Raw genomic sequence first — 71,060 nt, forward strand, 5'->3', positions numbered from 1 at the left:
GCTTAAAATTTAAGTTGGCAACTTGGCATACTTGATGTTCATTTCTATATTTAAGTAATTCATGCTCACTAGTTTCGTCGAGGCTATGTTTGATTTACCTTAAAGATAAGATATAGAAAAAATTATTGTGAATAAGTATTGACTATACTTATATTCTGCTTAAATTTTCCTATTTATTTAAAGTTGATGATTTTAAAAAAAAATAATATAGAAATTGATGTTTTTGTAAAAATAATTGTCCATGTAATCCAAATATGGCAATGCGTTTAGAACGTATCATTTGTCATTTACCAATAAAATTATTAATATGTATGATGTTGAAATTACTTAAATTGGATAAAATAAATTATATTGTAAAAGGCTAAAAGTACAAATTGTTTTTTTTTGAGAGATCATATTTAATTGGGCGACCTATAAAGGAAAATGTAGAGTAGTTATTCGATGGACATTAAGGATATTGTAAGTAGACAGTTAATATATTGTAAGTACTGCACGCTTATTCGGTGGGCATTAAGAATATTGTAAGTAGGCATTAAGGATACGACAAGTAGACATTAAGAATGATATAAGTAAGTATACATTAAGCGTTAATGGGTTGAGCCAGAGAGACGTCTCTTAGGAGACCGATTGTTGTAAAAAGATATGTGTTGCTATATATAATGGTTTATATTTTACAACTAAACCATTGGTTGTAAAAATAATTGTCAGTAAATTATGAATTGCTATGTAAATTTTCAAAAAGATTTTAATTAATGATTATGTACGATGTAATAGAACCTTTTTGAAAATTTATTTTGCAACTTAAAACAATAACTAATTTAATAAACTCTTTAAATGCCAAGTAATCACATTTTAACTGATAAAAATATTTCATTTGACAAAAGCCGCAAAGCTGTAGAAAGCTGTCATATGAAAATTTCCATTTCTTTTATTCAATTGTTTGATATTTAGTTAAATTTCCTATCACCATATGTTATTAGATGATAATTGAGAGAAGAATGAGGCATTAGATGGATTGAAGGTAAGCACTTTGATATGGTTATTTCATAAAACACTTGTTTCTATTACTAATAGGGAACAAGGAGTTGACTTTCTTTGACTAGCACTCCAATGTTCGTTGTTACTAACAGCAAATAAAAGATTTCTAAATTTTTTTTTTACTTTTTATACTTGCTCTACTCTTGTTTGTTGTTATTAAAAGCGAACAATAGCTGGGTGCCTGACCACATGCATTGATGCGCAGAGACACTTTTTTTGAAATAAGTTTTCTGAAACACTTATTTTGGAAACTTTTCAATAAAAAAGCTTATTTTTTTTAATAAAAAAGCTTATTGGACATAGATTCAGATAAAGATTCAAAGGGTTTGAAAAATAGAATTTTTGAAATACTTAAGCAAAAAAAAAAAAAATTTAACAAAATAAACTAAGAATCAAACTTATTCTAAAAGTAAGCGTGAAATTCTCAAACCTGAGGTTTGGGTCTGTTCGCAGTAAGTAATTGCGAACAGGTCAAAAAAGACAAAAGTAGTTGCTCCCACTTAGTAACTGGGAACAACTATTTTGTCATGTTGCTGTTCGCAGTTAGTAACTGCGAACAGGTCAAATCGCTGTTCGCAGTTACTAACTGCGAACAACTATTTTGTCTTTTTTGACCTGTTCGCAGTTACTAATTGCGATCAGCCCCAAACTTCAGGTTTGAGAATTTCACGCTTATTTTTGGAATAAGTTTGATTTTTAGTTTATTTTGTTAATTTTTTTATTTTTTCTCTTACATTTTTCAAATTTTCTAAAAAATAAGACCATAACTTGAATCCATAGGGTTTGATGGACTTAGTGTCAGCATCTGGGCCTAAACTTTTTTGTTTTTGTTCAATTATTATAAGCAAATATAAAACAACAATTCTCTTGAGAGGCCGTCTATATAAGAGATGGCTCTCTAGGCCCAGCCCAACAATTAAAAAGAAGAGAAAAACCTAAAAACTAACGCGTGTTTAAACATATTTAAAGTTGGTGCTATAACCTATTTAAGTCGGTGTTATAATCTGTTGAAGTTGGTATTTGGATTTGGCATTTTAACCTATTAAATTGTTGTTTTAACCTTAAGTTGTTAACTTATTGAAGTTGGTGTTATAACCTATTGAAGTCGGTGTTATAACCTATTAGAGTTGGTGTTATTACCTATTGAAATTGGTGTTATAACCTATTGAAGTTGGTGTTATAACCTGTTGAAGTTGGTGTTTGGAGTTGATGTTTTAACCTATAAAATTATTGTTTTAACCTTAAGTTGTTAATCTATTGAAGTTGGTTTTATAATCTATTAAATTATTATTTTTAATTTTAAAATTCGCATACATAACTTAAATATCAACCCAATAATATAGCTAACCAAAATTATTATGCATTAGACAAAACTTTTCAAATTCATATTCATATACTAATCGACTATAACGTATAATAAAAAAAAAAAAAAAAAAACCGATTGCAATCCCAAATGTGAAACACAAATACAATGTAGCAAATATGATTGAAGAAAGTGAAATTAGAAGATCCCCAAAATGTATGATAAGATAAATGCCCACGCTTCAATTTATATTTCTGGATCTCAGCATACATACCCTAAAATTAGAGGAATGATGCCAAAAGAACCCAAAATTAATTATAAAGTTGAGAAAAATATCTCCAAGTCTTTTAGAATTTAGAAGTTCAATTTAAACCATTACAAGGATGCCACGTAACCTCTTCAAAACCACATCCATTTTCCTCTATTAATCACTGCTTCTTCCCCTCATTACTCATTAGACAACACCATTTTCTCTTCTCTCTGTTCATCTTCAACCCCATTCCAGGTACTTTTCTATTTTTACTTCAATTCTACTGTATTATTGTTCATCATTTCTACTTGTTTCTACTATTTTGATATAGAGTGTCATTTGCCCACTTCAGTTTCTGCTCTAAATATGTGTGAATTGTGATAATGAATGAAATATATGGACAATAGGTAATATATTATGTTGGGGGAGGATGATTAAACATAATTTTGCTTTTTTTAATTTGTTTTTGGAGCTAATTGTCATCTGTTATGTTTTGCTTCATGTCTCTCTCGTTAATTTAAAAGAGTGAAATTGAAAGTTATTTTGATTTTCCATGGTTTTCTTATGTAATTTGAAGAATATAGTAAGAGATTACCATGGGTATTTTAGGGTGTGTGATTTTTACTGCGAGGATGAGTTGCTCACTTCAGTTTTTATGTAGCCTAAACATTATTTGACTTCCTGATGAGTTACCCATAACAATTTTTACTCACTGTGTTTGGATTGAAGGAGTTGGGGAAAGTAAGGGGAGAGATTTGGAAGATTGTGAATTGGAGAAATTAAGTCCCTTAATTTTGTTACGTAACAAATCTAATTGTGGGAAGATTTGGTAGGAAAATGCTATTTCTCTTCGTCTCCCTTCTTTTCCCTCCTAATAAAGCAAATACACTTTCCATATTATTCCTTCCCCTTAGTTTCCCTCTTAAATTGTTATCCAAACAAAGTGTTAATGTGTGGATATGTTACTATTACATGTATAGTGGCACTATGTAACATGCTCCTTTAAAATTATTCTCAATGGTTGCTAGTGAAGCGTTTTTGTTTGCATTACTCATCACATTTTGTATTATGAGATTATGGTAAGCAACAAAGGTTGCTACTGTTTACCTCTTCCTTCATCTGTCTACATAAAATAAACATAAGGGCTTTCTTGCAATTCTATCCTTCGTTGTTTGTTCTTCTGTTCTTCACATGCAATTCTTTCCGCCAACCATCCCTATTGTACATGTTGTAATAGTTTTGGAATCACTAGTTTGTTTCAATCCTTTACGATTACATCCAAATATTGTAATTCCAGTATCGAGCCATTGTGTTCTATTTTATTTCCAGCCAAAAGCCAATTTCAGGACCTCCCACTTGATTTTTAGTTTTTGAAACAAAGGAATAATACTTAGGCTTCTATATTACCGTGTGAAAATGAAATGGGCATTATTATAGAAAGTGAAACGAAAGAAAGAGGATAGCTTATTCACCAGATGGTCAATACCGCCTATTTCATATAGTGTGTTAATAAATTTAGATTGAAGGCTTGAGAGCCATTAGGTTCTGAAAAGTAATGTGGATGAATTGTTTTAATGAATAAATGACTTAAGTGCTAGTATTGCAGAATAGTACTGCAAAAAATCTGAGATGATTTCCTCAATCTATATTTGAATTTTTGCAAAATGGTTGGTATGGAGTATTATAGAAAGGACTACTAGTGATGTCTTTAAACCTCTGCAATTTTGTGTAGTTACTTTACCTTCATATCTTTTTGTTCTTAGCTGATTTCTGCTTTTCTTGACTCCTAATCATAGGGAGAATACTTGCTGCTTGTGAGAATGGCTTCCTCATCAGCCTGCCTTCTCGGACACAGTTCATCCACCTCCAGCACTAAAACGATTTTGCGGAAGAAAATTTTTCATGGGCACCAACTCGCTACTCTTCGACGTGCAGTGTTGCTAAGGTCACCAAATTCTTTCATTGTTAAAGCATCTTCAGACAAGGCTCAAAATAATGGAAGAAGAGGCTTTTTAAAATTATTAATTGGGAATGCTGGAGTTGCCTCAACTTTTGCTGGTAGTAGAATGGCTTATGCTGATGAGCAAGGAGTTTCTTCTTCGAGGATGTCTTACTCTAGGTTTCTAGAGTACCTCGACAAAGATAGGGTAAAGAAGGTTGATTTGTTTGAAAATGGGACAATAGCCATTGTGGAAGCCGTCTCTCCTGAGTTGGGCAATCGTGTGCAACGAGTTCGTGTTCAACTCCCAGGCCTTAGCCAGGAGCTGCTTCAGAAACTAAGGGAGAAAAACATTGACTTTGCAGCACATAATGCTCAAGAAGACTCTGGTTCTCTGTTGTTTAATTTGATAGGAAATCTTGCTTTCCCGCTTATCTTGATCGGGGGTCTTTTTCTTCTCTCTAGACGCTCTTCTGGTGGAATGGGTGGTCCAGGTGGGCCTGGGAACCCTCTGGCATTTGGCCAATCAAAAGCCAAGTTTCAGATGGAACCTAATACTGGGGTAACGTTTGATGATGTTGCTGGTGTTGATGAAGCAAAGCAGGATTTCATGGAGGTGGTAGAATTCTTAAAGAAACCTGAGAGGTTCACTGCTGTAGGAGCTCGCATCCCTAAAGGAGTTCTGCTTGTTGGTCCACCAGGAACTGGAAAGACTCTGCTAGCTAAGGCTATTGCTGGAGAAGCTGGCGTTCCATTTTTCTCCATTTCTGGTTCAGAGTTTGTTGAAATGTTTGTTGGTGTCGGAGCATCTAGAGTGCGTGACCTTTTCAAGAAGGCAAAGGAAAATGCTCCTTGTATTGTTTTTGTTGATGAAATTGATGCAGTGGGGAGGCAAAGAGGTACTGGAATTGGAGGAGGAAATGATGAAAGAGAACAGACATTGAATCAGCTTCTGACTGAGATGGATGGCTTTGAGGGAAACACCGGTATTATTGTTGTTGCTGCAACTAATCGAGCAGACATTCTTGATGCTGCCTTATTGAGGCCTGGACGATTTGATAGACAGGTAAAATAAAACTATCTCTTCAAAATTGACCATTCAATGTTATCATCATACATCCTTGGGTTGTTTACTCAAATGTATTATGTCAATCTATCTTCTCTGTGTAAAGATCTGACCTCGAAAAAAAGTATGTAGTAAGTTTAGCATATGTATACCACTAGCGTGTTGAACTTCCTTTGCACATATACAGGTAACAGTAGATGTTCCCGATGTACGTGGAAGAACAGAGATCTTGAAAGTTCATGCCGGAAATAAGAAATTTGACACTGACGTCTCCCTCGATGTAATAGCAATGAGAACACCTGGTTTCAGTGGAGCAGATCTGGCAAATCTCTTAAATGAAGCAGCTATTTTGGCTGGTCGACGTGGTAAGACAGCAATTTCTTCCAAAGAGATAGATGATTCAATTGATAGGATCGTAGCTGGAATGGAAGGAACTGTTATGACTGATGGTAAAAGCAAAAGTCTTGTCGCATATCATGAAGTGGGACACGCTATCTGTGGGTAAGAGTGACATCCTCTGCTCAAGTAATATACTCCTATTCCAAATTTTCCTGCCTAATCTATGTAGTATAACACTGATACCATACAGCTTAAATAGATAAATGTGCATAGTCCTTGCACCTAATAGGAACACATGAAAAGTTTCATACATCTTTGTTGGATTTTTTTATGAGTAACATGTTTGAAGACTCCATTAGCCTTGTGATACAAAGTTTTAGAGACTATTATTCATCATCTCTTCGTACCTAATGTATTCCGCCCATAGGAACTATGATAAGGGTATGGGGAGGGAAGGAAGACAGAAACTCAATACACATTAAGGAGGATGCGGCCAAAGAGCCCCTCAGCTCAAGAAAGATCGTCAGAATGAAAGAACCTTGCAACAAATTTTAGACATTATTATTGATGAACTCAACTACTTGCGCTGTTAGTTGTAACATAACTTATCATTGGGCTTTTCTTTGGGTAGGAAATCACTGGCCCAGAGTTATAACATACCATTCGCCCTTTTCTTTGGGCTGGGAATTCACTAGCCCAAAAAAGACATGACCATGGAAAAGAGGGAATATAAGAGCATCCAATTCACAATCTCTAGCCAGACTTGAAACTAGGTACTTTACCTTGAAGTAAAAGCCACTAATTCATTTGTTGAGGTTCTTTATAAGTAAATTTCTTCACTTTTTTGTAATTCAAGTGTTTATGCTTGCTTGCAAACGGGAAGTCACATTTTGATTTCTAGTGTACTAGCTAACGAGGAAAAGACTGAAGTAATGTACTCCACAAAAGAGTTACTTGTGCTTCACGAGTCTTATGATCTATGAATATTTAATTTCAGTGTTTATACGGTTTTTTTGCTGTGTGTGCTAATGAATACTTCATGGATACATTTTGTTTGTTTTGATTGGCCACTAATTGAAAAGAACTTGTATGCGGTGTTGTATCATATATTCATATGTACCTCAATAGTATGAGTGAGTCACAGCAAACCAAGCCAAACTAAAGAAATCTTGACCCTAGAGTATAAGCGAACTACTCCCTCCGTCCCCATGAGTTTGAGAGACTTTCCATTTTGGGTTGTTCCCTTTGATTTTGAACCATTTCTCTTTTGTTTGTGGCCCCATATTATGTCTTTTGATCTCATCCACAAACTTATTCTTTCTGTTCATTCATCCGCCTATTTTTTTCATCTACTTGTTTTTTTGGTCTTATTCAACCACAAATTAAAACCATACCCCGCTTTTAGTGTGTCAATCCTAGCGTGCATATGTGAGTTGTACCAGATCGATGAATAGGAGAGATAGAGACCTATTAATAAACTTGATTGGTATGCCTTTGGCGTGGAACTGATGTTTGCGGATCTGATTGTAATTGTATATTGTGAAGTTATGTCTATTTCGTCAACAATAAAATTATGAAATGCTGATACTGTGTTTTTTGGAAGTAAAAATTGTAATATCAGTCTCATGATTCTTGTGAATTTGCAGAACTCTTACTCCTGGACATGATGCTGTTCAAAAGGTTACCCTTATACCTCGAGGTCAAGCACGAGGACTCACCTGGTTCATTCCTTCTGATGACCCAACCCTTATTTCAAAGCAGCAACTCTTTGCAAGAATCGTAGGTGGTCTTGGTGGCCGAGCTGCAGAGGAAATAATATTTGGTGAGCCTGAAGTCACCACTGGAGCAGCTGGTGATCTGCAACAAATCACCGGTTTGGCTAAACAGGTAACCTAACATTTACTTTCTTTTTTTTTTAAATTCATTGGTATACATATATCTTAGTTTCTTAAAGAAAAACGGGTAATAATGAATAAGAAATGATTATTGCGATTGTCAATACGTAGTCATAGTCTCGTAGACTTGATAGACTAGAAGTAGTTAGCAATGGAGGCTGTTTCGAAAGAGACGTGGTCACATGAACGATGAAACATGATTATTATTCGTATTCTGGTGAAGTGGGTTGAACTCACAGAGGCTTTGAGCTCGTGAAAAAGTGATAGTCATAAGCACGAAGAAGGAAATCGCTAATTCTTCATTATGTCGATTTATTGTCTTGCAGATGGTGACTACATTCGGGATGTCTGAAATCGGTCCATGGTCTCTTATGGATGCATCAGCACAAAGTGGGGATGTCATAATGAGAATGATGGCCAGAAACTCCATGTCAGAAAAGCTAGCTGAGGATATTGACACTGCTGTGAAAAGCATTACGGATAGTGCTTATGAGATCGCCTTGAGTCACATAAGAAACAACCGAGAGGCCATCGACAAGATTGTTGACGTTCTTATAGAAAAAGAAACAATGAGTGGGGACGAGTTCCGAGCTCTTCTTTCCGAGTTTGTCGAGATTCCTCCAGAAAACCGTGTACCTGCAGCAGTGGCCCCGTCTGCTGTAACAGTATAAGTATATATAGAAACAGGTTTTTCATGTTCTTTTGTATCAAGTTATACATATGTTACTCGACTCATACACTCGTGTACGATATGAGTACATGTCCAAGTGTCCGACTTGGTTTTTATGAAAATTTCACAATATCTTGAACCAAACTGAAGTGTCTAGATGTCCTATCCATGTCATATACTTATACAATGTCTCTTAATGGGGGTTTTACCAGAAGTATTCTCATGTAATATATGTGTTGTGAAATTGTAATTAACAGTTGAAAACAATTTCTAATCTCCCGCATTTCCCTCTAATTTCTTGATGCTAAACTTGTTGAATTGGGTTCCTTATTGACTAAAAGGCTTTATTATTACTTACAAAAAGCCTTAATTTTTGACAACATGAACAGAACTGATGGTAGTTGTATTGAATAACCGGTTCTTTTAGTTAGCGAGCAAACATCACTTTTAGGAAAGTGCGATGAACCAACTTAATTGGATTAAAATGATAACAAAGACAAGGAGAAATTATATTATTAAATTGATGATTAAAGAAATATTACAACCCAAAAGCAAATAATAAAAAATAAATCAAGCAATTCGAGAAGTTTTTGATCTCCTAAAATGAGAATTAACCCACCCACCAACTTTTTACTGATTTTCATGATGATTATGACCCTCTAATTCCCCTTATTTATAATAGAGTCAACTAATACTAACTTATTCCCCCAGTCTTCCCTAACATGACAATTACCTAATCAGCTAGTCTCTTGAGAGACCATCTTTTTGAGAGATGTATCTCAAGCTCAGCCCATTAAAGATTAATGCCTACTTATATTATCTTTAATGCTCACTTATCATATCCTTAATGCCTACTTTTAATATCCTAAGTGTCTACTTACGTCATTAAGAATGCCTATTTACAATATTCTAAAAACATATAATAGGTCGGCCCAATTAGAAATAGTCTCTCAAAGAGACCGTCTCCTACAAGAATTTGTGTTACCTAATTTACCCTTACGTAAATCAAGTATCCACAATATCAATTCATTGCTGAAAGGTCTTGGATTTGATTTTCGCTCTCCCTCTCCCCTCATTTTACCCTGAAATAAAAAAAAAAAAATACAATCTAGCATCAATGAACAAAAAAACACTCAAGTCAGAAATATAAGCAATTTAGGTCACCAAACACAACAAGAAAAAAACAGTAATTATTGATTAAAAATATGATTGTATGGCACTAAATCATAGATACTTTACAATAACTACATTCCACACAAGAATGAGTAATTTAATGCACTAAACCAAAGAATACTTTATACTTTATTGTAAGAAGCCCAAACAATAAGCCAAAAGAATGAATACTTGTAACTTTGGCTACAAGATAGGCCGAGGAAGCGGCTAGGAGAGAGGGCAGCGAGAATCTAACACAAATTCCTCTTCGGCAATGTGGTACATGCTTCCACCGACACACAACCCGATCCTCAAAATACAATCACGGTCCTCCAGGAGCGGAAGTATGTATATTGTATTTACCAATAATCCCCACATGAACAATCACCATTCTTAAAATGGTGAAATCTACTTGCATCCCTCACAACAATTATTCGTCCTGTAAGTTTTGCAATCAGTTTAAGTGCATTATGACAGTCATCGCACATTCTATGGCTCTGCATAAGTTGCAGCGGCGTATAGTCTGGAGTATTTACCACCCCAAAAGCCACTGCTAACTTTTCACTATGGTGCAACAGCATATGCTCTTCCTTCTCATCGACGTCTGGAAGCAAATATCTTTTTTCGGGTTTATACCCATGTTTTGAGATCTCGACAAGCAAATCACCCAGTTTCTCGTATATCTCCTTGGTCATTGCGTGCGACTTATCGCCCGAATGAAAAATGTGCGACTGTTTCTTGATATCAATCCAAGTACATGCGGGTAGCATTCGTAACCCTTTTCGCTTCAAGGTACGAACAACAGAAGCAGCTTCCTCCAACTTTCCTGTGCTGTTGTATATATTCAAAAGAACAACATAATTGCTAAGCTTCTCTGGTCCCATTCCATAAAGTTTCTCTGCAGCAAATCTTCCAAGTTCTAAATTCTTATGGATCCTACATGCTGTTAGCAATGCTGCCCACATATTCATCGTAGGTTCGAAGGGTGCGTTTTTTATTAAAGCCAGAGCTTCGTCTAGAAGCCCTTCTCGGCCTAATAGTTCAATCATGCAAGCATAATGCATTGCCCTTGGATTGATGTTATGAACACTGGTCATTGAATAGAATATCTCCCAACCATGATCAGATAAGCCTGAATAACTACAGGCTGATAGAACAGCAAGAAACGTGACATGGTTAGGTCGCATTCCTTGACGAAGCATTTTCTTGAACAATTCGACAGCATCTTCTCCTCGGCCATGATTGCCGTATCCAGCAATTAAAGCATTCCATGATATAAGATTTTTGCTGGGCATTCTGTCAAAAACATGCCGTGCATCTTCTATCTTCCCCCATTTGCAATACAAATCCACAAGGGCTGTATTAGCTACTGTATCCAAGCTAAAACCATGACGAACTAAACCCGCATGAGCTTGTTTAGCATGTTCAAACGAGCCCAACCGAGCACATATTCTAACAACTATCGAAAACGTAAAATGGTCCATAGGTACCCCAGCATCTTGCATTTCATAATACAAACTCAAAGCTTCCTCACTGTAGCCATGAAGGGCGTAGCCTGCAATAATGGTGTTCCAAGCTACTGTAGACTTCTCCGGCATCTCATCAAACACAAATTGAGCATCCTCAATACTTCCACACTTACTGTACATGTCAATCAAAGCACAAGCAACAAAAGTATCATCACTTACACCCATCTTCACAGCACAAGTATGCAATTGTTTCCCCGGGTTTATCATCCCCAAACCTGCAGTTGCCCGTATCATAGTTGCAAAAGTCCGTGAGTCAGTCTCCAAAGATTCAATCCACATCATAAGAAACAATCTATAAGCTTCCATATAATCCCCTGCATCGACTACCCCTGCAATCATTGTATTCCAGGAAACCATGTTTCTGTGCGGCATTTCATCGAACAGTGTACGTGCATCAATCATCATACCACATTTCACATGCATAAGCAAAACCCTATTGCTCATATACTGATCTGGTACAAATCCATTATTAACCATCAAATTCATGACCTTTTTCACCCCTCTAATAGATTTCAATCCAATAGATATATTTACCAAAGCATCATACGTGCTATCACTCACATCACTACCACCTTCAATTTCCAATATTTCAAGCAATTCAAGAGCTTCTTGGTACCTTCTATTGAAAGCTAATTTCTCTATTTGATTACATAATCCAACAGTAGATTTATTTCCTTGTTTTTTCTCAGTATTGGTTTTTTCCTCAATACCCAATTGAAGTCTTAATGGTTTAGGCTTGGGTTTGGGTTTAGGGCGTAAGTTCTGCTCCATTAAAGAGCATTTAAAACGACAAAAGGGGGAGTTACATTTTCTTCTATTAATCCCAACTATTTGAAACCCGGAAATCATATTGGGTTTTGAGTTATACGAAGAAATCGTAACATAATGTTCGAAATGTTGAAAGGATACATTCTGATACCGGGAAAACGGAAGATCCATGAAAGGAAGTTTAGAACAAGATGATAGAATGGAATGGCGTACCTTAGATTTTGCAGATACTAATAATACAAATATTCAGCAGAATTGCCAGTGTTGTGTGATGATCAACAGTGAAAAAAAGAGTGATTATGCGAGGAGTTCAGTGATCATCGAATGGCATTCAATTGATTACGGCATTGTAGAATCCGCCTTCGACCTAATTTTTAATTATAAGTGGATCTCTGAAGAGTTAAGACTCAAGTGGCAGTTGTTAGTTGAACAACCGGCTCTTCTTTTTCGCTAGTATATTTTGAAGAGAATAATTTGGTACTGCTTTAAAATTTAGCATTTTTTGCAAATTATAGTTTTAATGTTTGTTTTTTATAAATTGTAGCCATCAAAGTATCAAATTTTACAAGTTCAAGTTGAAAACACAAAACTTCGATCACTTAACCTAAAATCCCAACTACTAAAATGATTGGAATTTTGTATTTTAGCTTGAACCTGCAAACTTTAATACTTTGATGGTTGTAATTCACAAAAAATAAACATTAAAGCTGCAATTTGCACAAAAGCGAAACTTTAAGGTTGTAATTCGCAAATTAACCTTTTGAAAATTATCATTTATAATCAAATGAAATTCAACGAGTTTTATTTTTTTTTTCCCATGGTAAATAAATATTTTTTTTATCTATATAGTGATCTTGAACTTTTAATTTTTTTTTCATGTTAAGACAAAAGCTTAAGTACTTTGTAAAATTAAATACTCATTTTGAACAAATTTTCAAAAAACGTGTCTCATAAGGAGGATCGAGAACTTTTTTCAAGCTACTTGTACTAATTCATAGTGACTTGTTGGACTTTCATATAGCACACCGTCGTTAGGAAACAAAAGATATGTAACGACATTTATTGTTGACTTTACTCGATTTTGTTATGTATATCTTTTGTATTTCAAAGATGAATCTTTATCGAAATTTCAATTATATAAAAGTGTAGTAGAATTGCAAGTAGGACCAAATGTTAAAAGACTTAGAATGCACAAGGGAGGTGAATACTACAACCTTACATATTTCTAATCTATGAGTATAATCCATGAAATTGTTGTAGAAGATGCACCATAATTAAATGGTGTAGCGGAAAGGAAGAATCACACTCTTCAAGAAATGGTTATTTCCATGTTGTTCTACTCAGGTTTGAGTGAAGGATTTTGGGGGGAAACGATGTTGACCACATATCATATCCTTAATCGAGTTCCCACAAGAAAGAAAGATTATGGCACAGACGAAAACCAAACTTGAATTATCTCAAAGTTTGGAGTTGTAGAGCTATTGTAAGATATCCTTGGAACAAAAGAAAAAAGATAGGAGAAATAGGCTTGAAATGTATTTTTATAGGCTATACATTACAGCAAAACCTATAGGTTCTACGAGCTTGAACAAAATGACTATATATATCGATTCATTTAATTATAAAGTCAAGAGATGCAATTTTCTATTAACACCAATTTTCTTCGATACCAAGGCCAAAAACCTAATCGTTGGTGCTCATAATATGAATGTTAATCAAAATGATCAAGGGTCTTAAGATGTTCCACTAGATGAAGAAACCTTTATTAAGGAGCAGTAAGAGACGTCGTAAGGAGAAGTCTTTGACCAAATATCAAAGTATGTTTGATTTAGGGTGTAGGGATTTTCTTTGTACAAGCGTTCCATATTGTTACCGTGTGGGACGATCATCTAGTGACATATAATGGTGCTACGGAGTTGCAAGATTGTGCTTTATGAAAGGAAGCGATAAATGATGAGATGAATTTCGTTGTGAGAAATAATATTTAGGTCTTAGTGGATCGTTCTCCCAGGTGCAAACCAATTGGTTGCAAGTGGATCTTTAGAAAAAAAACTAAACACAAATGAAACTATAGATAAGTTTAAGGCTCGTCTGGTGGCAAAAGGCTTTAGATAAAAGGCAAGTATCGATCATTTCGATATATATATGCTCCAGTTGCTAGAACAACCAAGATTAGATTGTTGGTAACAATTGCCTCAACATACAATATAGTTATCCATCAAATGGATGTCAAAATGAGATTCTTATATGAAGATCTAGAAGAGAAAGTATACATAAAACAACCTGAAGGATTTGTCATGGAGGGACAAGAGACTAACCTTATATGTACAAACAAGCACCAAAATAGTGGCACCAAAAGTTTAATACCACGATGTTGTCCTATTGATTCAAATTAAATCAAGCGAACAAGTGTGTATATAGCAATTTTGATGACAAACGAAATGGTGCCATCATTTGTCTATATGTTGATGATATGGTTATCTTTGGAACAAGTTTAATACTTGAAATGACTAAAGTATTTTTGTCATCAGTATTCTAAATGAAGGATTTGGGGGAGACCGATGTTATACTAGGTGTCAAAATTAGTCGGGATAATGACAGCCTCATATTGAGTCAGTCTCATTATATTGAGAAAATTCTTAAACATTATAGCATGTTTGACAAATATCCTGCTAATACTCCTACAAATGTTAGTTTTAAACTAATCCTGAATACCGGCGTATCAAATAAACAATTGGAATATCCAAGGGTTATAGGACCCTTGATGTATGAAATGACTTGTATAAAACCCAATATAGCCTTTTACGGTTGGTAAATTAAGGTGATTTATAGGCAATTCACGTCGCTTTACTAATATGGGTTCATTGTAGAATATTATATAGGGACAAGGAAATTAGGTTCTTAGGATTTCACATGTTTTCTCAAATATCCATCCAAATGAGAAAATTGTACTAGACCAAAAGTATCATAAATTGGACTCATGTTCAAACAAGAACAAAGTAAAATTTCATATTCAACATTTTGTTCCAAATTATAGTTAGGTCAACAACAATTCAACAACTTAGGTCAAGAATAAATTAGTTAATTGAAACAATCGCAATATTCCAAGAACAATCAATAGTGAAAACAATTAGAAAACTCACATTACCTCAATTAGGTCAAAGTAAAAGAATAAACAGTAACAATGAAGCAAAAGTGAAGAATTATAAGCAGTATATAAGCAAAAAAAACCCACATTAGTACCACAATTTAAACCTTAAAATTCAAAAAAATACATACCTTTACACACTAATTTGAATAATTAAAACTAAAATGAAGAAAAATTTGATCATTTAGGACTAAAATGAGGAATAAAGAGGAGGATATTATGGTAAGTTAGGGTTGGTTAGAAAATAAAATTGGCAAAATAAGGTAGGAGGAAGAAGAAAATGGCGAAAGAAGAAAAAAATTTGCTGGCTATGAAGGATTGAAAACACCGTCAAGGATATCGATTTTATTTAAACTAAAGTCGTTGTCTTTGGCAGTGTTTTTACCTATATTTTTTTATCTAAAGTCGCTCATTAGAGTTCAAATTCGCTATCTTTAACAACAATTTTGACTTAACTCTTAATTTGAGAAGTATTTTTTTTAGAGTTTAATTTTATAATTTTTATTTATCCATCCAAATTTATTAAACACTAAACCAAAAAAGAGTTAAACATAACCCTATTTAGTAGCAAAGCATCAAAGTAAACTCTATCCTCCACTCCACCTCCATAACCATAAACCAAGTACAAAAAAAAACTATGAATAATAAATAAATAAATAAAAACAATAAAGCATAAAAAGGGCAAAACTCAAATGAAATACCCATCACCCACAAACTACAATTACAAGGCCACTAACAATCACAAGTAGTGACCTTTTTCAACAATCAATTCCCACTTCCCAATTCTGTCAATCATTTTTGGGGAAAATCCATCTCTCTAATTCGGAGGAAATAGTTAAATTTCAAGTTTGAGAAATGGCAGGTTACAGAGCAGATGATGATTATGATTACTTATTCAAGCTTGTTCTGATTGGTGATTCTGGAGTTGGAAAATCAAATTTGTTATCTAGGTTTACAAAAAATGAGTTCAATTTGGAGTCTAAGTCTACAATCGGGGTTGAATTTGCTACTCGTAGTTTAAACATTGAAGGCAAGGTTATCAAAGCTCAGATTTGGGATACTGCTGGTCAAGAGAGGTACCTTTTCTTATATTTCTCTTTTATGTAATATTTGGTTGTTGTTATTAGGTTTTTGATAATGGCGAATCAGGGCGCTAGTATAGGATGGACCAAATACTCCTAGCGGCACACGTTCTTTTGTATCATATGTTACCCAAATTCAATTATAATACTTTTTAATCAAATGATCCATGCCATAGCCTAAGCAGGTGTGCTTAGATTTCCCTTAATTTTTTATTGTGATTGTTCTTTTCATGTATTTTTTTGTACTAGAGGAGTTTATGATGAGGATTTCTTGAGAAGTCTTTGATATCTGGGTGTTGGGGTTGAACTGTTTATTTGGCTAGTTTTCGTGCCATGTTTATGTTTAGATTGGGTTGAAAATTTAATGAAATTGAGATACATTATTAGTATGTGATTAATGATAGGTGGTGTACCATTAGTTTACTGCATTTATTGCTGACTGATGTGAAGAATTGTTTGCCTTTAACAGTGTTTTGGGTTTGTTTTGGTTGTCATGAAGGAGACATGGGTGAGTCTTTTGTTTCATTGGGGTCATTTAATTTGGGTATGAACTCGAGAAGATTACCATGGCTCGATCCATGCAAGGTGGTACACAAATTGTGGAAAGGGATAAAAGGAAGATAATTTTGGGTTGTTTTTCTCTGCATTTCGATCAGTGGTCGATGGGAGATATGATGTTTTTGCAAGTCTATTAGACTCGAGGCTTCAGTAAGGTCATTTTGGAGGAAGGGTTGGAGTTTTGTGCATGAATGGATACTAAAATTGAGTTAATCTAGAAACTAATAATTGTGTTGTGGGATCAAAAGCTTGGTTTTGATATTCCTTCTAGAATATTGATGTGAGTCGGAAGTTTCTTCAATAAAGTTTTATGAGAAATTATCATCTACACTTGTTAACTCTTTTCCTCTGTAAATCCTAAACAATGCACCATAGAGATAATTTTTCTTGTTTTTAAAGAAAAAAAATAACCTAGTACTCCACAGTGGCACAGTCATTTGTCATTCTTATAGATTTTGTAGCATGGTGCAAAAGTTTGTATGTGCTCGCAGTTATAGTAAGGGTTGCAAAATCACTAACGGGGCCAATGGGGATGGTTTTGCGGTTATCACTTTAACTTGAAACCTTTACAATGTGTTCGTAATGCGACTATGTTTTGTAGTATGCAAGAGCTTTAACGACTGTATAGAATTACTCGATAGTACATGATATATATTTTGTTTCCTGTGTTTTGAAATCCTAATCAGGTCTCTTGGAACCTCATTTCATTCCCACACACTTCTTCCCTACTCCCAAAATATAAGGAAAAAAAGCAAAGAATAATAGTATTATGGGTCCTACTTTTTAATTGCCGAAGGGCAATAGCGATAAATTGATTCCCCATGGGATTGTAATTCCAACTTTCTGGATTACACTTACTGAAACCCTTTGAATCCTCTCTACTAGATAAGAATTAAAGTAAATGAACAGATCCCTCTTCTAAGTTCTGCAATTGGTCATGCATTTAATTCATACAATATCACTTAAAAAATGTTATCTGTCCTCCTTTTGGTGAAAGCTTGTAGTTTGAGCTCCTTAGTATAACTAAAAAACTTACAATAGGTTTATTTGTTTGGTCAGAATGTTATCTCTCCTACTCTTGTTCATGACTTCCACCTTCTTGAAAACTAATTTACGGAAGGAAAGATGAATTATTCATGATTTGGATTTTCTTGATAGGATAAGCTGGCAAATGCATGAAAACTTGACTAATATGACATTTGTTTTCAGTTGTGAATTATAAGGAAAAGTCAAAAAACAAATGATCATTTTTTCACTTGAGAGGTCAAAGTTTTGGGCTTTGAGAAAAGCAAATGCATGATCAAAACTGGTGCTGCAATATTCAACATTACAATATGTGATGCATGTTACTGCTTGACTTATGACCCATGGATGAACGTGTAGGGATTCACACATGGACTGTGCTCTATACACCCACATTTCTGTTGATTATAGGGATATTTTTACTTTGTTTTGCTTAAAATAGAAAGCATAAAGGTTTGATGGACCCCAGAGGCTGCAGCAATGACTTAGCTAATTGTTTAAAATTCTGATGGATTGCCAATTTTCCATCTACAGAAGTCTTAGTGTTCTGGTACTCTTTGAAGGCATTCTAGTACTTTGTGGATATGTATTCTTATGGAATCATGGAAAACTTGGCACCCAATTTGCATTATATTGCGGTGTACTGCTGAACTTTCTCAACCTTGCTAGGTATGGGATCTATTTTAGGTGGTGGTTGTTTTGTAGACTCACAATGTTGTAGGATGTGAGGATTATTAAACTGAGGGGTACATATGAAGAAAAGTAAGGCCATACTCAAATGACACCAGTGACACAAGGAGAAGGATATGTAAAGCCCGCCCCTTGTTGTAAGGGGAAAGGGAAGAGTGTACTGTGATTGATTGCACATAATACAATATCAGTGGTTGCTAAGGTGCTGTATGGGAATGTTTACGTTTCCAGTTTTTTCGTTTTGTTTTTTAAACAAAATTCAAAGCAAAACAAGTTTGGCAAAATTGTTTTGAAAAACAACTTTGGTTAAATTTTGTTATACAAGTAGCCAAATTATAGAAGCCACTTTTCCTAGTTTTGTGGTTTTCATTTCAATTAATGTTTGATTGTCTCTTTACAACCTCTTACAAGTTGAAACTTTCTCTCTCCCCTTCCTCAATTACTATTATGGCTTCCCACAAATGTTCAGTCCCATGTACCTTAGTTCATTTCTTGAGTTCCCCACCATAATCCGGGTTTTGTCAGATTTGTAACCGACATGTTATAGAAATCAAAATATTTATCGGTATCTGCAAATTCAGTCCTTTAGTTCCCCTCTCAACTTGTATTTTTGGATGTCAACTTCTGGAGGTTCTCAATCTAAATAAAAGTTTCTATTATACGTTGGCTGATGTATTTCTAATTTGAAGAACCTGAAAATCTTGATGAATTAATATTTATTGGAAATCACTTGAAATTCTCCATAAATTGTGCCAGTGAGCTTTTGATTTTTCTGAAAATTACTTGATAATCTCCATTAATGGTGCTTGTGAGCCTTTAATTTTTTTCCTTGTCCTTGTTTTCCTAATCCATTCCATGCTTTGTTCAATTTTTTTCTTTTATTTCTTTAAATTAGGTTTGGTTAAATGGATTGCAATTGAGCAAACAATTAACCCTAAAAAATTGAGACTTTAATGTCCATTATTTCATTTTCAATGGGCTTTTCACCCATTCTTACTTTTCTGAAGATTTATCAATAAAAAAGCACTGTGATGTACATTTTAAAGGATACAAGTCAAACTTCTCATTATGTATGATAGAATATAGAACCAATATTTTGGTGTTAAAAGAAAAATGGTGAAAGGAGCACATTTTAATAAAAGATTCATTCTTTAGTCTTTATATTGCTTGATATGCAGATTATGTTACATTTTGAAGTTAAAAAAGGTAATCTTGTTTACTAATATGCTGAAATATGCATTTTAACACTTCAATGGTGGAGTGATCAATAAATATCGTTGTATTAGAAAACTAATTTTAACTTTTAATTGTTTTAAAAACAGAAATACAGAATAAAAATTGTTTTTAGTTTTTAAAAAACAAAAATTGAAAAAACCAAAATGATACGAAACAAGCCCCAAGATTTTGAGGTAGGTTTTGCATTAAGTTTTGATGCCCAACTGTTGCCAGCTTGCAACTGAATATGCTTTGATAAACTTCTTGAAATTCATTGAATCTTCATGAAAATGCATGTTATAATTTTGAGATATAATGTTGCATTGGCACTTGGCACACTATGTATTCCTAAATTTCTTACTTTCATGAACCGTCAAATGCATGTAGAACCTAATTCCAGTGGTGAGCTTTTCATCTTTAAATTTTTTAATAAAATGTCACGTGGTAGTTGCTTCTTATTAAGCAATCTTCTCATGGCTTCTTCCATGCATAGAGCTTTTTCTTTGTGCTGTTTCCTTCCCTTCTTACTCTTTCTTTCTATAATGAACCAGAAATTGCTTATGTGAGAAAGAAAGAGATTAGGCTTAAGAGAGAGTAAAAAGTAGATGTAGAGAAGGAATTACAGAAAAAGAATAAGAAATAGGAAAAGAGAACAAAGAGTAAAGAGAAATCTAAGTGGGAGAATTCATATCATATTCATCTTATATCCTAACCAATGAGTATTACATATTACTATTTATAGCTAACAAGCTTAACAATTTGCTACTTTACACAAAATTGGTTACACAATATTCATTTTTTAGAAGTTTCACTAGAAGACTATTTTGTCCCCCATATGTAGATATTGATTCATAACATTGCCGGCCATCCAAAGATCCACCTTGTTCTCAAGGTGTGTAGTGATCTGCTTCAATGTAGACGAAAAAACGAAAAATAGCCTGATTTGGACTGACTAAGGTGGGGCTCAAGTGCAGCTCAACCAAGAGTGAATGGAGGAAAATAGGAATGTGTTTATTTTTTAGTAGAAAGGAAAGTAGATAGTAGTGTAAAAATTGTTTGGGATGAATAACTTTTACTTTTAGATGATGTGAAAAGTTGGGTTAAGGAAGGAAATAAGTACTAGATTTGACCTCAAATAGGATATTATTTTGGATGAAGTTTACCCATAACTAATGTGGGCTGGTGTTGTTCAATTGTTTGATTTCAAATTGGGCAAGAATTTTTAGATGTAAGAGTTGATGGATGGGACAACGTTGTTACCATTATTGTTCATCATCATAGGCTTATTGGAAGCACCATTATTAATGTTGTTGATACATTCAAAAATAATATTACTAATGATATTAATGATGCCACTGTGATAATAATCAAAGTAATTTCCTTGCATGAAGAGTTGTTCCTCACTCCCAATTTTAAATTCCAGTAAGATAAAATTGCTAATCTCGTGGGTGGGTTTTCACTTGTTCTCTCTACAATACAACAATTGAAGTGAAAGGATGGGTCAACAAGGTTAGCTCAATGTTGAAGATGGGTTGAGCACTGAACATTGTCACTCACTTTAGGATCTAAAGCCAAAAATTCTGGCTTAAAATCAGCAGCAAGCCAGTAATGGTAACTCTGTTTCCCTAACGCCATGCCCTTCCTTCTGACATGTATGTATGCTGATCCTTTTTTGATTTTCCATCTTTTTTTTTTCTTTCTTTTTAATCTTCCTCTTCTCCTCCATCTTTTCCGAAAGGTTATTGGGATGGTCTTCTTTTCTTCTGGTCCTTCTGGAGGTTTTCCTTTTGGATTTTCGAAAGGGTTTTGTATTGTTTGTTTTGGAAGTTTTGTAGGATAAGGGTTGAATGATCTGGTGAGATTAAGAATTTTTGGGTTGAGTTTTTGGTATGTCGGTAGGGGGTATTGTTGTGGAGGAAGAGCTTCTTGGTTAACATTTTTTTTTGGAACAATATGGCTGAGTTGTGAATAGTACATATGTTTGGATGTTTTTGAATTGTTTGAGTTCTGGTGACTTTATCGGCGCCCTGGTTTGAGAGGATGTCAGGGTGGTTAGCGTGGAGTTCTTGAGGTGAGTTGTCTTGTTTCACGAATGAGTTGGAGTGGGCTGTTTTGGGTGCTGAATATTAGTATGATTTTGTTTCTTTAAGAGGTGTGGCGATGTTTTGTTGAGTGGTTGCTGGTAATGGTTATGGAGTAAGGGGTTGGATATGGGCTCAACCATGGCAAACAACTGATCTTCTCTTCATTTAATATGAGAAGAAAATACCCATGCCCTATTCCCTTAAATTCATGCCTTGAATAACCATTTTCATCAAGATTTTCCTCACACCATTCACATAAACCCATTTGGAACGCACAACTCTGATACCAAGTTGTAATAAACCGAAAATTGTTAATGTGAGAAAGAAAAGATTAGGGCTAAGAGAGAGTAAAGAAGCAAAGGTAGAGAAGAAATTACCGAAAAAGAATAACAAATAGGGAAAGAGAACAAAGAGTAAAGAGAAAGACAGAGAAAAGAGAAATTTAAGAGGTAAATTTCATATCATTTTCATTTCATATCCTAACCAATTTTACATATTAGTATTCATAGCTAACAAGCTTAACAACTTGCTAATTTACACAAAATTGGTTACAAAATATTCCTTTTCTATAAGCTTTACGAAAAGACTATTCAGCCCCTGATATTGATTCATCACACTTTTCCATACTTGCTTTGCTGAACCATTATTGTTTCTCCATCCTTATATAAAACTTGAAGTTTTTGCTTATCTTCTTGGTTGTACAAGGTCATGATTCAGCTTGTCGTTTCAAAGGTTATGATTTATGAATGTTTAATTTGTATATCACATGTCTTATCAATTGATTAATGTGCGAAACAAAAAAAAGGGTAGACTTTGTCCAAGTGCATCTCAAGTTTACCAAATAAATGCATATCTTTTTGTTTTGGATTGTTTTGACTTCGTGTGTGGATTCATTGTAAAAAAATTGGGTTTTCTATTTGGATAGATGAAAGACAAATTGGTATATGGTATAACTGAGCACATCTTTGGTGCTCTTTTGATCTCTAGTACAGTTGAAATTACTCTTGCTTTTTAGTCTACATTTCTTCTCACTTTTTCAGGAAATGTTGACTGGATGCTTTTCAAAATAATAAGGTAGTTGCTAGGATGCCGTCACTCAACTTTATTGTAGTAAAATAGCTAGCAAGTAGTAGACAAGATGGGAGAATGAACTAACATGACCAAGTCAAAACTCAAAAGGGTAGTGGCATAGTGGAAGCTTATGTACGTCTAGAGAAGCTTAACAATTGCATATAGTAAAGAAACATTGAGTATCTCGAATTATTAATTAGTGCGACCTGTATATGTCAGATATTGAAAGTGTCGAATGGTTGCAAAAATGGCCAGGAATGACCACAGTGTTCGTGGCAGAGTAGACCGGGAGATGGAAATATTTGTAATATCTGCCTGTGGTTATTGTGCTATAATAGTAGAACTAATCAATGACGAGTGGCCTGTGAGGGGAAATTTATAACTGTTCAGGGCAGTCTTTCTGTAGCCAAAATAGGCCTGTGACAACCAGGAATGTCCTTTTTCTTTTAAACCAGTATTTGTGTGCTACAATTAGCAGACCCATGCAGTTACCACATTGCATTGTCTAACACAAGATTGATTATCTGAGTAGAGAGATGCTTCCTCTTTTCATGTGCGCTTTGTCCAATTCTTGTTATAGCAAATGCTTGTATGTGCTTGTAAAGTGAATTTTCAGCTTAGTGTTCCATGGCTGTGGCGTGCCCTTGGATATTGTCCATCATTTCCGCACAAAAAAAGCAAATGGTAATTACAAACCTAAACATGTTGGGTGGATCACGAAGCTAGATGAACATATTAACCTTAACATGTTCTACACCATGAGTATAGTAGCAACAATTCAAATCTGTGTAGAGTAAGTAATTACAAATCAAATATTTGAGTATGCAATTCTTCTTAATCGACCAATCTCTCCATCGTGGTTTCGCTTCTTTATTCCCTAGAACTAATCTAGAAAGCCCTATCTAAATCTTAACTCCAAAAGTGATGAAGATAGCAACTAAAGAACATGGAGTATGCAGAAAAGAATTGAACTTAATTCAAAAGTACTAAATAGAAGCCTCTGGGATGTCAACCCCAGAAAACACTTGGTTTTTGTTTGACACCCAAATGCCTATATATATCAAAACTACATGACAACAAGATAGAATAAAATAAAAAAAATTAAATCCGCTTATGGGCTTAGATATCCCATATAGTAGAAAAGAAAAGATAAAAGATAGAACTCATAACGCGGCCAGATATGAATATTTTTCTTCCGAATTCATTTCGGAATTGATTCCCCGCCCAAGTATATGAATACTCATCGGAGTCTGGACAATCAGCTACATTGAAATGCCTATAACTTTTTGTTCCGATGTCCAATTTGAGGCGTATATTATGTGATTAGAAAAGTGCTTGAAGTCTAATTTCCAATGCCCCTAGTTTTGCATCATTCTGTTTATCAAAAGTGATGACAATAACACAAACTTGGAGTCCTCTTATTTGATGAAATAGGTACCGGGCCATCACTAGTGCCTACTATAGAGGAGCTGTTGGTGCTTTGCTCGTGTATGATGTCACCCGGAAAGCTACATTTGAGAATGCTATAAGGTGGCTTAGAGAGCTCCGGGATCACACTGATCCTAACGTGGTAGTCATGCTAATTGGTAACAAATCAGATCTTCGGCATCTTGTGGCTGTTACTACTGATGAAGGGAAAGCTCTTGCCGAGCAGGAGGGGCTCTTCTTCATGGAGACTTCTGCCCTCGAAGCCACAAATGTTGAACTGGCTTTCACTGAGGTTCTTACTCAGATTCATCGTATTGTGAGCAAGAAGGCAGTTGAGGCCGGTGATGCTTCTGCATCGGCTGTACCATCCCAAGGACAGAGTATAAACATAAAAAACGAAGGCTCAACTTGGAAGAACTTTGGCTGCTGCTCAAACTAACTAGTTGCTTATAACTGTAAGTCTTTGCTGCTATAACGTTTTGTTTCCCCCGAAAATTTACTTACTGGTCGAACTTCAATAGTTGTGGACTGCGCCCACCTTCTTCCCTCAAAAAATCTTAAAAACAGTTATATTTAGATCGTCATTGTCTATATATCTAGACATTTACAGTTGACACAATTAGTAGAAGCAATTTGCATGTAATTTTTCTGCATGGATTTGAAAAATGAGGCTCAAGAATTGTTTTATAGCTATATTTTGGATTATTTAGATGATCATTGGATGATACAGGAGCTCTGTGACACCTTGTGTTAAATTGAATCTGCATTTCTTATTACTGCATTTATTTCCCTTTTTTGTTGAATGTTGGATTCAATACAATTGAAATCTTGTCCCTAGGATATTCTGTTGGCCTGAAACAGGTGACTCACAATGTAGTTGATGAACATCCAACTCATTACTCTATCTCATGAGATTGCTCCTCAAGGGTGCGACACAACGAACAAGGAAAAGGGATAAAATGCGTATTTCAGTGGAGTGTTGTTGGTGGGGTGTTGTCTTTTACTATGGGATTTAGGTTTCTATCTAGGAAAAGAGAAATAAATTACAGGTTTTCGTGGGATATAATTGGTGGAGTTATGTTCAAAATGGGCAATGTACAAACCATGTAGGACGGATCAAAATTGTATATGGAGCAAAATTAGACGATGGAAAGGGTAGACATTTATGTTATTTGGATGGGAGGAAATGAAGGGAAACAAATTGATGACATTTTCTTTGATGGGATAGCAAAAGGGGGAGGGGAGGGGAGGGGAGGGCTTACCGGCGAGAGGGGGAGGGGGAGGGTGAGGGTGAGGGTGAGGGAATTGATCTTATTGTAGATTGTGAGAAACTATTATATGGATGAAATGGAAAAATATTACATTATTCTTAGATAACATTTTTTGGAAGGGAAGGGAGGGAGGGGGAGGACGCGGGAAGGAGAGGAAATATTAGTGTGTTTTCCTTTCAAATTTTTCTTATTTTGAATATAGTTTTATCAAAATTGTAAAGGAGTTCTTCTATTTTTATTTTCTTCCCTCTATTTCCTTCCATCCACCTGTTGGTATCCAAATGAGGCCTCTCCTACCCTTCAATCTTTTTCGTCCTATCTAAACAAGTGCTAATCACTAGAACAACTTATAATTCTTGAAAAATAAAGAGATACAAAAGAATGAACTTACAGCAAGTCTTGTATGAGATCGTCTTACTGTGAGATGAGCCCGTACAAGCAACCCATTAATAAAAAAATTCAAAAACAATGAAATTTGAATTGTACAGAGAGCAGTTTTTTTTTTTTTTAAGACTTTAGGCTGATTCAATTGAGGTCGTCTTATGATGAAACTAGGGCTGAACAAAGTTTGGTCTAAACCGCAAACCAAATCAGACCAAACTGTAATTTAAGTATTTGGTCTAGTCTGCGGTCTAAATGATTTGGTCCAATTTTTTTTCAAAAAAATTACGGTTTCCGGTCCGATCTTGGTTTTTAAATTTTCAGACCAAGTCAGACCACAAAACGGTATTATTTTCTGGTCTAGTACAACCCTTAAACCGTAGTCCATTAACCGCAATAATAGAGGACATTATGTTGTTAGGCAATTGGTCCAACTCTAAATATGAAGTGGTAGATTACTGCCACTCTACCAGCCCATTATATTTTAGGTTGAAAATTAAATTAAACCTCACTTCTGTCGAATTTTTCTCTATTTGCGGTTTGCGGCGCCTTCCTCTCACTTCAAAATCAATTTTTCTTCTCATTTTACTGAATCAAGAGCTAATTTTCATTGAAGACTTGAAACACTACTAGATATTTTGTACTTAAATTAAAGACTTTCAAAGACTCAATTAAAGATTCGGAATGTATAAAAATATTTATATATATAAAGATGAATACATTATCTTAGATTCTGGTCTGATCTGGTGTTTTGACTGGTCTGGTCTGGTCTAAAATTTTTCCACACCAAAATTTCTAATCTGGTCTAATATTTGTACCAAACCAGAGCAAATTCGACCGTGTGTAGCCCTAGGTGATACGGCCTCAATAAAGAATTAGTGTGATATCACTCGGAGTATGTATCTTATGTGTTGAAACAACTTGTGTATGACGTTCAATAATCGTGTATAGGTGGGTGATGGAGTAACAACATCCTATTTGACCAAAAAGAGTGAAAGGAATCTTCTTTGACCAGCACAACACCACCTTAAGAACCTTTTTTGATAAAATCTTGCGAATGAGTATATATATATATATATGTATATATATATATATATATATATATATATATATATATATATATATATATATATATATATATATATATATATATATATATATATATATATATATATATATATATATATATATATATATATATATATATATATATATATATATATATATATATATATATATATATATATATATATATATATATATATATATATATATATATATATATATATATATAAAAGATCAAATAAAAAGGATTTTAAAATGAGAAGGATTTTTGCTTGATTTTGTTTTGTTACTATATATACAAAAAAGATACTATATTATAAATTAAGAACATTTTAAAAATTATTTCATAGTAACTTTTCTGTGTAACATAGTTATTTTTACAATTATGTGTTTTTGGCTCTATTGTGACCATACATTTTTTTTATTTTAGTAAAAATCAAGGGTGTAGAGTCCTTCTTACCCTTCTTATTTTCAACCCCTACTCATTGGATCTCTCCCATATATATATATATATATATATATATATATATATATATATATATATATATATATATATATATATATATATATAAAATATCTAATTCAAATACATCATTTTGCATATTAACCAACAATTTAACCACAGTTAACTCTAGTTATAGGGCTTCTCAGCTATAGGCCTAAATGTGTTAATTTGGGTTATTGGGTCGATTTCAAATCGGTTGTTTTAGGTCCATTCAAAAATCAGATTTAACGTCCATTTTAGATTTTACATAACATGTAAATACATTTTAAAAGTCAATATGGTTCAATTACAAGATCGGATAAATTTCAAATTGTCTGATCTATTTTAAACACCTTTATTAATAGGCCCTTTCTTTTGAATAACTCAAATAAGAGTATGAGACAAACACTTCACGACATCACTAGATGACATTTCGAATAACTCGAATGTAATATGAGACAAACACTTCTCAACATCATTAAGATAACATAAATGACAAATAACCTATTATTAATAACGTCTCATGGTAAAATCGTCTCATATAAAAATTTAAGGTTTATATTAAATTATTTTTGTGAGAAACTGTCTCTCGATGATAATGTTTGGCCCCACATCTCAATATTATAAAAAATACCAAGGTATTTGTCAAAGATACCAACATTTGAAGATGAATTTGTCTCTGTTATGTTATCTAAATGAAGTATATCATTGGTCTCTCATGTTATTTTGAATTTACTTTTTAAAGTCATTTATAACATATATTTTTTTTAGTTATTGCTCACATTAACATATCAAGGGAACATACTGTAGAGCTACATTACAAATAAAATTTAATATAATGTAAATAATGTAAATGATACATTTTTTCAATTAGCATACAATTATTTCTCTCCATACACGATGATAAAACATGTTCCACAAGGGTAATTGCGACGTTTGGGTTTATGAAAAAAGTTGTTATGATGGAGAATAAGAACGTAAGTTTGGCCAAAATCTTAACCTTTTGCCTACAAAGTGGAAATATTAGAAGCTTAGTGTCACCAAGCGAACAAAAAAAAACGTTTGTCCACCACTTAGAAAAGCCAAAACCTTAGAATTACCACATGAAATTTCTCTTTTCTTTTATTTTTTTTTTAAAAAAGAATACAAAAATTTAATAGATTAAGTAAGGAAATGATATTCAATAGCTAAATTGAGAAAAATAATTAAATCTTATTTTTAAAAAATCAAATGCAATTAAGTGATATATCATATTTTATATTAAATGATACATTAAGTGATATATTATCTTTAATATTAAATTATATATTAAGTGATATATTATTTTATACATGCGTGGGTATTGGTATTTAGGAGGAGAGAGCATTAAAAAACACTCGTAATTACTTTGCAAAATGTAATTAGTGGGTTTACCCATAACCTCACAAATTCTCGATTAAAATGGTTACATGGTGTGACAATCTCTATTTGGTTAGTCCATTATATATTTACTGTCTTAAAGAAATTACTTATAACTTTGAATTGATTAATTATAATTTTAAAGTGATTAATTTTTTAGTTTTAAGTGATCGCTTATAAAATTAAAGTGATTATTTTCAATCTTAAGTTGACCAACGAAAAAAATAGACTAATTATATAAATTCAGAAGGTTTCATACAATATGGACAGCAACCTTAGTATATAAACTTTTTACTTTAGATTGTTTTTCAAAAAAGAGCTTGTGCTCGCTTTTGGTATTAATCACTTTGTGTTGGATATTTTGAGTACATTAAGTGTAAAGTAATATATCAAGTACTATGAAAATAACGGGACATATAAGTGCAAAACATAACTAAAATCCGACTCGGCTTTTTGGTCTATAATGTAAAATCCGACTTGTTTTCAAAGGAAACTAAGGATAATCTGACTCGGCCTTTTCCTCTGAAATGTTGAACAAGATTTAGAGTCGACTCGATTTTAAGGTAAACCAAGGAAAAGCCTACGCCACTTTTTTCCTCTAGAAAGTAACATTCGTGTTTTTTGATTGTTTTGTCGATTGATATGTTTATGGAAGTCCCTTCATGAAATATGATCGAGTATTCAGTTGAAGTTTGAATGTGTGGTATGAAAGGATGCAAAACACCATTATAAATAATGGTAGTTGCATTGTGGATAAGGGTGGTTAATCATAACTTTATTTCTGATTATCTTATCTTATTTTTCTTCCTTTTACTCTCTATATATATACATCATTATCATCATATCCAATGTATTCCGTTCATAGAAAATTATGATCAGGGTTTAGGGAGGAAAGAATGATAGAAACTCATATCCATAGAGGAGAGTGGTCAAAGAATCCCTCGGCTCGAGAAAGGTCTTCAAAGAGAGAGAAACCTGCAACTTACAAAAAGAATAAATATAATATGTACAAATAACTAAAAATAAAGATAAAAGTAAAGAAGAAGGTAAAGAGCAATAATTAAAGGCAATGAGCAATAACAAACGATGGGTAAAAGGGACGAGTTTAGTAATCTAAGACGTGAATAAGGCGCCGCCAATTGCCCCTATCCCTGGTCAGGTCTTTAAAGAGGTGAAGTTCATGCATGTCATTTTTAATCTGTTCCTCCCACGTCTTGTAAACTCTTATTACCATAATTTCTGATTTTACATCTTACATAATCTCTTGTTCATTCACATTGATTTGATATATAGTGATTATATCGAGTGTAAAATGTTGTATCTCAAAAACATGTTCTTGAGTTTAAATCCAAGCACCGTGTTTATAAAATAATATTTTTAGAAAAACATTATGTGTCTCTCTGAAGACTTTACAGTCTAAATAATGTTTGGTAGTGAGATTACTTGGTGCTTGTAACATTCTGTTCAAGTGTATATATATATCTATGATTGTATTTTGTTAAGAATTACAAAAAGTTAAATAAGATTATTATTTTACAATATTTTAACTTATAGATTAAGAATAAAATACAAATTAAGAACGATTGATAAATATAGTAAGGCATTTGATCAGAATATGAGTAATTTGTATTAAAAATTAAGAGGAAAGATGGTGTGTGAATTCTAAACTCTCTGTAGTATAGTATTACAATGACAATACATCCCTGTGAATTTTTTAAAGTACTCATCATATATAAAATTATAAATTGTTTTAAATGTTAAAAAACATTCTTAATTAACTTTCTGTACATCAAAAGAATTGATGCTACATTTATTTTGACATTTGAATATTATCTAATTATTTTGATTCAGAGGATTAAATTAAGTATGACAAAGAAGCAAAATGTTACAAAATCAAACGACCACATATTGGAGTGGAAGTTGTACGCCTTTCAAAGTTTCCTTTGTGATGACGGAAAACTAATGAGCATTCAGGAAGTTCACCTAAATCTCCGAACAATAATTTATCTTCCTCTTCCATCGATAATATTGATACTTCGGTATCTTCCCATTTAGGTCCAACAAGAGCAGGAGTACCAAATGACAAATCAGAAACCCAATTGTATTCTACTCCCAAATTTCCTAACGTCAATGAGTCCCCAACAAATTCTAATTGAGGCAAATCTCCAAATAGACTAACATGTATCGGAGATGATGGAGACGCAGATGCTTCCTCACCACCATCGGCAATGTCCGCTTGGGCTTCAGAAGATTGATGGTTGTTATGGTGGTGGTGATGGTGCTTGGTGGTAGGTAAAGGATGGTTGTGTTCACAAGCATATGTGATAATAAGCATAGTGGGATCCACACAACTTCTTTCTACTTGTTTTCTAGCAGGACATCCTTTGGAGGTACTACATCGATAATATCCCCTGAATAATACAAAAATCCACAAATACAAACAAAACCCACATGAGCATGCATTTTTTTCATGGTGAAAATAGATTAAAAGTGACCAATAAATTCCTGCGTGAGATTGTAGTTTTCCCTATCTTTTGGGATAACGCTCCACATTGAGCAAATATTAATCATACAAATATTAAAAGTGAATAATACATCAGATTAAAAAGTCAAAGTTAAAGTCAATAATAACCTAATGTTACAAAAATATAAATTTCAATTTTACACTATAAAAAATTCAATACTATTAAATAATATAATAATCATAAAATAGGAAAAGTTTATAAACTAAGTGTCTTTTTTGATAATAATCCTTGACCAGGTTTAATTTTAAATTGAATTTTTTTCAGTTATTTCTGTTTGATTTTGTTATTTTAACATGCAATTTAGATTTCAGATATTATTGATTTTCCTTAGATTTTGTATTTTTTTCAATATATTGATATTTTCTAAAATATATTGAAGAATAATATTTATTTTTCCAATTCAAATAAATATATGTTTTAAAATAAATATTTTTAATATATTTTGAACAATATTAATATTCATTAAAAAATTAAAATTCAAGTGGGTTCATTAACCCATTCTCCCATTTATTTTACATTATTTTTATTTTCAGATAGTGACACAACACTTTCTTTGAATCACATTTGTACATTAAAAATCCACACACAATTCAATTGCTCTCCTTTTTTTTATAATCAAATATTCATATTTTTCTTTAAAATACTTAACTTTCTCCTTAAGCTATTTTGTTTGGTTTTTCATTTGGTTATTTATAATTTTTTTAGTTTTTGATTATAATGAATTTAGAAAAATGACTAGTTAAATCACGTCACGTGTACTTATTTATGTTAAGTTTTACATGACTTTTGTTATCATAGTTAATCGAAGATAATATTTTTGTTATCATTAATAAGAGTAAGTTTAAGTGTATCTGACATTGGATAATTAATTGGATAATTTGGTGATTTTATTCCTTTAAAGAGAAGATTATGTATGCAATGCATTAATATTCCAATTGTCAAACATAATACGTGAGAACATGTTATAGAATCTTCTAATTTTATCCAAACTACCAAAAATGTAAAACCTTGTAGGGTTTAATATATACAATTTTTTATCCAAATAACCAACAAATTTAGCAATGACTTAGAAGCACAAGTTGCTTAATAATACTTCTATATTATAATCACAAATTAATTAAGATTATATAATTTCATGAAAAACGAGTTTTTAAGTACTAGAAAATATGTTCTTTTTCATAAGACTAATGATTATTTATTTTTGAGAAAGTATCTTTAAAACCGATCAAAAAGTGCATAATCTTTTATACAAGAAACATTAGCTTTATTTCTTAAAAACACAAACGAGAACTTGTTTTTGATTAAAAAATAATATTCCTTTTGGAGATTGTAATTTTAATTAATAATTGTAATTTGAAGTAATTACATTTGCTATTAATACTTTTAAAACAACAAAAATAACATATAATAATGTTAATCATAAATCTAATAAGTAATGTCAAGGAAAAAAAATTACTATTATAGGAATAAAATAGTAAATTTCATATTAAAACCATGAAATTGATCTTAAAATGTGTTATTCCACCTTGTATATATTCATATTTTTAAAATGGAAAAATTATTGTGAATAACAAAAAATTTTTGCTAAAATTCCTATAATAATATCAACTTTTGATTTATCATTAATGATACCAATTTAGGTGGTGTTTTTCTAGAATAATATCAAGTTTTATTTGATTTTTAATTTACCTTTGTTTTTGTTAAATAATCTTCTATAAACAAAAGTTGATATTATTCTAAGCAAAAATCTTAAGATGCAATTATTTATATTTAATCAAAAATTTGTATTATTGCAAAGAAATAAGAGAAAACTTGTACTCCCTCCAATTCACTCTCCCCTTTGGTTTGGGCACAAAAATTACGAAATAGAGGAAAACACATAAAGTGGTATTCCTATGTTGTATTTGTATACCCCCAAAAATTCAATCCATCGTACCTATTATTTAGGACATTTTTGTAATTATAAATAGTTCATGATGAGGATAATTTGGTAAAAAAAACTATGGTTTAGAGGTAAACCGACTAAATAATAAACACAAATTCTTGCGAGAGACGGTCTTTTTGAGAAACTATTTCTAATTGAGCCGACTCATTATATGTCTCTTAAAATATTGTAAGTAGGTATTAAGAATAATGTAAGTAGACATTTAAGATATTGAAAGTAGGCATTAAGGATACGGTAAGTAAGCATTAAGAATACGATAAGTAGACATTAATCTTTAATGAGTTAGACTTGAGATACGTCTCTCAAAAAAACGGGATCTCAAGAGACTAGCTGAATAATAAAAGGAGTCGATAATTACATTCAATTGGAGGGAGTATTAAATTATGATAAGTTTTTTATCATACAATTTAGATACTTGTTATTAAGCGAAGCGTGTAACGCACGGACATAAATTAGAAGGTGACAACCTCTCATGATTAATTTCCAACCACTCCATGGAAGAGCGTAGTTTAGCAAAGCCGCCTCTATACTAAAATACGCCATTCTATACCAGCAGCATTTTATGAAAAGAAAGAGAGATTTAATCCAATACAGCATAAAACACGATAAAATGATACAAACCTCGGATATGGAGATCCTTTGATGGGTTTTTGGCCGTACTTTCTCCACGCCCATGAATCAGACGGTGGATATGCTTCGCCTTTACTCCTTGATCCATCAGCATCTGGTATCGGAATTGATACTACTCTTTTCTGTATACCCCTCCTACTGTTCTCCCCACATAATCATCATAATTTATCACTAATATTTAAAATTAATCTTCAAAATAAAATTTTTAAAGAAAAAAATTGATATTATAATCCAAAATTTTTTAATTATTTTCTAATAATTCAACACTTGTTCTTACAACATGAATGATTCAACTTTTGTTTTATTTTGCTGGCATGTGACATTAGAAGGGTCTTTTAGGATGTGTAAGGTGATCTATCGCATTGGATCCTCCTTATTCCCGTATATAAAAAAGTTAATAAAAAAAAAATATGTTAAATTTATCAATAAAATAAATAAATTTACTATAAATAAAGTAAAAAACCTTTAAATTTTTCAAGAAATTTTTTAAGACGGCTCTGTTTAACATCATAAGCTATTATTAAATATTATGAGTAATATGATATATTGTGGGAAAATATATGAAAAATATTAATTATTAAAAATAATCCAAAGTAGATTATTGAAGATTTAATTATTAATGTTAATTTTTTCAATTTTAAAAAATGGATAATGTTTCATCATTCATCATTATATTGGGTATAAGAGTTTTAGTTTAAACGGTAAATGACATTTCATACCCTTATCAAAATAGAGACATAGAGGTTGCTGCCATAAATTTAGAAGTGGGTCCACTTGAATTTACAAAATATGAAAACGGGTCGGGTTAGTTAGGTGGGCATTAATTCCCTCGTGTTAAGCATGATCAAAAAAATGGGACAAACCTTTTGTTAGGAGAAGAAGCAATAACGGCGGTGTTGGGTGTTGAGAAATCAGCAGAGATTGGCGAATCGGGTCCATAATCGGATGAGCTTTGCGGGTTATTATCTTGTTCACTTGTTATTATTCTCTTTTGATGTTTATTTTGCATAACCATTGGAGCACCCAAGAAAAGATAATTATAATTTAGTGAATAGGATTAGTGATACAACAAAAGAAGAGTTTATGGAGATGGTGGGAGTTTTTGGATATGGAGTCCAAATACAAAATGGAAGGAAGGAGGAAGGAAGGAAACGAGGGTTTTTATTTATTATCTTTCTTATTTATTTATTAAATAAGCTAATATTTACAGATGGGCAGTTGGGTTTTTATTTTTGAGAGTCGTGCGGGCGAATACGCAATCACCAATCATATCAGTTTCCTAATTCCGTTGCTCATTTCATCGTGCATGTTTATTACTACCTCATTTTTTATATTTCTTCTCAAATACAATTAATAAATTTTAATGTTAAACTTTAATTATTATTTTTTATCCATTAGATCTTAATAGATTTGTCTTAATATATATTTTCTAAATATTTCTTCTTCTGTTCACTAATGAAGTTTCCACAAGTAACGTTTGTGGGAATTAAGAAAATTAGAATATTTTAGATAGTGAATATATTATTTTATTGAATATTTAATTTGATGGAAGAAAAGTAGGAACCATAAACATTAAAAAAAATATTAAACAAAAGTTAGTGGAAAAAATATGAAAACCACAACTAATAACAAAGTATTTTTATAAAGATAGTGGAAAACTTATAGCGGACCATAAAGAATATAAAAATGTTAAAATAAAGTTAGTGGAAGATATATGAAGATTTTAAGCATTATAAAAATATTTAAATGATGATGTTTGTTCAAAAATTTAAAATATAAATAGAAAATTTTTTTATGGAAACAACAAATAAAACACCCAAAATGGCAAATGGAAAGATCTTTAAAGAATGGAGGAAGTAACTTTTTAGAATTTTTAAAAACTCATAATTAAAATTAATTGACTTTTAAGTTTATAATGGGATCTGCACAAAAAGTAAATGATAAAAGCAAATAAAAACGGAGGGAATAATGACTAATGTTATTATTATTAATTTAATTTAGGATAAATTATTTAGAATAATCCAATTTCTTCTTGATTTTCATTAATAATTTTAATTTTTGATCAACTATGAATAATTTCAATTTTAAAATAATTTACTCAAGAACATTGTTGCCCAAATGATGATCGATTATTACAGGTTAATTGCTAAAAAATAAAATTCAAAAATATTAAAAAATTAAAGTTAGAATAAAAAAATAAGGGAAAATTATTAATGGTACCCTAAGTTTTTGCACTTTATTAATGGAATTCTTAAGTTTCTTCGATTATCAATGGTACCCTCTTGTTATTGAGCGTCTTACAACAGTAACTTTTTCTAATTTTTTCCGTCCAAAATAGTCCAAAACCGTTAATTTTTTTCTTTTTCTTTTATTTTTTTATGTTTTAAATTGAAAAATAAAAGAAAATGAAAAAAAACTTAACGGTTATGGACGATTTTGAACGGAAAAAATTAGAAAATGTTACGGTTGTAGAACGCTCAATAACACGAGGGTACCATTGATAATCGAAAAAACTTAGGGATACCATTGATAAAGCACGAAAATTTAAGGGTACCATTGATAATTTCCCAAAAATAAATTAACTTTATTTCTCTTTATAATTTTTAATTTTCAATTTTTTATAATTTAATATTGTTTTTATGTTTTTATGCTAAATGACTTGTTTTATTAGTTAAGAGATTAATTATCTTGGTGTATTTCTAGCAAACACCCTCATGTAGTTAGGATTATTCATGTTTAGTAGAAAATTATGATTGTTGTAGGAAAATCAGTAAAAGGCTGTATTGATCATAGTAAATTTTCCTTTAATTTATAATAATTTTTAATTGTGCATAAATAAAAATAATAAAAAATAAATGTTAATTAAATTTATATAAAGACAATTAAATGATCTTTTAGATTGTAGATTAAAAACAAAATATAAACTAAGAGTGAATGTTAAATAGGAAAAAATTACATATCAAATAATTAATATCTCACTTTAACATGAACCATTATATTCTTAAATAAATTATATGTATAACAACATCATTTCAGAGTTTCAAATTAGGAACATTATATTCTTACCTATAGAAAACTAAATTAAATCACATTTTATTTGATTAGTCCAATAAATATTTATATACAATTAAATTTAATAATGGTTTAATACATGGATTGAAGATATAAAGGTTATAATAATAATCATAAAATAAAAGAAGTTTCAATTTAGTTTTGAAATTAAGATTAAGTCGTTGGTAAAAAGTCATACGACATCTACATTAGAATTAACAAAAAGCAAATATATTGAATTTGAAATCAAATAACAATTGAAAGTAATGAAACTACGATGTTGTAGATGATAAGTGACACTTTTAGATACTTTTTTTACATAGTTGTTTCATATACTTCAACGGCAAAGTCTTTCGATCTAATGTCATTTTCAAGTAGATTGAATTTGGTACCATATTTTAAAATGCAAGATTGTTATTTCCATTGACGCCGTAAAGATCTTTATTTATAGGTCAACTTTACTCTAAAATACATGACGCTAAACTCTTATATGGAGAGACTTAAAAAACCAATAATTAAGAGTTAATATTGATATGTTGTAGGAAACTATCAATATTGTCCTTGCTAATAATGGAATTAAGAGTTAATGGTGAGGGCATTAAAATAAATAAATTAAAATTTATATGTGAAAAGTATGATTAGTTTTGTTTCATATAATAGAGAAAATATCAATATTACATTATTATCCTTATTTAAGGTAATATATTGGGCCACACAATTTCAGACCTTTTTATATAAAAAAAAATTATATTTCAGCGTTTTTATTGGCTCAGCTCACATATATTCTTTTGAGAAGTATGGACGATTTCTTAAGCTTTTTGATTCTATCTAATTAAAGGGGTTGCTGGTTTCATCTTGGAGGAATTAAGTCTTGTCGGAGTGTAACAGATAGAAAAATAAATAATCTGTAAATATCATTTTTAATAAAACATTAGCTTTCATCAGTAAAAATCAATTGCAATCAGTAAAAAATCAGTTTTAATTAAAAGAATTCAATTATAATTTATAACTAAAATCAATTACAATTAGTAAAAATAATCAGTTTCAATTAGTAAAAATAATCAGTTTCAATTAGTAAAAAAGCAGTTTCAATCAGTAAAAATATTTAACCAATAAAAATGAGATAAACTAAGAAGTACCTAAGTTTAACTAGAAATTTTCCCCAGAATATTGGGACCAATGAACGTATTTCCCACTTTGTGCAGAATGAAGAGAAAAATAATTGTTTACTGTATCTGCTGGAACTGACCCTTAGTACCAAGACCCTGAAGGAGGAGAAACCTTAATCATCACCATGAACGAAGGACAGGACAAAACAACCAGAATCCCTTCAGAGGTCCCAACTCCCTAGGAAAGATGACTTAGCTCCCTGGAGGACCAAACTCACTCCTCAGCCAAGATTCAAAAGAATAGGACTCATAGAAGCAGCAGGGTCATATCAAAAGGACCCTGACAGAGAATGAAGAGTATAAATACCTGCAGGATGGTTAATCCTGCAGAATGATGGCAACGGAAACGATGACGTGTCAAGGAGACAACTACAGTTATGTGCAGAAAAGCTGTCAATGCTTGTATAAGGCAAGACACCACACCTACCTCGTACTCTACCCTTATAAGTGTACTAAAAGACAAGGAGGGGGACCATGGTGTAAGGATTAGCAAACCGTCAGACGTCATGTAAGCTTACAAAATATGCTATTTCTTTCTCCACTAATCTCGAGAAAGATTCCATTAAGGTAAAAACCTAAACTTCCATTAGGGTTTTGGGATTTCTCCTAAAGCCCACCACTGTAAATATACGATGCTATGCATCACCAAAGGTACGATAACTTTCTACACTGAAACCCAAGCATTATTCTCTCACGAAAAGATATCCCAGATTCTTTACGAGCTTTACTAGCAATTCCTTCATAATCCTTATTGACTTAATCATTGGAGGACCCCGGAGGACCCCTCTTCTACCCTCGTTTGCTACCTTGTGCAGGAATACACAGTGAAACGGCCGGAAAAGCAACTCATACCTTCTTAGTAGTTCATAAACACTGTAAACCCTAAAAGGCGTTCTTTTCAACTTTGCAGAGAGTGTTGATTGTTCTCTCCACAGCCGGAACATTTACGTATTGGTGTCGGTCTACTTAGGATGGCACCAAAGTTTTTTTTTTCACAAACAATCCCTAAATTGAATAATGGAATAGTTTAGAATTTCATTCTGTATGGCATATTTAAGAAACTAGGTTTAGATGAAAGCCAATGATTCAAATTTAATTATTTAAGTATTAATTATTACAATAAGGAACATGCATGAAATTTAGAATTTATTAGCAAATCATCTCAAAATATATTATATTATTTTTGCATTTGATTTTATTTCATAATTTACTTTTAAAATTCTATAATTATGACAAAAACAAACATTGCTTACATCATCCACTTATAAAACATTTTATGTATCACATGGTCATAAAAAAAACTTCTTTCAAATTGATTAGATGACTTTTATCGTTTAGAAATCAATGTATCATATTTATCTAAAACCTAAAAAACAATACTTTTTTATTTAAGGGTAGGGTTAGGACTTTTTAAAACCCAAAAGAAAATGGGGTGTAAAGATAGGATTTTTAAAAAATAAACAAAAGATGATATTTTTAAAAAAGAATCACTCAAAGGTGGAGTTTTAGAAGTAAATATTCCTAAATTAATTTATCTTCAAACTAATTTAAGAAAATATAGTGCCATATAATAAAGTCTAACCTGATTAAGTTAATCTATTTAATAAGTCTTTAAAAAGTTATCAATTTTTTATTTTCTAAATCTTTTATTATATTGCATAATTTCATAGAAATTTGTAATTTCAAGAAAAATAACTTGTTAATTAAGTACAAAACATCTAAATAAAAGTACTTAATAAACTAACATTCGACCAATAGGTTTCTACTTTATATATACTAGAGGTTTTTCTTCTATTTGTAATATATTATTGGAAAATTTTCTCAAAATAATCTCAACTATTACTTATTGGTCAGAAATAATCCTAACTATTACTTATTTTTAAATAATCTCAACTTTCACTTGAATTTATTTATAGCATACGCTATGACTTAATAACCTATGATAAAAGGTCATCTTTATAAAAATAAAAAAAAAATAAAAGAAAAAAAAAAACAAAATCTCAAAACCCTTTTTTCTCACCCATTCTTCAACCCCAACCCAGTCACCACCACCCCAGCCCAACCACCTCCCTACCTCTTCTCCCTCCAGCCATACAACCACCCGCAACTACCACTTCCCCACCAACAACCAATCTTTTCATTGTACATCTTAGAGGAATAATGGTGTAGGCTTGTAGCTGTGTTCTTCCATCGATCAACCCACCATCATAGCTTCTTCATTCTTTCATCTCGGAATTGGCCTTTTAAGCCTCAAATTTGAATTAAAAAAAAAAATTATTTATGAAAAATTAAAAGAAAAAAAATAAATTACTAGTTAGGCCGTTATAAATACTCGAAATTGGAAATTTAGATACTAAAATGGGCATTTTACGTTTTAAAATGAGCATTTTAAAGTTTGGCTTCCGTTGATTTAAAAAAACTTATTAGTCTTGGCTGGTGGAGGTTGCACATGCGGCCCGTTACAGAGGAGCTCCTATTCTTATACATTTATAGGTTGATATTATACATAATTTCAGTTCTAATTATTTAGATTCGAAGAAGAATCATTTAGTGAGCTATACATTTGTAAGAGGAACTATTAGATAAAATCCCAATGAAGAAGGAAAAAAGAAAAGGTAAATACTTATATACATGTTGGATGATGATTACTCCTTAGACACTTCTACTGTCTCCGGAAGTTTATACATGGGCGGCTTATCAGCCCCTTTCCTCGAGTATTCACGCCATCTTCGAGCTGCTGCTGCTGCTCTGTTTGCTCGCTCTTTTACTTCTTCCTCTGCCACAATAAAATGAAATCTTGAACTTTAGTCGAAGAGATCATCTTAATGCATTCTAAGAATAATGCAAGATGGTCTTAAAGGCTAAATGTGTTTGTATATAGTTGAAAACTTAAACGAATTGGTTATGAAATGAAAGAGCGAGTTTAGATATGCTTCCGACTAACAAAGAAGAGCGTAAAAAAAGTCTTGTATTTGTACTATGAGTCTAAATAGACACTAAAAATTCGGCAGAGAATCCATATTGGTGTTAGTACTACCCATATCAACAAGGTGCAGTTTTAAGGAAGCTCATTTGCAGAAAACTACACTATTAAGCATGCTTGGCGTAGAGTATTTTTAGGACGTGTGACCTCTTCGAAACTTCTCAGGGTTTGTACGAGTGAGAATAAAGTTTGCCGGAAAAGACTTGATTTAGTTTTTGGGGCCATTTTAAAACCCATGGGTTAGGGTGTTCAAAACAGACCCGATATTTACCCAACTTTAGAACCGAACTCGACTTCAAAATGAATATAAAAACCAATGTGGGCACAAGACCTGATTTTGAACCGATCCGAAACACCTAACCCGATATTGACCCGATGACCCGAATAAACACCTTTACGGCATGGATAATATCGAGACCCGAACAAGGATGGAATGTTATAGGAATACCTTCTATTTCTTAAGTGAATAAAGGGTAAGTTTCAGTTACCTGTAGTCTGATACTCCTTGGGATTTCCCCAAAAGTTATCCCAGTACGAATCAGCAGCATTAGTTCCCTTCTGTTTCATCATTCTCGCTTTGGCTTTTTCCTGAAACAAGTTACACATAAAGAGTATGATCAACCATTCGTATAAAGCAATACAATGCCGACATATCTGCAAACTGGCTGATAGTAAAAATGATTCAGATCAGAAGTAGGATCAACACAAAGGGGTGTCAGCCGTAATCTGTATATAGTACATAACAAAAGAACAGTTTTAACTTCAAATTAAATCTTACCAGAATTTTTGATTGTCGTTTCTCCCACCGAGAACTAGCCTGTAAAAGTTTAAAGGCTTAAACGATTCAGAACACTTGTTGGTACGGAAATACGACCCGTTTGGTAATCGATACTAAATAGTAGGAATGAGAATGATTTGTGGTGTGTCAGGTAATGAAAATTTGATCAAAAAAAAAACTATTTTGTCCATAACTTTCCATTACCACCTAAAACCACATTTTTCAAATCAACCTCATTTTCAAATCATATGGTATTGGAATGAATTATGTGAAGAAAATGAAGTTTTTGTAAGTATGAACATTAAACTTGTCAAGCGATATTCCTACCAAAATAAACTAACTTTCCATTACCATTTGCACCATTTAGTATTGATTGTCAAACAGGCTGTTAAAGCTCAAAGATAATTGGTGGTTAGTAGAGATAGTATCTTAAGCGCATCGTTTTTCACAAATTAGTACTATTGTTTTCTGTTGGACAGATTACTAATAGATCTCATACATTTGTCTATTGAAAGAATACTGCACATCTTACTCCTGAACGAAGAAGCATAGAATATAGAAGTTACCATTCTGAATACATCTGATGAAGCTCCCATGCCTGCTAGCATCAGTGCAACCTGATCATTGTATTAATATGAGGAAAAAACATTCGGTCACAACTCACAAAGAAAAGTGAGCGGGAAACAAAAATAATGTATAGTACAATCGTCATCGGTCCCTCCTATGTTTTTAGACTTGGATAGGCTACTAGTAAGCAATAACAAATTGTAGAGGTAATAAACGAGTCAATGAGAGAGTCGACTTTGCATAATTTTTGGGCGATGCATTTTTCAAGTAAGTTTGAATCAAATTCAAATCAAAATGAACGGATAAGAAAAAATTAATGTGGACGACCACTAGAACTGATCTATTGGTTCATTTAGCAAACTCCAATCTTTTGGCTTGAAGTCAAGAGAGAAAAGATGTTTCTAATGTAGAGGGCTTACATTTACTCGTTCTACTCTCCGCATCTCATCTTCGAGTAAAGATAGTTGTGCAGCAGAAGTCCAGTGAATACAATCAACTGGGCTGTAAAACAGGCACAGTCAATAAAAACGGAAGCAAAATTCTACTGCATTAACTAGTAAAGAACAGAATAGCTTCTTCCATCTTGCTGAGTTGCACATTGCACCCTTCGGAATTTGGAGAGTTTTTTAAGACAGTGGTGCAAACTCAGCTGAACGGAAGTAGTAGCAACTAGAATGTTATTTACTCCTCCTCATCATCATACCCAGTATATCCCGCTCATAGAAACTATGAGCACGGTCTAGAGAAGGTTGGATGACGGAAATCCATACCCTTATCACAAGAGATAAGGAGGTTGCGGCCAGTAAGACACTTGGTTCGAGAATGACTTGCAAATGAAAATAAATGTCCCAGAACACGACATAGGTAAGACAAGGTAAGGCAAATAGCAACGCTTATAACATAAACTAAAAGAAATAGATATAACATGTCATTTATTCACCACATCAGATTCAATAACATATTGCTAATCCAACTCACAACTAGAGGTGTTCAACGGGTCGGGTGGGGCGGGTCAAAGCCCATTTAACCCCAACCCACTATGACCCTTTCTTAAATGTTCATATAATTGTTTTTATTTTACTTATGGCCCGTTGGGCCGACTCACCTATGTATATGTTTATATCATATAAATATATAAAAAAAAGTGTTAAAATTTTTTTCCCAACGGTTCGGTCCGACCCTTTACAACAAGGCCCGACCCGCAAATGACTCGTTAAAATGTGACCTGACCCTTGATCCGTTGGGTCGACCCGCTCTATTAAACACCTCTACTCACAACATTATCCATACCAGCTTTCAATTGCTGTTTGCACTCGATCAGACACGCCACATTGCTTGTAGACCCTAGCCCTTCCAAAATCTTCCTCAATTTCGAAAACATCCGATGCCACATTAGCACAGTTTTTACATCCTATCATAGATTATCAAACATTCAGGTGACAATACAGCATTCAAATATTACCACAACAATGTAGCTATAATATTCACAACAAACACACCTATGCAGCTGAATTCATCAACAAACACATGATCCCTAGGACTCGAATCATCCATGAACGGATTTACTGCTGTCAAAGAATAGCCGTGAATTTCATCGTACACCATGCGTTGCACTGGATCACTTAGAACCTGTACACAACCCAATTTAATACAGATTTTATGTGACCAGAACCTAATATCATGCAAAAACAAGATCACTCGTTTAGGAAAACATACCCCATAAACCTCATTGATGAACTTGCAAAAGTTTGTAGTCTCTGGATCATCACCACTCAAATCAGGATGGCACGCCTTCATACAATTGTAATAAGCTTTTCTGATTTGTTGTGGTGTGGCATCTGGTGACTGAAAAATTTATTGGGGTGTTACAATCATTCATGAATGGCTTCAAAACCCAGAACATAGCTAAAACATAGAGGCTAAATTTCATTATTTCTATGCTCTTAGCTACTTTTTTGTAGAAAAAACACCAAAGCTAATTTGAAAAAGCGATACCCAATTAGATCCTTTGAGCTTCAAGGATACACAAAACAAAGATCATCAATGATATACTACAAAATATCCATTATCACTATTATTATCAATCAACCCAATGAAGGGTTAAATCCAAATACTACTATTGTGTAGACCAAACAATCACCTCTATAAGTGTTGAGCCAATTTGGCTACTTCATATGTTTCACAATTCAACGTTAACAGGATTTTCAATCAAATGAAACGGGCCATGGCTTAGATTCTCCTACAGGCCACAACTGCTAACTCTGTGAGCATGCATTATAAGAGCTAATGACTGAGCAAAATACACAACAATTTTAGTCCACAACAACGACAATGTCAGAGCCTTAATCCTAAAAGATTGGGATCGGTTACATGAATCAATATTTCAGTTTCAATATTTGTCCACATGGATTCAAATTCTCCATTCATTCCGATTTACTACCATCTCAATTTGTAAATCTAAGTTATTCATATTATTTCCCACTCCTTTCCTCCAAGTCATGTTCCGGTCTTCCTCGCCCTCTTTTTAAGTCTCTCGAGCTCTAGTTTTTGATCTTTTCTACCGATTCACTGATACTCCGTCTTTACTACTATATTAAACGATTATCTTTCATCTTTTCCTCAATATTTACAAATCCTAAACCCTTTCGTAATATCTTTATTTCCAATTCTATTCCTCAATGTTATTCAACATTTTTCGAATTTCTAAGGCTCGAAGACAAGTAATTAGAACAGAAGTTCTATAAACTCATATCTAAGGTTGGCTTAATTCAAGGACCTATATGATCGAACACTTTGCACATGATCAAAACCACCTCAGAACTAACACTCCAACTTTTAAGCGTCAACTATAAACCAATAAAAAAATCAAAAAAAAAAAAAAACTTTTTCCTGAATGGAAAATATCAAATCTGCTAAATGATACCCAATTTGATCATTTGAATATCAAGAATACCCAGAACAGAGATCATCAATTATATGCCAAAGACAATCAAATAAAAGCCTAAAACATTTAAAATATATATATATATATATATAAAAAAGAGTACTCTAAAAGGGTAAATGAGATTTTAAACAGAGAAATTACCAAACCCAAAACAGCATAATAATCATCAGCAAACTCATCAACAACTGTTGCTGAATCATCAGCAACTGCTTTAACTCGGGTATGACCCGTTTTTCTATTCTGACCCACCACGCGCCATTTATGGAAGCGCGTAGAATGCACATTCCACCTATTTCTACTTGAATTTGCATTAAATGTATGTACTGGCTTCTGCAATTTGAATGGATCAGCATGTACTGGGGTTAGTAATTGAGCCATCGTACTGTTTATTCTGAAATAATTTTTTAACTTTTACGTGTTTTATGGATTTTTAATTGGATTATTGTGAAAGATTTTTATTTTATTTTAAATTTTATTTGAAAATAAAATGAATTTATGGGGATGAGAATATTTATAGTGGAAAAAATATGTGTGAGTGGATTCATAAGAATCTGGAGGAATTGTGAAGAATAAGTGACTTCAGCTAAGTGATTGCTTGCACGTGTCAAAGTGTGGATGAACTGTTGCGTGCTCACTTGTCCAATGGGTTTTATAGGCTACTCTCTCCGTCCGGATGATTTTGGAGTAAAGAGAAAGGGTTAGATTCTTAAGAAAAAAAATAAAGATTAGTAATAAATAAAGGGTGTTGCTATTTTTCGCCACCCCTTTTTATTTTTTCGCCACCCCCTTCCCCCTCCAAAATTACTTAATTGCCCCTGGATTTAAAAGAATTACAAAAATGCCATTGGAGTTGAAAAATAATTAATAAATGTAAATCACGCTTAATAACACTATTAAGAATTTAATGAGGATGATTTGTCTATATATATCGAACTCTGAGATGCGTTTGAAATACGAATTAAAACACGGTACTATCTCACTAAAAACTGGTACTATCTCTCTAAAAAGTGTTAATGAAGTTGTAAGGCGTAGTTGGTTGAATATGGCTAACGAAAGCGACTATGAGTCGGATGCGGTACGTAAAATTGCCGTTCGAAGGAAAAAAAAAAAAAAAAAAAACAAGTCGCACAAATCTGGGCGACTGAACCATGGTCTAGTCGCACAGATCTGGGCGACTGAACCATGGTCTAGTCGCACAAAACTGGGCGACTGAACCATGGTTCAGTCGCCCAGATCTGTGCGACTGCTATTTTTTTTTTTTTTTTTTTTTTTTTTAAAATTTACGTATTAATGTATTTTTAAATTATTTTTATAATTATTGTTAGTATTATTATTGTTGTTGTCATTATTTTAATTTTTATTGTTGATATTTTTATTTTTTAAATTTTTTAATATTTTAATTTACGTAATTTATTTATTTATTATTGTTATAATTATTATTATTATTGTTGTATTTGTTGTTATTATTATTATTATTATTATTGTTATTATTATTATTGTTATAACTATTATTTATTTATTTATTTATTATTGTTATAATTATTTATTTATTTATTATTGTTATAACTATTATTATTATTGTTATTATTTTTCTTGTCATTATTTATTTATTTTAAATGTTTTTAAATTTTTTTTGTTAACGTAATGTTTTTATTATTATTAAAATTATTATTGTTATTGTCATTATTAATTTGATTTATCGTTATCTATTTATTTATTAGTATTATTATTATTATAAATATTATTATTATTATTATTATTATTATTATTATTGTTGTTGTTGTTGTTATTATTAATCCAAATATTATTATTGTAGTCATTAATGCACTTAATTTATATCATTTCAAATGTGCAGGAGTTTGAAAATTTTGGAGACAACGTAGACTACTCCGGTCGCTTTGTTACGGATAGGGAATTTATCTCCATAGATGAGTTACATAGTTGGGCCGATGCGATAGCAATTACAATCGGTTTTCTATTTACACGTGCTTCTTATAAAAAGAAAGAAGGACGTTCCAGAGTTAGTTGTTATTTAAGATGTCACCGCTATGGTAAACTTAGGGGTGATGTAGATAATGTAGATAATGCTGCCCGACCTGGTTCTAAAAGTAGGAGTTGTGGGTGTAAATTTATGATTGTAGGAAGTAGTCGTAAACCAGGAGAAAGACCTTGGACGGTAAGGGTGTGTCCTAGTGTAAAGGGAAAACATAACCACCCGTTCTTGGTGTACAGAGATGGTCATGTAAGGGCGAGGATTAATGTAGATATTCGGGAGCACATACGACAGCTTAGTGCAACCGGAATGCAACCGGCCTTTATTATGAATTCTATTAGAGATAATTTTCCTGGTTTTTATGCTAGTATGAATCAGATATATAATATTAGGCAATCAATAAGGAGAGATGAAATGGAGGGCAGGACTCCCCTTCAACACTGTCTTCATATGGCCACAGAACATAATTAGGTGGTCTGGACAGAGTTGGATAATGACGGGCACTTGAGCAGACTTTTAATTGCAAATCCTACTTCAATCCAAATGATACGTACGTGGCCGTATGTTGTGCTGATAGATACAACGTACAAAACGAACAAATCAAAGTGGCCACTATGTGAAGTCATCGGAATGACGCCAACAAATCACAACTTCTTGGTTGCGTTTTGTTTGATGCGAGATGAGGCGGCTGTGTCGTACTCGTGGGTGCTGCAGGGATTGAGAGATATTTTCGGCAGTGCTCAGACTCCTAGCGTCATTGTAACCGATCGTGACGAAGGTTTATCTGCAGCTATTCGTGACGTCTTACCAGGTAAAAACGCTTTGTGAGTTCATTATTGTGGTTATATCTATTGATAATGTCTTAATTACGTTCACTGTTTTGTTTAATGTAGATGTACGTCATTTGTTATGCACCTGGCATATTGGCAACGATGTTGAGAACATGGTGGACAAGTTGTGCGGCGGCAAGAAAAATCAACAAGGGCAGTTATTTAGGAAAAGTAGATGGAACCCCTTGGTTAAAAGTGCTACAATCCGGGAATATGAAAAGAGATGGGAAGGGATCGTCAGTACGTGGTCGGTTAGGAACCGAAGGGTCGTTCGGTATTTGACTGGAACATGGATTCCACTTAGAGAGAAATTTGTGCGTGCGTGGACGAATGATTGTTTACACTTGGGTAACCATACTACCAGCAGAGTGGAAAGCCAACACTCGTCTTTTAAGTATTACCTTGGTAGCGGTAATAGCTCATTCGATACCCTTTTCAAAAGGGCGCACGCACAGATTACAAATCAACAAGCTAAAATCCGACAATCGCTACAGGAATCCATGACTTCTGTACCAAGAACGCTACGACAGTATTTCTTTAGACCTCTATATCGCCACGTGTCTCTCTATGCCTTGGAGCAGATCCAGAATGAGTTTAACCGCATGTTAGAACTGGGTGATTTTGCATTGAACAAATGCGGTTGTGTACTTCTAAAAACCCATGGATTGCCGTGTGCATGTTATTTACAAATAAAAATTGGATCACATGGTGCTTTGTACTTGGATGACATTCATGAATTCTGGAGTACTTTGAGGTACACAGAGGTAGGAGACGAACCCAATGAAGAAGTACGAAACGCGAACGCCAATGACAAAGAGTACTTTCAATCTCTGGTCGATGAAGTCCTTAAATCTGATCCCGCTTTTGTTCGCCGAATGGCTGAGGTACTTGAATATGAATTACACCCAGATGGTGCGGATATACCTGAGCCTTACGCTAGTCCACCGATCAGTTTGCCATTGATCATATAATTCTCTACAATCATTAAGGTATATTTCTAACGCATGTCGTTGACGGGAGTTCAAATCCGCAAGCCGCGTAGGTAGTCTTGCCACTGGAGAGAATCGACTGGCCCATTCTTTCGCGAACTGAAAACACAACAGTACAATGTGCGTTATTAAATCATTAAATAAAAGAAACTTGAAAAAAAATTTATAATAAAACTCACGTAATCAGATCTGCTCTGACCAGGACCAGGACCGGAAGCCAGCAATTCGTCTCGGGATATGTACGGGTGCGAGCAAACTCTGAACCATTCAACGTAATTAGGTTCAGTCTCTGAAGGAACATTAGCCCGTCGAAGTCCCTGCTCAACAAGGCGGCCACTGTAGGGGAACCTACTCCACGCCTCCACAAATGCAGCAGCAGAAGAAGGAAAGGTCACGGAGTAGGTTCCGTGTGCCGGTCGAAGAGCCTTGGCTGGTCTCATAGGAGCTGGAGGAATAGACTGCACGAACCCAATCTGTCGCAATGCCTGCTCCGGCAAATACACCTCCACAACATCAAAGCAGGTGATACCCCCGATGACTGTGGTGCGTGGGTGCTCATGCAGCAACGCAGCAGCTTCACAATTGTAGGGAGTCCATTCAACCTGCTTACAGGCCAAGTTAAAAAACAAATTTCCTACACATAAAAAACAACATGCATGACAAAATGTAATGTAAAATACCTGAGTCTCTGTCATTGAGTCCAGAACCTTGCGGAATGATATCAACCTGTCCAGCTCACGACCTACTTTCTTCGGCGTCCACATCTCCGCCCTAGTCGTGTTTGGCACATCATCTCGGCGAGGATGAGGGCGGAAAGCGGGGAAGTACTCATAGATCCATGTCTGGAGCAATGTGAGGCATCCAGCAATGGTCTTGCAACCAGCCCTAGATACCATTCCGAGCTGCCTGTACAAGAACGCCAAAGTCACCGCACCCCAAGCCACGTCCTGTTCATCGTCGTTGACGACAACTATCGGGTGAGGTCGCATGCCAGTCCTGGTCTTATCCGCCAACAAGGTAGAGCCAATGACAGCCATGTAGTACGCTGTGGTCTGGGTATCCAAGGCATGCGACCTATGACACAGCCGCATCAGTTCAGCAACGCTTATGCATCCGCTGGTGAATGAACCTTTACGTCGAAGCTCAGACAGAGGCTCGCCGACCAGATTGGTGATACCAACCTCCCACTCCGCCTCCGAAGGCTCAGCCGGCAGAGAACCATCAATAGAAATGCCCAATATGCGTTGCACGTCGTGCAACATAATCGTCATCTCTCCCCAGGGCATGTGAAAGGTGTTCGTATCCGGCTGCCACCTCTCGACGAACGCCGATATCAAAGCAGAGTCGATGTGCTGGTGCATAATGACCGGTAGTCGACCGAGGGAAGTGGAAGGTAGAAAATCGACTAGCTCAACGGACAAATCCCTCAATCCGATGATGGACTCCACCGGTCTCTTCCTAATACGGCACTCCAGAATCGGAGGCGTACGCTCGGATCCGTCATAAATAAGTTTAGCTATGTGCCCGCCATAGCTAGGGATCAGTCGCGTATCTGTCGGCCCCCCGGGCTGGGGTGATGTCACTAACCAGTTTGTGTTAGTGGACTGTGAGGGCCTGCCCCGTGGCGGCTCATTATCGACAAAACTTCCTCCTGCACGCTCAGATGCGGCGGAAGAACTAGGGCCGCCACGGGCAAATCTGCCTTGGGGGCCACGAACTATAGTAAACTATAGGCTCAGGACCTTGGAACTGAACATCATCAGCATCATTATCATCATCACTATAAACCCCCCAACTACTCTGGAGGCTATCAGCCTGGTCATCAAAATGAGTACGCACTTGGTTCAGCGTACTCGACCTTTGGGCCTCACTGTGTCTGGCCGCCTCTTCCTGCCTAGCCCTCCTAGCAGAACCCGTGACCCCTCTCTCATGCGGGTCCCCTCTGAGTAAAGTAGGCCTAGAACTATTACCTCTCAACAATTGCCTAAAAAAACCCTTTCCTTTTCCTTGATTACCAGCCATTTTCTACAATTTTTTACGGTTTCATTCAATATTATAAATAATAATATTTCTAAATACATAATAATCATAAATAAAATATGGAAAAAAATAACAAAAAAAAAACAAAAAATTATTAACATTAAATTAAAAAAATATATACAAAACATAAACATATATTTAATAATAAATAAAAATAACAATAACAATAATAATAATAAAATTAATAATAACAACATTAACATATATTTAATAATACAAAATTAACAATCACAATAATAATAATAATATTAATAATAATAACATTAACATATATTTAATATTAACAAAAATAACAATACAATAATAATAATAATTAAATTAATAATAATAAAATTAATAAAATACATACGGAAAAAATAAAAAATAAAAAAAATTATAGGAGTCGCCCAGATCTGGGCGGCTCGACCCCGGTTCAGTCGCCTAAAATTAGGCGACTGAACCGGGGTCCAGTCGCCCAGATCTGGGCGACTCCTTTAATTTTTTTTTTTTTTTTTCGTGATTAAATTTAATTACAAATAACTTAATTTATTAATAAAAATCAGGTTTTTTTTTTTAAATTTCAAACTTTAAATATATTTTTCCTAAATATAAGGAAAAAATTAAAAAACAAAAATTTTTATATATACAAAACATAAACATTTATTTTATAATAAATAAAAATAAAAATAAAAATAAAAATAATAGGAGTCGCCCAAATCTGGGCGGCTCGACCCCGGTTCAGTCGCCTAAAATTAGGCGACTGAACCGGGGTCCAGTCGCCCAGATCTGGGCGACTCCTATAATATTTTTTTTTTTTTTCCGTGATTAAATTTAATTACAAATAACTTACCTCGATTGATAATTTCCGGATTGAATTTAATTTTTGCTCCCAAATTTTGCTTTTGTATGTTGGTTTTTAGTTGTAGTGAGAGTATTTTTAGTGTGATTGTGGTTTATATAGAAAATTTTAGCTTCAATGGCATAATTGTAATTTTTTCAAAAACCAAGGGCAATATGGTAATTTACTAGGGGGGTGGCGAAAAAATGAAAAGGGTGGCGAATTATAAGGATTGGGTAAATAAAAAGACAATAAATTATGTGATGAAATTTTAAAAAGTTAAAAATTTATAAATAAAATTAAAAGAAAGTGGTAGGTCATGTCGCAAAATAGAAATGATATCAAATGAGTTGGACGGGTCAAAAAGGTAGTTGATGCAAAATAAGTGGAACGAAAAAAGTATAATAGAACTGCGGAAGTTTCCAATATTATTCATTATCCAACTAATAAATAATTATCGTTGTATTGAGGTGTGAAAACGCCGTGTCTATCGTTTCTCGTATCATATATAGTCATATCATGAAATATTTTATGCCGTGCAAATAAGGCAAAACTAAAGAAATTGTATTATTCTAAGCCACTTATATGTCCTTGTGTCAAATCGTACTGTGTCAAGTCGTATTGTGAACAATATTATATCATTGCATGTTGTGCCTTTGGTGTGTCGTACCGCGTGAAAACTTATTTCCCAAAATAAGCGTCCGTACATCCAGACCAGAGTTTTGGATAAGTCGCTGTTAGTAACAGCGAAAGAAGGAAAAAAAAAATTTTAAATGCCTTAGTCGCTTTTAGTAACAGCGACTAAGGCATTTAAATTTTTTTTTTTTATGAAGTAAAGTAGCCGTTGTTAATTAGAAAAATAGCCGTTAGGAACTTGAAAATAGCCGTTGTAATGATGTTCTATAAATAGCTCCTTCATTTCCCATACTTCATTATATCAATTCTACATCATTCTTCTTCTCTTAATTTCTAAAGGTAACATTATGTATTATGTTAGTTTTACTTTTAATTTTTAAATGTTAATATAATTTTTGAAAGTTCACTTACGTTACTATATTATATGCATTATGTAGATGTCAAAGGAGCATTGTATTGAAGAGCTTTGTGATTGTGGTTATGAAGTTGAGATTAATACAGATTGGAGCGACTTTGATCCAGGGCGTGAATTTGTTGCTTGCCCTTTCTACTTGGTTGACGGATTAGGATGCACATACTTTAGATGGATTGCTCCGGAGGGTACGAAATGGCAGAGAGAGTTAATAATACTGCTTGAAAAGGAAAAAAAAGAGCTCAAAGATGAGGTATTTAATCTAAAGAGACAAATGTATGATATGGCGCATAGGAAAGAAGAGACTGAAAGGATTATGAGAAAGTTTAAGAAGCCTTCTTAGTTAGCGACGGTAGTTTAACTTAACGAATGAAGTGTGTAATTTGATATGAATTTGTTGAACATGATTGCAATTGTGTTGAATGTCCGATAGCAACATTCCTATTTGAATATGATTGGTTGTTTGTTTTTGATTAAATTCATACTACATTCTTGGCGGAATGATTCATCGCCGAAAAGTCTGAGTACTTAACATCAAGGCAACGATAATAAACGTTTGATAATACGATTAAAATATATACATGTACACATATATTACAAAGTATACACAAAAGTCAATATGTTATAAATTCTGAATATGTACAAGTGTTGAATATATGCAAAATGTCACTAATCTTCAAAATATACAAACACTATTGTAATGCTAATCCTCCTCCTATACCCTGTCTAATTGTGACGGTTTACGACGCCTCCTACGATAGTAAGATGCAGTCGCATGACGCTCGGGTAGGGGAGGGGATTGATAGTGTGAAGATGTGGCACCCTGTGAGGATAAGTGTAGCAGGAGTCCACAAAACGCTCGTAGGATAAGTGTCGTTTAATACATACGGCAAGAACATGAGAACAAGGTAAGTGATATATGGAGGGTTTGTTACAAGTGCATTTCATCTCTCTCATATCCACACTTTGTATGTTACCACCCTTAGCGGATCCTCTATTACCGCGTCCAGTCTTAACTTGAAAAAGGCCTCGTCTGTAGTCAAATGCGATGATCTCATGGTAGTTTGCCTTCTCGGTGTTACGGGTGATAATTTTAGTCGCGTGTTACCACCCTTAGAGGATAAGTGTAATGCGTTGATCGAATTGAACAATTCCAAAAGCATACAACAGTCACACGAAATGAATCCATTTCTACAACAACACAATACAAAATCAACATCACCATCATATTCATAAATATATTACCACTACACATTTTAAATTCAACAACAAATTCTCGAACAAACTATTAATTATGAAGATCAAGGCAAATAATAACTACATTCGACATATTCGTAGAGCTTAAGTCTAAATGACCACTATACATGCCATACATTTAAAATCAACACCAAATAGAAAAATTTAAAATTGAACAACAATTAGTAAATTCGTAAATTGCAACAATTGCAATAATTCAACAACAACTTGAACAACAACACCAAATAAAAACGTACCTCAATAAGTTGTAGATCAACAACAATTAGTAAATTGCAAGTATATGAACCTACATTAATGGGAAAGTTGATTAAAATTCACTAAACCCTAATTTTCCGAAAATTGAAAAGAATCAGAAAAAAATACCTTAATTCGATGTAGGAAGATTATACAACAAATTAGTGGTACCAACTTCGAATTTGATGACTTTAGTTGAAGGATTGAATGTGATTTTAATGGAGGAAAAACGAAGGAGAACTTGTGAAAGCAAAATGTCGTGAACTGGAATGAAGAGGAAGAAGAAATCTGAAAAATTTAAATGGCCTAAGTCGCTGTTAGTAACAGCGACTGAAGGAGTTGACTGGTCAACTCCTTAAGTCGCTGTTACTAACAGCGACTTAGGCCTTTTAATTTTTTTTTTTCCTTCTTTCGCTGTTACTAACAGCGATTAATCCCAAACCACAGCTTTGGATGTACGGACGCTTATTTTGGAAAATAAGTTTTCACGGAGCTTATTTTTGGAAATAAGTTGTCTAATTGTCTTAGCTTCTTTATACACCTCAGTACACAAGCCTTGGATAAAATTATATATTTAGAACAATGCCTAGTTCAACCATAAAGAGATGGTTTTGAGTTTGAAACAAGGTTATAGAAGAAGTGATAAATGTTGCAAGCAACTATCAAATGGATCACCCAGCATCGTAAAATCATCCACATAGACTCGAAAATATTCTCATTATACACCTTTGAAAACTGCTAGACGCAATTTACATAGCACAAAAGGACATGTAAAAGGTGGTTTCATCTTGATCGATGAGCGCAAATGCACAATAGCCAGTAGCCACTAGGTAGTTGGTACCTGGACATTAATAACCATTACCAAAACAATATAATGTACAACCTACAAGTCTTGCAAGCAATTAATCAATGAAAAGCAAGTTAAAATGAAACTTAGTGATTCAGTTGACACTATTCGATACAAACGTCACAACTCACAACCAATCTTAACTCGAGTAGGAACCGATTTACCATGTTGGTGCTAATTGCTATGATTGATATTTGGAATTACAAAAGGGCAAAATAGTAATTGTCATATTTGGAGTAACTTGGAGAATAAGTTAGTTTAAGTGGTAGTTTTCTTATAAATAAGAGGAATTAGAGGCACATTATCATCATGAATATTGTTAAACACTTGATGGATGAATTTTACTCATTTTAAGAGATCTCAAACTTCTCGAATTGCTTAATCTATCTTTCGTTACTTTGTAATCTTTCTTTAATCATAAATTTAATAGTATAATCTTTCTTTTGTCATTTTATTATTTCAATTTCAATTTTTTTGTTTTAGTCCAATTTATCAGTTAATAGCAGTTGGTTCTCTACAAGACTTGACTATCATACAATATCTCTAAACTTGCCTTTTCCTAATAGAATAGGAAACGTTATTTCCAATTATATCAACTTAATGATCAATTTCTTCGGCATAACCAACGCAACTGGTTGCATTTATACCTATGATGTCAACAACAATCCAGCTTGACACATCGAACACCTATTGAAAGACAATGTTCCACCCCTTCTCTTCCTCCCCTATCTTTCCTCCATATTATCATCACAAAATCCACCATACGACTTGGTAAATACCAACTAATAAAATTAAAAACCATAAAAACTACACATTTAACATCGCGAATATAGCTTTTCTAATGGGAAAATCAAGAGGCACCCAAAATATCAAACATCCAAATCTAAAGGAAAGAAAGTTAAATAAAACCTCTTTAACTGAGTGACCTGAAGATCACAGAAAATGGAGAGCAATAACCAATAATAGAACAGGCAAGGTGGATCAGGCAAGCAAGCACTCAATCACTGTTAAATAAGAATAAGATAGATATCTGTATACAAAATGCAACATGGAACAAAAATTCCAGAACCATTGATCCAGCAATTCAGAGAACAAAACTACAAAATCATTTAACCTTTTTTTCGGTAAAGTTGCGACAAACCCCTACTGGGATAAAACCTTTTTTCACTAAAGCTGCATCAAACATACTCAGAAAAATCTTAAGAGCCAATATTTTGGGCCTTGTTGAGAATGACTCCTTCATATTTGACCTGGAACCACTTCATGGCATCTTCCTTGGTGACCCTATGCTGGATTCCAACTCGTGACTTGCACCTTCTGCGACGGGCTACACGGTAACCAGGGCGCTCAAGCACAACGTAGAAGTCCATCCCATAAATACCAGTAGATGGATCATACCTGATACAGCGGAAAAACAATCAAGAACTAATTTTAAATAAATAGAAACTTTGAAAAAAGATTGTATGAGAAGAAAATAACTAGAAAAATCTTGAGAAGACATTTTAAGTTAATTATGCAAATTCTCATGGGAGACAAGCCAACAAGGCTACAAGACACATCCAATTATTCCAATCATATTATGAACTCAGAGCTTGCAACTATTATACAGCATAACAGACGTGATTAAAAATGGCCAACAATTTGAACTAACATACAGACACCCGTTTGGATTACAAGGTCCTTTCCAGTTAGAGTAGGTTTGCATCAGGGATCGGCACTAAGCCCTTTCCTTTTTGCAGTCATCATAGATGAGCTTTCCAAGTCTATCTGGGAAACTGTGCCATAGTGCATGTTATTCGCCGACGATATAGTATTGGTTGCAGAATCTAGCGAGAAGGCTGATACCAAATTAGATGAGTGGAGGGCGGTATTAGAAAGTAAAGGGCTCCGTATTAATCGTACAAAAACAGAATATTTGAGATGCAATTTGAGTGGCAAAGAGCAAGATGATAGCCAAGAAGTGACCATTGAAGGAGATGTAGTTACTGAGACGACCAAGTTCAAGTATTTAGGACTGGTTATCCAGAGTAATGGGGAGATTGATGAAGATGTAACATACCGTGTATATGAGCAGGTTGGTTTAAATGGCGAGCAGCCACCGGAGTATTATCTGATAAGAAGTTCCCGACTAGACTGAAAGGTAAATTCTACAGAGTTGCCATTAGGCCAGCTTTGTTGTATGGGTCAGAGTGTTGGCCCATAAAGAAGATCCACGAACAAAAGATGGAAGTAGCAAAGATACGAATGTTGAAGTGAATGCACGGTAAAACGATGTTGAATAAGATGAAAAATCAGGAGTTTAGAGAGAAGCTCGGAGTTGCTCCACTATCTGCTAAGATGCGCGAAAATAAACTAAAATGGTTTGAGCATGTGCAAAGAAAGCCAATAGAGGCTCCCGTCGGAAGGATAGAAACCATTATAGTGGAGGGTAAGAAGAGTCGAGAAAGACTTAAAAAAAACGTGGGTTGAGCAAATTAAGGACGACTTGAGTGAACTGTACCTCTCCGAGGACCTGCCTAGGGATAAGAATAGTTGGAGACACTAGATTCACATTCTAGACAAGTAAGAATCTCTTTAACTGTCTCTCTTGCCCTGATGTATAGCTGTTTACTTACTTGCCCTTATTCTTTTTGTACCCATCGCGTCTATTATTTTATCCCGACCTTTGTTTTGGCTATTGTAGTTCTTCTGCAGATAGGTTTTGATCTCCAAGCAACAGTGCTAATCAATTCCTCTCTATGCAAGGCTCTCACCTTCTGGGGGTAAAATTGACCGTTTTCCTCTAGTATTCCCTCTCAAGGGAGTACGGGTATGGATTGTCCGTCACCTCCCCTCACCCAGACCCTATTTTCGAGCGGGATATTGGGTTGATGATGATGAAGAATTTGAATATTTTCATAAGCTTAACTACACCTTAAAAAAGAATCACCCAAAAGATAACCACAAAATAAAGCCAAAAAGCTAGATGACTCACTTAATTCCAAGATCAATGTGTTCTTGGATACCAAATCCAAAGCAACCAGTGTCACTAAAGTTCCTCCTTAGCAACTCGTACTCCTTGACCTTCAAACCACTTTCAAGAAGCTGCATAGCCTTCTCACCTCTGACAGTAACATAGCAAGCAATCTTTTCATTACGTCTGATACCGAAGGATCGGACAGTGTACCTGGCTGTTGATCATAACAAAGCACTATCAACAATTCCTTCCTTTAAAAATTATATGAAAGCACTATAAACAAATTGAATAGAATATTCCATCCTTTAGAAGCTCACTGAACATGAGGCATACATACATTAACACTTCCCACCTAATCACAATATGTATGACTACCTTTACACTACAAAGGAATAAATCAAGTAACTTCTATACTCTTTAAGGGATTGTGAGGCATTAAATCATACAGGTTGGTAAAGCAAAAAGATTGTCACCTACCATTGAAAGTTGTCTAAGAACCTAATTTAAGAATTGTGAACCAGTACACCATTCAATCGAAAACAGTCTAGAAAATACATTTCTACTCAAATTAACCATCCAAATAAATAGATACAAAAAAAGACATAATTTGCTACACATCAAATCAATTACCAATTTACCAATATTTCTCCAACATTGAATTGAGACGTTGGGAGTATTGCTAAGACAAGGAGTTTACCTTTTTTTCACAAGTTGTGATCTAAATGTTATCCTTTACTCAGTTAGGAATCTATTCCCACCATTCGCATTAAATTAAGCCCCAAAAAAATAGAGATCAACAGCTAGAGTTACTAGGAGTAAACATCATTTTCTGGTCTTCATTTTTTCGGAATTCACTCAATTGAATATTTAAAGCTAGAGAATCTAGCAACACATCAGAATTAAGATATGCATAAGCCGTATCTATAAACATTAAACACCTTATGCATGCTACTACATTTAACATGACATAACAGATTTATCTGACACATAATTAACAAAAAATAGGGCTAAAAAGGATATGCAAAAATAATTTTACTTACTCTGCAAATGAATTACCAGAAGGTTTTCTCAAGTTACAACATAATCTTTTAAGTTACTGTATCAATACACGTTAGGCCAAGCATCCCAAGTACTTTGAATTTTAGAAATCTAGCATACAACAGTAAAAACGTATACAAGGGAGCAAATGACAAAAGTAAAGGGCTTATAGCTGAACAAATTGCTACATTGAAGATTTTCCAAACACATTCATTTGATAAAAATATTAAATGATCAAATTCTATACATATTAAGAGAAGCTAAGTATACTGAAACACCATGCAGAAGAACCATATTCAGCTTGATGTATTGTATAAACAGAACAAGAAAAGGATACAATCTATTGAGCAATTCCCCAGAAAATGGGTGGATTTCAAACCAAAATTTCATACTAACAAACCACATACGAACTCGGATGCAATTAATAGCAGAAAACCCCAACAAACGAAACATACAATACACAACCCTCACAAAATAATGTTTTCAAGTCAGCACTTAATCAAATCAAAAACTGAAAATATAACACATATCTATAAAACTTTCTTACCTTTGGAGTAAACAGGGGTCTGACCGCTAAGTTGCTCCAACACCTTCAACATTGAATGCCCAAATATATCAAAAAATTGAAGATTAACACCACAAAAAAATCACGTTTTAATAAAATGATTTCAACAAAATGTACCTTAGCAGCTCTGGTAAGACGATCACCACTCTCACCAACAGAAATATTGAGAACAAGTTTCTGCACCTTGATGTCTCTCATAGGGTTCGATAACTTCTTCTCCGGTGCCTGCATTTTTTATGTACATAAGATAATCAAAAAAGATATGATTTTAATCAATCAAATCACATCAAAACTAATTAATAGATTGAAGAACAAGAGAGAAATCCACCATTTTTGAAGTTTGAGATAGCAGCCGAGGGTGCAGATGGAGAGGGAATGAGCTTAGCGGAGAAGAATAAAAACCCTAATGGCCGATCTAGGGTTTTTATTTGAGGGGTTGATTTCAGATACCCTTATTTTGTTGGGCTGTAATACGAATGATTGGCATTTGGGCTTGTATGACTTGTTTGTTTCATTTAGTGATTCTGTTGTCCTGTTTTAGGCCTGTCTTGTATAAGACCGTCTCACCGATCTCAAAATAGGAAGCCCATAAATTAAAAGTTTCTATTATTGAGTTACTCAACCCAAATATGAGGCATGTCTCACTATGAGACCCGTCTCATACAAGAATTTGTGGTCCCTTTTTTGTAATATTCGGTATCCTGAGAGACGTCTGACCAAATTAGGGTTGGTCTCCCAAAGAAACCGTCTATCACAAGAATTTGTGTTTTGTAAATGTTAGCAAGTTGTCATCATATTTAGTATATTCCGCTCATAAAAATGATGATCGGGATATGAAAAGGGATAGAATACGTCAAATCATACCTATAAAAAAAACATACGGTCAAAGAGTTTCTCAGCTCGAGATGGACCTGTAGAAGAAAACAAGGAAGACAACCAAGAAATTCAATTTCAAAAAACTAAGTGCGTTAATATTTAAGTGTCATATAATATATTTTTTCTATAATGAATAAAAAAAATCAGTCTATTTTATTAGGAACATTATCATTCTGAAAATTGAGAACTAAATAGTGAAAATCACTTTTTCTGGTTTTGTATTTTGAAAATTTAGTTTTCGTATAAATTGAAAATGGAAACATAAAAAGAAAACGAATGAGCCATAAAGTGTCAAAATCAATCATCAAAGTAATGTTAAAGATTAAACACATAGAAGTGAGCATTTTGAATACGAAAATAATTGTTTAATTAATTTAATTATATTATTTATCCTAATTTAGTATTGTTTCACGATAAAACTATTTTTATTGAGAACTTATACGCACATTGTTGAAATTAAGAGCAACTCTTGTATAAGGTTGAGGCTGTTTCATGGTAGGATAATTATGCTGTTGAGGACAATATTTAAGTGTCGGTCAAAACCATATTATCATATATACTAAATACTAAAGATGAAGTGATAATTTCAAATGACAATCTCTTAATGATTTGTTTGTGTAGCTTATGATTATTGGCAATTGAATCATATGCGGCATTTTTTAATTACTACATTATTTTTAATCTAGTTATAATTAAAGCAACAATTACTAAATTTGGGTTTGGTCCAAAATTTTCAAGCCCTAGGAGTTCGGGTCCAAAATTTTAAACTAGTTATAATTAAAGCAACAATTACTATTTCAGAGTACTGAGAATAATCAACAGGATGTAACCCATAGAATCAAATATAGGTGACAAAATTAGAGAGCTATTACCTGAATATTATGTAATCAAATTGTGTCGTCAAAGTTGAAGAGCAAGTTTTATCAAACAATCATTAGATTGAAAGGTTGGACTCTTAGAAAAGATCATAGTCGAAAGATGAGAGTAAAGATAATGCGAATGTTTCGATGGATGAGTGGGTATACCTTGGGGGTTAGAATAAAAATTGAAAATATATGAAAGGGTTTTGAAGTTGCAAATATTGAGGAAAAGATGAATGATAATCGTAATTGGTTTGGGCATGTGCAGAGACTGGTATTGACGAACCAGTAAAAAAGATAGAGAGTTGTAACTCAAAGACTTAAAATGAAGGTGAGGAAGACCGAATATAATTTGGACTACATGAGTGAAAAAGGATATAAAAAATGTATATTTACAAATTGAGATGGTAAAAAAACGGGAATGAATGGAAAAGAATGCATGTGGAGTATGGACAACTATTATAACTGATATATTGATTCACATAGTTGACCCAAATCTTTTGGGATAAGGCTCTTGCATTGTTATATTGTTGTTCTAAGAAAAATTTATATGCTTCAAAATGACTAAAGATGCATTTTAGAGAGTTCTTGGCCAACAATCGCACACGCACGTGTTTCGAAGCAACTCTGAAACCGTCCTAAGTCATTTCAAACTTTATCGAGCAACGATGGTGCTACACTGGTCCTTAGTATAACTTTACTAACATTTGGGTGTCCTATAAAAAGACTAAATTCAAGATAAACTACCATGACAACTCTCTCAGCATGCGTCCGAGCAAGCCCGAGCACCTCTATGGCAGCCTTATGCAACAATCACAAGGCATTGCTCAGGGAGCTTAAAAATAAGTTGTGACATTTACCTTTCCATATGATTATAAAGCTTTGTTCATTTCTTTAGGGTGAAATGTCATTCTTTGTTCCAAATCTTGCAACTCATGTGTGTCCTTCCGTCCCTTTGGATGTGCTACATTGTACTTCTCTATGTGAGAAGAGGACCGAGAAACAGATAAATCGAGAAGCAAAACAGCCTTTCGATCAAACACGGCCAACGAGTCTTACGACTTTTGCATTATTTGGTCTATTCTAACTCATCAAATGAACAAAGACACATGAACTATAGTTAAAACGATTGTAAGAATATGAACACATCTTAGGAGAGGAGCAAAAAAATTCCATGTTATACAAGCCACACCCTACATACCTTTCAAGCCCCTCAATTTTGAGGCTATTCTTCTATATAGAACTACCTAAGCTTAAATATAGCTTTGTATTTTTGTTATACACCTTACCAGAGACATTTTTTACCATCAAGACGTTGTACAGCACCTAACATACAGTTCCGTAAATACGACCTAGTTCCTGCAGCTCTAGCCAAAAGGCTAGTATGTGTGTACATCATTGTAGGGTGAGCAAAAGAACCTTGAGCTCACAAGTTGGAGAAGTATGCCCGGATTTTACGATCAACTGCACGTAAAAGATTATCAGCTTCACTTTCCGTACCAGATATGCTTTATCCGGGAAAACCCATCTGCCGCCTCACGTGTTCCGGTATTAATCGGTTAATCAGTTCGGGTGGAGTTCCAGCTAACTGCAATTAGTTATAGAGAAATTGATCAATCATCGCCATGCTAAAATAACAAAGGAAGCCTAGGACAAGTTATTTTATAGAAAGACTTACTTCCTGCTTAAAGTTGAAGAGAGGTGGTAACGGGCGACCATTAGGAAGACGTGCATTTGGGTCTCGAAGTTCATCAAAGAATGGATGAGCACATGCTTCCAACTGTCGCATGAAAGAGGAAAGGGATTAATAGCATATTTAAGGAGAGAATTATGCAAAAATGTAAATAAATGTCAAAAAATTGAACAAAAGTACTCCGAAAATATAGCTCTATTTAGCATTACAATACCTTGAATGCACCCACACCATCCCCATCTTTTTTTCGGAAGGAAAGGGGCTTACATCTAGGCTATGTCAAACATATGTTACTCAAAAGTAAAATTTAGATGTGATTTGTTACTTACTGCAGTGCATCGAAGACTAGGAGAATACTGAAGTAGTCGAGAGGCAAGATCAATGGCTTCAGGAGGCATTCTCTTGTGAAAAACCTGCACCAAAAGAACGTCAAAACCGACAAATCAACTCCAAAAAAGGGTGATATTGAGTCAAATAGCTGTATACTCCCTCCGTTCCTTAGATTAGTTCCCATTTGCCATTTTGGATGTTTCATTTGTTGCATCCTCATTTTAATATTTTAATAATGCTTATGATTCCCACATATCTTCCACTAACTTTATTTTAACATTTTTATATTCCTTATGATCCCCACATATTCTCCACTAACTTTATGTCCCTATATTTTTTCCATTAACAATTATTTTAATATTTTGTTTAATGTAATTATTCAATAAAATAATATATTCACTATCTAAAAGATTCTATTTTTCTTAATTCCCGTGAACATTCCTTGTAAGACTTTCCCGTGAACATTCCTTGTGAGACTTTATTAAGGAATGGAGGAAGTTAATAACTAAAATAAAGTAAAAACACACCCAGAAATGTACATTAGACCAAGCTGACATTGAGGTAACCATCTTTACATATGGTAGCTTCAGAGCCCATGATAGACAATTACATAGAAAAATGACAACTATGTGTTAGAGTATATAACATATTCTGGGGCCTCAACCATTAACATAAGCTTTTGGTTGAGTTGGTTCTTTGACATGGTATTAGAAGCCAACGTGACAAGAGGTCACCGGTTTGAATCTCAACCACCTCTCACTTAAGTGGATATTCAGCGCTTGTGTGCATCAACACTTCTAGCCCGATGGGCTCTCGTGTGAGGAGTCATGTTAGATTATATAACATATCCTGGGATCTAAACCATCAACTTAAGCTTTTGGTTGAGTTGGTAAAACACATAATTAATCAGTGTGCTACTTCCCAAAAATATCACGCATCGTAGACATTTTAAGACACGACAATATACACATTATTTGAAACAGAATGATTATAATACAAAAAACTTATAGTAACATACCTTATGCCAAGGGTGAGCTTTGATTTGTGGGAACCTAAAATCAGTATAATTGGGATTCATACATCGAATTTCCTCTCTAGTAGGAGTACCAAGAACCTGATATTATATTAATACAATCAATAAGTCCAACATCATTACATATACACAAGCTTGCCATAGCTTCGACATAGAAATTAAGTTTAGACCTTAATTATCTCGACAAGTTGATCCACTGCATTGCCACCGGGGAACAATGGCTGTCAAGATATAAGGAGGAAGAAAATGAGGATATAAACATGATAATGGCATGAAAGAAGCACTTGTAAATAAAACTTCAGTACAAAACCTACCTGGCCAAGTAGAAGTTCTGCAAGAACACAACCGGCTGACCAGATATCAATAGATGATCCATATTCAGTTGCGCCAAATATTAATTCTGGCGCTCGGTAATATCGAGAACATATGTATGATATGTTTGGTTCTCCCTTGACCTAGTTTCAAAGAACGAATATCGATCACGAAGGAACAGGAATGTTCAGCAAGGCTAAAAGCTAGGCAAAAATATATGGAGAATATAAGTATGATATAAGTCCTCTCTTTGAAGGGAGTTCGGGTATGGAGTGTTGTCACCTTCCCTCACCCAGACCCTGTTTACAAACAGGATATTAGGTTGATGATGATGAGGATGATGATGACGACGACGTATGATATGTTTGGTTCTGCCTTGACCTAGTATTCTAAGAAGGAAAATTGATCATGGAGGAACAGGAAATGTTCAGCAATGCTAAAAGCTAGGCAAAAAAAATACCCATCTTCGGAGTTGAGATTTACACCCAATTGGTATCATTGTTTATTAAATTTTGCTTCGCTCAAGGTTCAAACTTCACAAATTACCATGAATTTAAAGGGATGAAACAAAAGCAGAATATAGAAAACTTACCAGAGCTTTAGCACTTCCAAAGTCACAGATTTTGAGCTGGTGGGTAAGTGTGTCAACCTGGGTAATACATACACATCAGAATGAATTCAAGATTACAATAGCGTAGTGATCAAAACCATGAAACAAGATGACACCGAAAAAACATACAAGGAGATTTTGTGGTTTGATGTCTCTGTGGCAAACACCATGAACATTATGGATGTATGCTAATCCCCGGAAAATCTGCAATATCAATTGAGCTGATTGATCAGGGTAAGAAAGACAACATTTATGGAAAAAAATAAATAAATGCCAATTAAATCAGTAAAACAAAGATAGCAACATATAACGCAGATCCGCTCTAGTTTTCATCAATAAGTTCAGCCCTAATTTCCCACATCTGAGAATCTCTAAAAACCAATAGAAGTAAAATATGAAAAGCATCAACGCCAAAAGTAAAAGGTCTCTGAGTTCGCACCAAAGTCACAAAAACAACATATGGAATACTCAAACTACTATTCAAATGTACACGACTCTTCAATGTTTGAACCCGCACCTCTCTCGTATTTCTTATAGCTCAATCTCCATCCACCCAAAATATTCTACAAAACTGTCTAAGTCCAATGTTCATCAAAATACAAGGAATATTTTTCCGCATCACCAACACCAATACACTCCTTACTCTTAATCACATTGAGCATTGTGACAAAGCCTTCTAAATGAAAATGTATAGTTACTGGAGTTTCTTACCATTTCCCTGGTTGAACTTGAATATATTACCATTCAGAGTTATAGGTGTTCAATCGGGTCATCGTGTTGCTTTTGAGTTAGGTGTTTCAGGTAGGTTTGAAATCGAGTTTTATATCTATATTATTTTTTACATAATTGTAAATTAGTTTTGAAGTCGGGTCAAATCGGATATGGTTATAAAGTTGGGTAAATTTCGGGACGAGTCTATTTTAAACACCTTTATTCAGAGGCTATTAATAACTTCATAACTCAGTCACAAGATGTAACATCCGAATTTCCTCCCGTCCTTTACGGTTTTGGTTTCGTTAAGGGGTCGGAAATTCAGGGGTCCCCTGAATTTCCGACCCCTTAACGAAACCAAAACCGTAAAAGACGGGAGGAAATTTGGGTGTTACACGAGAGGAAATCGCTGACAATACAACAATATAAATTAAGAGCGTAGAAAAGGAAAAAGAGAAATTATTACCTGATATGTGTATAATTTTATATAAATAAGAGGCATCCTTTGGTTCATAGTGCTATAATGCTTAAGAACACGGTACAATGACTCCGGTACATATTCCATTACTAGGTTGAGAAATAATTCGTCTTTACTAGTAGTTGAAAAGAAACAATGCTTGAGGGAGATCACATTAGGATGATCAAGCAAACGCATTAATTGTAATTCTCGATTCTTGTAACGCCTATCCTGCAGGACTTTTTTAATTGCAACAGTTTCTGCAGTCTCCAAACATTTTGCCTATAAGTTTACAAACATGTCATTAACGAGTCCGTACAAAGAATCATTAAATGTCATCAACACTTGACAAAATTCCAAATCTGTACCTGAAACACAACCCCGAAAGATCCAGTTCCAACAACACGTTCTGCCATGTAACTTATAGTCTGCAGATAATTATATCAATAAGCCACACCTCAGTAAGTTGCCAGTTTTAGCCGTGATCATAAAAAAAAAAATCACCCTTACCTGCTTTGGTTCACCATTCTTTCCACCAATGGTTGTCGAAATAATGTGGCCGGTAACCTGATCATTCCCCTGTATTACAGCAGGAGACATTTCCTGCAAACCCAACAATACCAAAACTAGCCGTTAGGCTAATATGATAATTGCACACAAAACACACTGAGGTAGCACTTGAAAACAAAGCAGCAATGGCGGTTTTAGTATGAGTTCAATGGATTCAGCTGAACCACTATCACATGATTCACTTATCTCCTTGCAAATCGCGAATCAAAAAAACCGAATAACAGTCAGTTTTGGAATATTTTAGCCTTTTAGGGTCATTTTGAACGAATCGTGCTGGCGAATCATATTACACTGAGCTGAACCCATACCAAAACAAAAAAGTAAAACATAAAAAGTAAAAAAAAAAACCAATAATATACCACTTTGCAACTTTCCTACCATCTATAGAGCCTACACTAATGGTGAAGGCAATGTTATTCAATATCAAAGCTCAAGGATTCCTTCTCCCACACCCATTTCCCAATTCCCTTTTTTCTCTCTTAAGCTCTTCAATTAAAACAGAAAACACTATCAAAACTTCCCAATTTTTTTAGATGATACTTTGTTTGTAGAATTCGAATTTTGAAACATGGAAGAAAACCTTAACACCGTTCCCCAACGAAATCATCAACCTTTACATAATACCAAAATCAAGGAAACAAAGATAACTTGAACAAGAAGTCCTTTTTGACAAACTTCAGAAATGAATTTAAGAATAATGACCTAAAGAAGCAACTCTAACGGTACTGAGGAACAAGCTTAACCAATAATAGTTCTTACAATAAACAAAAGCTTCACCTAAAAAAGTGGAAAACTATCCAAAAGTTCTACCCACAAGTTAAAAAGGAAATAAAGAGGGGATAAGCTTGTTGTAACGCTATTACAAGAAGAAAGATACCATTCCAAATTTGTGAACAACTCAGTAGAATAAGAGATCTGAAACTGTAATTCTCAACCCAAACAAAAAGGAAAAACAAAAAAAAAATCAAGAGATTCATGAAACCTAAAATAGCAAATTCATTATACAAGTAGCCAACTAAAATGCAGTAAAATCAATTTCATTAACATTTACTTACCAAAAACAGAACTAATGTGTATAGATATAAACTTCAACTATATAAAAATTCAGCCAAAACTAACAAGGGGCTGTATGGTTTGGTGGATTTCCATTAAAACTATTTTAATTTCCAATTACCAAAAGCAAATAGTATTCCTTTGTTTGAAAACTCTTTTCCATCCAAGTTTTCCATTTGAACTCCCTTGTAAACCAAACAATCACAAATGGGGAATACAATTATCCATGAAATGTTTTACCCCAAACCAAACAATCCCTAAAATCGCCAGCATAAAATTCAACCCATAGCAAGAACTAAAAAACCCACAAATATTTACAGTAAAAGAGGTAGTAGATCGCCAGAAAATAAAGCAGAAAATAAAGAAATTCAAGTAGAGAGAAAGGAGAACCTTATCATCAGACATGGAGTGTTGTTGAGAAGAAGGAAGAGGTTTTTTAGTAGTAGGGCGAGAATCAGGAGGAGGATTATGGGTTTGATGAGGAGCGAGAGGTAAAGACGCCATGTGAATCCAGCTCAAGCTTTCTCTGTGTAAACTAGTATTCTTATAGTTTCTCTCTCTTGTTTTTTCTCTTTTAGTGGTAGACTCACTGACCTTTGTCTTAATTTTTTATTAGGTTTGGTGTTACTTTCTTCTTGTATGACTATGACCATTACATTATTACTGGTTATTCGTTTGTTATACACCGGCTTCTCCGTTCTGAAATACTTTCTAGCTATAGTCACATATTCAACGGAAAATGAAATAAATATATATAATTTCTTTGTTGTTGAGTATTATACTTATTATATTTGACTTATTATATAATTTAATATATTATTTTAATTATTTATATATTAAATTATGCATAATATATTAAATAAGTTTTGAACAATAACTAATATTAATAATTGTAATATAAATATTTCAGAATTGAAGAAGTAATAGTCTTCTGATCACTATTCCCTCTTTTTATATCTTTCCCCGAATTTTATATTTGAATAGTATTGTTCAAGAAATAATTGTTCAAAAAATAAGTTTATATATATATATATATATATATATATATATATATATATATATATCAAATTCTTTTCTAACGTTCAAAAATTATATTTTGATTAATATTGCTCAAGAAATAGTTGTTGAGTAAACACTATAACAAAATCGAATAAAAATTTGTAACAAAATCAAAAATATTATTATTATTATTATTATTATTATTATTATTATTATTATTATTATAAATAATACAAATAAGTACACTACAAATTATAAGTCAATACTTGTAGCTTTGCTAGGAAAATCACTTGACCTTTTTAGCCTTGACTCCTTCTTTCCGGTGCACACTAATGGAAAACCTGAGGTAACGACGTCTACTTCTTAGCTGCTGTGAAAGTTAGCGTCTTAAATAAGTGCTTGCTGCTCCTGCTCTTATAGTTAGAGAACGCACTGAAGGCATACCTTATATCAGGGGCATGATATTAATTACAATATATTTCTTTCTTTAAACACCAAATGAACAGAAATTTTATTATAGTCGTTAAATTTGTTGGCAAATCCTCATATTGCATATAATTATATCAATTCAATCCAATGCAACCTCAATATATGATTATTTCTCTAATTCCTAATTAATTTGTAAATAAACTCATCCCAAAATATATCATCATCATCTTATCCAGTGTATCCCTCTTATAGAAAAACTATGAACAGGGTCTGGGGAAGGAAGGACGGCGACAACTCATACTCATAATGGAGAGTGCGGTCAAAGAAGTTCTCCGGCTCAAGAAAGATAAAGAGACGTAACCACACGAGAAAGATAAATTAAATGCCTATAAATAAAATAAATAAATAGAACCAACTACGAAATAGAAAACAAAGAACTAATAATAAAGAAACGAGAGAAGCAAGAGGGCCAAAACACCAAAAGATAATCTAAGAGGACATCAGTAGTCTAAAACATGGATATGGTGTCTCTAACTACCCCTATCCCTAGTCAGGCCCTCAGAGAGATTTAACTCATGCAAGTAAACTTTTATTTGCTCATCCCAAGTTCTCCTAGGTCTTCCTCGACTCTTCTTACCCTCTACTATAATGCATTCTACCCTCTTCACAGAGGCATCGAAAGTCTTTTTCTGCACATGTCAAAACCACCTCAACTCAAAATATATCCAACTCCAAATAAATTGTCTTCACATAATTCACATTAATAATTAAGTAACACATGAAATCTTACGTGATGTTGGGCAATAATGTTGAAAATTAGGTTTTGAAGTGTATCAATTCATCCCAAATGTTCAACATCTGATCAAATAATAACTTATTAGTACATCTTCATCTATTGTGTCAATTTAACCCAAAGTTTAATCTAATAATTAATTAATTACTATAACATCTTCATCTCTTGAAATGTGTTGATTCAACACAAAGTTTGATGTCTCTACAACATCTTCATCGATGATTATTGATATCATAGTTTTGATTTTTGGGTAGATGTAAAAAATACGCTCATATTGAAGT

General features: G+C 33.6%; 8 protein-coding genes across 9 annotated transcripts; 2 read left to right on the forward strand and 6 right to left on the reverse strand.

The window, feature by feature from the left end:
• Positions 1-2,586: 2,586 nt before the first annotated feature.
• Positions 2,587-8,802, forward strand: LOC130811524 (ATP-dependent zinc metalloprotease FTSH 2, chloroplastic). Its single transcript, XM_057677853.1, has 5 exons — positions 2,587-2,846; positions 4,388-5,596; positions 5,784-6,097; positions 7,582-7,822; positions 8,157-8,802. The coding sequence occupies exons 2-5, from the start codon at positions 4,412-4,414 to the stop codon at positions 8,499-8,501; spliced, it is 2,085 nt and encodes a 694-aa protein (XP_057533836.1). The 5' UTR covers positions 2,587-2,846; positions 4,388-4,411; the 3' UTR covers positions 8,502-8,802.
• Positions 8,803-9,638: 836 nt separating this feature from the next.
• LOC130811516 (pentatricopeptide repeat-containing protein At5g50390, chloroplastic) lies at positions 9,639-12,381 on the reverse strand. Its single transcript, XM_057677841.1, has one exon. It carries the CDS (start codon positions 12,118-12,120, stop codon positions 10,012-10,014), a length of 2,109 nt encoding a protein of 702 aa, XP_057533824.1. The 5' UTR covers positions 12,121-12,381; the 3' UTR covers positions 9,639-10,011.
• Positions 12,382-15,682: 3,301 nt separating this feature from the next.
• On the forward strand, positions 15,683-25,085 carry LOC130818774 (ras-related protein YPT3). Its single transcript, XM_057684977.1, has 2 exons — positions 15,683-16,173; positions 24,255-25,085. Exons 1-2 carry the CDS (start codon positions 15,953-15,955, stop codon positions 24,685-24,687), a joined length of 654 nt encoding a protein of 217 aa, XP_057540960.1. The 5' UTR covers positions 15,683-15,952; the 3' UTR covers positions 24,688-25,085.
• Positions 25,086-30,441: 5,356 nt separating this feature from the next.
• Positions 30,442-35,178, reverse strand: LOC130826491 (probable WRKY transcription factor 69). The gene is made up of 3 exons (XM_057692074.1): positions 34,811-35,178; positions 33,939-34,085; positions 30,442-31,258 (listed from the first exon to the last, which is right to left on the reverse strand). The coding sequence occupies exons 1-3, from the start codon at positions 34,960-34,962 to the stop codon at positions 30,733-30,735; spliced, it is 825 nt and encodes a 274-aa protein (XP_057548057.1). The 5' UTR covers positions 34,963-35,178; the 3' UTR covers positions 30,442-30,732.
• Positions 35,179-40,604: 5,426 nt separating this feature from the next.
• LOC130823466 (chaperone protein dnaJ C76, chloroplastic) lies at positions 40,605-46,129 on the reverse strand. Its single transcript, XM_057688086.1, has 9 exons — positions 45,581-46,129; positions 44,212-44,340; positions 43,995-44,124; positions 43,786-43,906; positions 42,915-42,996; positions 42,495-42,545; positions 41,929-41,967; positions 41,639-41,738; positions 40,605-40,943 (listed from the first exon to the last, which is right to left on the reverse strand). Exons 1-9 carry the CDS (start codon positions 45,815-45,817, stop codon positions 40,813-40,815), a joined length of 1,020 nt encoding a protein of 339 aa, XP_057544069.1. The 5' UTR covers positions 45,818-46,129; the 3' UTR covers positions 40,605-40,812.
• A 2,596-nt stretch (positions 46,130-48,725) lies between these two features.
• LOC130797600 (uncharacterized) lies at positions 48,726-49,723 on the reverse strand. Its single transcript, XM_057660283.1, has 3 exons — positions 49,431-49,723; positions 49,187-49,350; positions 48,726-48,807 (listed from the first exon to the last, which is right to left on the reverse strand). Exons 1-3 carry the CDS (start codon positions 49,689-49,691, stop codon positions 48,726-48,728), a joined length of 507 nt encoding a protein of 168 aa, XP_057516266.1. The 5' UTR covers positions 49,692-49,723.
• Positions 49,724-56,473: 6,750 nt separating this feature from the next.
• On the reverse strand, positions 56,474-60,532 carry LOC130823980 (60S ribosomal protein L11-1). Of its 2 annotated transcripts, XM_057688846.1 has the most exons (5): positions 60,382-60,532; positions 60,171-60,278; positions 60,036-60,078; positions 58,469-58,664; positions 56,474-56,892 (listed from the first exon to the last, which is right to left on the reverse strand). In XM_057688846.1, exons 1-5 carry the CDS (start codon positions 60,382-60,384, stop codon positions 56,694-56,696), a joined length of 549 nt encoding a protein of 182 aa, XP_057544829.1. In that variant the 5' UTR covers positions 60,385-60,532; the 3' UTR covers positions 56,474-56,693. The 2 variants fall into 2 exon arrangements, with proteins under 2 accessions (XP_057544829.1, XP_057544821.1); XM_057688838.1 differs by lacking the exon at positions 60,382-60,532 and having other exon boundaries at positions 60,171-60,284.
• A 2,536-nt stretch (positions 60,533-63,068) lies between these two features.
• LOC130821295 (shaggy-related protein kinase eta-like) lies at positions 63,069-69,195 on the reverse strand. Its single transcript, XM_057686991.1, has 12 exons — positions 68,949-69,195; positions 67,446-67,538; positions 67,304-67,363; positions 66,945-67,217; positions 65,897-65,971; positions 65,750-65,806; positions 65,160-65,300; positions 65,016-65,066; positions 64,831-64,926; positions 63,812-63,895; positions 63,468-63,569; positions 63,069-63,377 (listed from the first exon to the last, which is right to left on the reverse strand). The coding sequence occupies exons 1-12, from the start codon at positions 69,060-69,062 to the stop codon at positions 63,300-63,302; spliced, it is 1,224 nt and encodes a 407-aa protein (XP_057542974.1). The 5' UTR covers positions 69,063-69,195; the 3' UTR covers positions 63,069-63,299.
• Positions 69,196-71,060: the final 1,865 nt, after the last annotated feature.

Source organism: Amaranthus tricolor, chromosome 1 (genome assembly GCF_026212465.1).
Source record: "Amaranthus tricolor cultivar Red isolate AtriRed21 chromosome 1, ASM2621246v1, whole genome shotgun sequence".
Classification (NCBI taxonomy): domain Eukaryota; kingdom Viridiplantae; phylum Streptophyta; class Magnoliopsida; order Caryophyllales; family Amaranthaceae; genus Amaranthus; species Amaranthus tricolor.

What these genes read in the sequence shown, in the direction of transcription:
- LOC130811524 (XM_057677853.1), top strand. Translation starts at nt 4,412, where the DNA reads ATGGCTTCCTCATCAGCCTGCCTTCTCGGACACAGTTCATCCACCTCC. An exon ending in GTGGGACACGCTATCTGTGG is followed by an intron (nt 6,098 to 7,581) that starts GTAAGAGTGACA and finishes GTGAATTTGCAG; the next exon opens with AACTCTTACTCCTGGACATG. An exon ending in TCACCGGTTTGGCTAAACAG is followed by an intron (nt 7,823 to 8,156) that starts GTAACCTAACAT and finishes ATTGTCTTGCAG; the next exon opens with ATGGTGACTACATTCGGGAT.
- LOC130811516 (XM_057677841.1), bottom strand. Translation starts at nt 12,120, where the DNA reads ATGGATCTTCCGTTTTCCCGGTATCAGAATGTATCCTTTCAACATTTC.
- LOC130818774 (XM_057684977.1), top strand. Translation starts at nt 15,953, where the DNA reads ATGGCAGGTTACAGAGCAGATGATGATTATGATTACTTATTCAAGCTT. An exon ending in GATACTGCTGGTCAAGAGAG is followed by an intron (nt 16,174 to 24,254) that starts GTACCTTTTCTT and finishes TTGATGAAATAG; the next exon opens with GTACCGGGCCATCACTAGTG.
- LOC130826491 (XM_057692074.1), bottom strand. Translation starts at nt 34,962, where the DNA reads ATGGTTATGCAAAATAAACATCAAAAGAGAATAATAACAAGTGAACAA. An exon ending in GCTTCTTCTCCTAACAAAAG is followed by an intron (nt 34,086 to 34,810) that starts GTTTGTCCCATT and finishes TGGGGAGAACAG; the next exon opens with TAGGAGGGGTATACAGAAAA. An exon ending in AAAGGATCTCCATATCCGAG is followed by an intron (nt 31,259 to 33,938) that starts GTTTGTATCATT and finishes TGTATTATTCAG; the next exon opens with GGGATATTATCGATGTAGTA.
- LOC130823466 (XM_057688086.1), bottom strand. Translation starts at nt 45,817, where the DNA reads ATGGCTCAATTACTAACCCCAGTACATGCTGATCCATTCAAATTGCAG. An exon ending in TGATGAATTCAGCTGCATAG is followed by an intron (nt 43,907 to 43,994) that starts GTGTGTTTGTTG and finishes AATCTATGATAG; the next exon opens with GATGTAAAAACTGTGCTAAT. An exon ending in CATCAGATGTATTCAGAATG is followed by an intron (nt 41,968 to 42,494) that starts GTAACTTCTATA and finishes AAACTTTTACAG; the next exon opens with GCTAGTTCTCGGTGGGAGAA.
- LOC130797600 (XM_057660283.1), bottom strand. Translation starts at nt 49,691, where the DNA reads ATGAGACCAGCCAAGGCTCTTCGACCGGCACACGGAACCTACTCCGTG. An exon ending in GTCAGAGCAGATCTGATTAC is followed by an intron (nt 49,351 to 49,430) that starts GTGAGTTTTATT and finishes TTGTGTTTTCAG; the next exon opens with TTCGCGAAAGAATGGGCCAG. An exon ending in TGGACTAGCGTAAGGCTCAG is followed by an intron (nt 48,808 to 49,186) that starts GTATATCCGCAC and finishes GTGGCGATATAG; the next exon opens with AGGTCTAAAGAAATACTGTC.
- LOC130823980 (XM_057688838.1), bottom strand. Translation starts at nt 60,284, where the DNA reads ATGCAGGCACCGGAGAAGAAGTTATCGAACCCTATGAGAGACATCAAG. An exon ending in GTCTTACCAGAGCTGCTAAG is followed by an intron (nt 60,079 to 60,170) that starts GTACATTTTGTT and finishes TCAATGTTGAAG; the next exon opens with GTGTTGGAGCAACTTAGCGG. An exon ending in CACATTGATCTTGGAATTAA is followed by an intron (nt 56,893 to 58,468) that starts GTGAGTCATCTA and finishes CCGCTGTATCAG; the next exon opens with GTATGATCCATCTACTGGTA.
- LOC130821295 (XM_057686991.1), bottom strand. Translation starts at nt 69,062, where the DNA reads ATGGCGTCTTTACCTCTCGCTCCTCATCAAACCCATAATCCTCCTCCT. An exon ending in AGAATGGTGAACCAAAGCAG is followed by an intron (nt 67,364 to 67,445) that starts GTAAGGGTGATT and finishes AATTATCTGCAG; the next exon opens with ACTATAAGTTACATGGCAGA. An exon ending in TCTTCAACTTTAAGCAGGAA is followed by an intron (nt 63,378 to 63,467) that starts GTAAGTCTTTCT and finishes AACTAATTGCAG; the next exon opens with TTAGCTGGAACTCCACCCGA.